General features: G+C 40.7%; 3 protein-coding genes across 5 annotated transcripts in view; 1 reads left to right on the top strand and 2 right to left on the bottom strand.

Moving 5' to 3' along the window:
• Nucleotides 1–10,431, bottom strand: part of LOC115135754 (SWI/SNF-related matrix-associated actin-dependent regulator of chromatin subfamily A member 5-like) — a 23,983-nt gene extending 13,552 nt beyond the window's left edge. The window contains exons 1-12 of the mRNA XM_029670812.2: nt 10,286–10,431; nt 9,327–9,416; nt 8,805–8,971; nt 8,524–8,624; nt 8,232–8,332; nt 3,766–3,945; nt 3,486–3,641; nt 3,220–3,351; nt 2,586–2,654; nt 1,621–1,730; nt 1,264–1,490; nt 1–119 (exon numbers count right to left, since the gene is read on the bottom strand). The exon at nt 1–119 is cut by the window's left edge and continues 3 nt beyond it. Coding sequence (XP_029526672.1) covers nt 1–119; nt 1,264–1,490; nt 1,621–1,730; nt 2,586–2,654; nt 3,220–3,351; nt 3,486–3,641; nt 3,766–3,945; nt 8,232–8,332; nt 8,524–8,624; nt 8,805–8,971; nt 9,327–9,416; nt 10,286–10,342 — 1,509 coding nt within the window. The 5' untranslated portion in view covers nt 10,343–10,431. The remainder of the gene's footprint in view (nt 120–1,263; nt 1,491–1,620; nt 1,731–2,585; nt 2,655–3,219; nt 3,352–3,485; nt 3,642–3,765; nt 3,946–8,231; nt 8,333–8,523; nt 8,625–8,804; nt 8,972–9,326; nt 9,417–10,285) is intronic.
• Nucleotides 10,432–20,039: 9,608 nt separating this feature from the next.
• On the top strand, nt 20,040–39,469 carry gab3 (GRB2 associated binding protein 3). 2 transcript variants are annotated; one of them, XM_029670810.1, is made up of 10 exons: nt 20,040–20,256; nt 24,098–24,407; nt 34,293–34,494; nt 34,602–35,080; nt 35,286–35,335; nt 35,573–35,822; nt 36,187–36,277; nt 36,410–36,491; nt 36,872–36,991; nt 38,271–39,469. In XM_029670810.1, the coding sequence occupies exons 1-10, from the start codon at nt 20,185–20,187 to the stop codon at nt 38,385–38,387; spliced, it is 1,773 nt and encodes a 590-aa protein (XP_029526670.1). In that variant the 5' UTR covers nt 20,040–20,184; the 3' UTR covers nt 38,388–39,469. The 2 variants fall into 2 exon arrangements, with proteins under 2 accessions (XP_029526670.1, XP_029526671.1); XM_029670811.2 differs by having other exon boundaries at nt 20,168–20,256; nt 24,083–24,407.
• Nucleotides 39,470–39,759: 290 nt separating this feature from the next.
• On the bottom strand, nt 39,760–62,332 carry LOC115135752 (rho guanine nucleotide exchange factor 9-like). 2 transcript variants are annotated; one of them, XM_029670808.2, is made up of 10 exons: nt 62,159–62,332; nt 56,808–56,987; nt 48,559–48,777; nt 45,626–45,805; nt 45,137–45,369; nt 44,676–44,805; nt 43,715–43,846; nt 42,172–42,415; nt 42,018–42,086; nt 39,760–41,918 (listed from the first exon to the last, which is right to left on the bottom strand). In XM_029670808.2, exons 1-10 carry the CDS (start codon nt 62,177–62,179, stop codon nt 41,749–41,751), a joined length of 1,578 nt encoding a protein of 525 aa, XP_029526668.1. In that variant the 5' UTR covers nt 62,180–62,332; the 3' UTR covers nt 39,760–41,748. The 2 variants fall into 2 exon arrangements, with proteins under 2 accessions (XP_029526668.1, XP_064879720.1); XM_065023648.1 differs by lacking the exon at nt 62,159–62,332 and adding an exon at nt 61,738–61,822.
• Between the last annotated feature and the right edge of the window lie 9,757 nt (nt 62,333–72,089).

The following is a 72,089-nucleotide window of genomic DNA, read 5'->3' as shown; positions in this document are numbered from 1 at the left end:
TCTGGCTTCGTGTGGAGTGTTCCCATCTAGACGGCAGTACTCATAACCTCTCCACATGCAGTAGTCCTCAAGAATGTCAAGGACCCTGGTCATCTGGCTGAAGATGAGGACTCTAGACCCTGGCAACCAATGAGACAAAACAGTCATTCCATTAGGGAACAGAACAGCATACAATATCAGGTCACATAGCTCTAGTTCAAATGCAGCAAGGTTTGATTAATTCTAAACGAGCATGACTCATTTGATTGTCAAATGAACGTCTCATCATGAAAGCTTCATGAAAAAAAATGAAATTCTACATGTGAATCCTGATATCCTTCAACAAAATGCAAACCTTTGAGCCTGCATCCTATGAGGTTGTCCTTACCCTTTTAACCTCTACGAGATGGGTGTCTGATTTGTCATTCTGAGGGTCCCAGAGATAAAATGTAACATCGTTTTGTTTGTTAAAATAATTTTTTATGTTCAAATGTAGTAACTGGGGTCTACAGTTTGACCCCACTGCTGTCTATGGCTCCACACTCACCTCACCACCTAGATGTGAAAGTTTGTGTATATGCTAATGATCCATCATGTATGACATTCCTGGGAGAGTGTAAACTTTAATTTGTTTTTTTACCATAGCATTTTTGAATGTTCTCTATAGTTATGTACTTGAAAATCTATCAATTGACCAATTCAGCATATTTGGGCAAACTCCTGGCAGACAAAATATTGTGCAGTAATGTAATTCACTGGCTCAGTCTGACTTTGCACACACACTGCTGTCATCTGGTGGCCAACATCTAAATTACACCTAGACTCTTATCTGAAAGTATGGCCTTTCTCTTGCATTTCAAATATGTTTTTGTTTGTATTATCTTTACCAGATCTAATGTGTTATATTCACCTAGATTAATATCACAATTCCACAAACTTCAAAGTTTTTCCTTTCAAATAGTATCAAGAATATGCATATCCTTGCTTCAGGTCCAGAGCTACAGGCAGTTAGATTTGGGTGTCATTTTAGGCGAAAATTGAAAAAAAGAGTACGTTCCTTAAGAGGTTTTAAAGGATCATTATGTACTTCAATCTATCAGAGTTTGTATATACAACCTATTGCATAGTCTGTTACAACTGAAAATGTACAGTAACAACCACAGATCAAAGCTCTGAGATAAAGACATCAAATTTACATGAATAATGTATTTTTTGTTTAACCCCCCTTATTATGTTGGGATAAACTACAGTAAAAGCATTTAATGATCAGAGAGAATGTAGCACCTTGCTCCTGGACTTTGGGCAGCAGTTTGTCCAGGGCCACCATTTTGCCGCTGTTGGTTACAAGGTGAGTGTCGGTGGTGTAGGGGGGTCCAGGCTCGGCCCCATCAAACAGGTATGGGTGGTTGCAGCACTTCCGCAGCTGCATCAGGATGTTCAAGAGACGCATCTTGTCAGTTTTTCCAGAAGAATTGAGGATGTCAATGTCCTTCATCAGAATCCGTGTGTACCTAACAAAATTGGAACAAAACATTGTTTCATTTGAATTTCATTTTCTTGAATTTCATAGGTAGAAACATTGAACCAACAAAAGCTATGGCCAACACTGGGAAGTACTAAGTATTTGAAGCAAACACATACCATTCTCGCTGCATCTTACTCAGTCCGAGGTAAATCTTCACCTCTTTTTTGGGAGGCAGGTTTTTCTCCACTTCAGCTTTAATGCGACGCAGAAGGAAAGGCCTCAGCACCTAAACAAGGCAAATGCTTTAATTAATCTATTTTTACCCATGTATTACAAGTATTTCTTTACATACACTGAGTGTACAAAACATTAAGAACACCTGCTCTTTCCATGACATACACAGTCCGTGTAGATGAAGGGGAGGCGAATGGTTAAAGAAGGATTTTTAAGTCTTGAGACATGGATTGTTTATGTGTGCCATTCAGAGGGTGAATGGGCAAGACAAAATATTTAAGTGCCTTTGAACAGGGCATGGTATTAGGTACCAACTGTACCATTTGTGTCAAGAACTGCAACTTTGCTGGGTTTTTCACACTCAGTTTGCCATGTGTATCAAGAATGGTCCACCACCCAAAGGACATCCAGCCAACTTGACACAACTATGGGAAGCATTGGAGTCTACATGAGCCAGCATCCCTGTGGAATGTTTTCTTGTAGAGTCCATGCCCTGACAAATTGAGGCTGTTCTGAGGGCAAAAGGGGGTGCCACGCAATAGTAGAAAGGTGTTCTTAATGTTTTGTACACTCAGTGTATATCATTTTTAAAATGTGTTTTATTTAACCTTTATTTAACTAGGCAAGTCAGTTAAGAACAAATTCTTATTTACAATAATGGCCTACCCCGGCCAAACCCGGACGACGTTGGGACAATTGTGCGTCGCCCTATGGGACTCCCAATCACGGCCGGATGTGATACAGCCTGGAATCAAACCAGGGACTGTAGTGACGCCTCTTGCACTAAGATGCAGTGCCTTAGACCGCTGTGCCACTCGGGATGTATTATGTATACTAAAAATAAATATAGATAAGAAGGAATGTGCAGTGAACTCTGAACGTAATGGAAGTGTGAAACACAGCTTACCGCATGCAGACGCTCCACCAGCTTCTGGTCCCCCAGACAGTTGTTGGTGTCAAACCAAGAATCAAAGTCCTGAGAATTTAAAAAAAAAGGTTCATTTTGTTTTTAACACATAGATTTTCCATGAAAGTGCAAAAGTTATTCTAGAGGGGAAAAAAAAGGAAAAGATGATTCTGCTTTGGCTTCGGTTGTAGAGAGGATTGTGTTAGAGAAAAGGACAGGATACATATGATCAGCTACTGCCTCTGGGGGTCACTGGGGGGAGGGATCCCAGACAAATTGGGAGGAACTGACAATAGAACAGAGCAGTGCCTGAGGGGGGAAGCCTATGCTCGGGGCTACCTTTCCCTCTGACACATCATGGAAAGACAAGAAGCATGTCAGGTGGGGCTGAGGAGCTCAGTGATTGACTGAAGCGAATTGAAACTTGGTGATATAAATGGAACAACAAAAAACATTAAGATACTGCTGGAGGGTCTTTTGATACAAAACAACAAAAGAATGCGGTTCCTTTTGCCTGGAGCGAAATATGAATTTCTTTCTTCCTCGATTTGGTATTCCAGTCACATGAATCTAAACGAGAGGAATATCACTACAAGAGGAATACATGGAGAGAACAAACAGAGGCAGGACTCACATTGGCAGAGTTGAAGACATCAGGCAGCAGGAAGTTGAGGAGTGACCACAGCTCATGGAGGTTGTTCTGCAGAGGTGTTCCAGTCAGGAGGAGACGGTTGGTGGTTTTGAACTCACGGACAATCTCTGAGAGCTGACAACACAGGATTCATGTAAAGGTTACATAAAAATCATTAAAAATTATTGTGTATAGGCCAAACTTCATTAATTGAAAAGTAGAAAAAGAAACCTGTTTTATCCCTAAATGATTTTAATTTGAGTTCATACCTTAGACTTCTCATTTTTTATCCTATGAGCTTCGTCAATGACAAGGTATCTCCAGTTGAACTTCTTGAAGACAGATTTCTCTCTGATGACCATCTCATAGGATGTGACGCAAACATCCCATTCCCCTGGCATCATGACATCACGGATGAAAGCCGCCTGGTGAATAAGGAGAACATTTGTCAAAGGAGTCATTAGTGGTCTTAGTTACCTACCCACCTGAAAATGATTTATGAAAAGGGATGTTTAATCAGTGTCAATCAAGAGAAAAAACAGGACATACTCTTGCATCCTTGTCCCCGATGAGACAGACTGCCTTAAGGGTTGGTACCCAGCGTTTGAACTCATTCATCCAGTTGTGTAGCGTTGATTTGGGAACCAGAACCATGTGGGGGCCTGGAATGTTCCTGTAATGCTTCAGGTATCCCAGCAACGCAATGGTTTGGAGGGTCTTCCCCAAGCCCTGTGGTCAATAAACAAATAAACAACCTGTCTTACATACAGCGCATAAGATTGACTCACAACTAGTAGCACTTACCAGACACTTAAGGGCCATCCACACCAAGGACAATAACAATAAAAAAATGTTTTAAAGTTTTTATAATTCAAGTGAACAGCAGCGTCCACACTACAACAATAACTATAAAAACAGTGGAAAACAATAGCTATCGTTGGGATAACTTTGTGTGATTTTATCCCAGTCTCCCCAACAGTACAACGTCAAAAAACAATCCAAAATACGTTCTATTAAAGGTTAGGTTAGCAAGGAATAGCCACTCAGAGGGGAGAGGCAGAGTGTGCGGTGAGCTTTTCTGAATAAATGGGCATGTAAGCATATTGGTATCCACATAAATTATAGGACGACTTCGAAGACTAATGATCCACGACAGACAGCGCATCTCAATGTCAGAAGAAGCCCATATTTTCCTATGTACACCATATAGAAAAGTATGTGGACACCCCTTCAAATTAGTGGATTCGGCTATTTCAGCCACACCAGTTGCTGACAGGTGTATAAAATCGACCACACAGCCATGCAATCTCCATAGACAAACATTGGCAGTAGAATGGCCTTACTGAAGAGCTCAGTGACTCTCAACGTCACACCGTCATAGGATGCTACCTTTCCAACAAGTCAGTTCCAACAAGCTGTCCCGGTCAACTGTAAGTGCTGTTATTGTGAAGTGGAAACGTTTAGCAGCAACAACTGCTCAGTGGTGAAGTGGTAGGGCACACAAGCACAGAGAACGGGACAACCGAGTGCTGAAGCACGTAGTGCGTAAAAACCGTCTGTCGTCGGTTGCAACACTCACTACCAAGTTCCAAACTGCCTCTGGAAGCAACATCAGTCAGCACAAGAGCTGTTCATTGGGAGCTTCATGAAATGGGTTTCCATCGCCGAGCAGCCTAAGATCACCATGTGCAATGCCAAGTGTCGGCTGGAGAGGTGTAAAGCTCGCCGCTATTGGACTCGGGAGCAATGGAAGCTCATTCTCTGGAGTGATGAAGTACGCTTCACCATCTGGCAGTCCGTCGAACGAATTTGGGTTTGCCAGTTTAGGACCCAACCCGTAAAAGTTAAAAAGGCTTCTGAAGTTTGCCATTTCCAATTTGAAATTTCAGACTTTATTTTCCCTCATAAATAATGCATCAACCCCTACAAAAATGTAAATTCATTATAAATCAACATTTACTGTTTCTGCAGGATTATTTTACTGCTGTAGCAAATTGGCTCAAATTAAGATCCTACACCTGTAATGAATGGCCTAACCGCAAGGCGCTACAGTGGGTAGTGCGTATCACGCAGTACATCACTGGGGGAAAGCTTCCTGCCATCCAGGACCTCTATACCAGACCCTAAAATTTGTCAGACTCCAGCCACCCTAGTCATTGACTGTTCTCTCTGCTACCATACGGCAAGCGGTACCAGAGTGCCAAGTCTAGGTCCAAAAGGCTCCTTAACAGCTTCTACCCCTGCTGAACAGTTAATCAAATGGCTACCTGGACTACTGTATTTGCATTGACCCCCTTTTTTAAGCTGCTGCTACCGAATCAATGTGCAGGGGTACAGGTTAGTCGAGATAATTGAGGTAATAGGTAATTGAGGTAATAATAAGGAGCCTTTTGGACCTAGACTTGGCACTCTGGTACCGCTTGTCCATCCGGGATTTTGGGAAAACCAAAAAAAACATCCAGGATTTTTTGCAACCCTACCGGAGACACAACCCAGTCGTTCAGTCTTTTTGTTCTGTATCTATGGACACGACCCAGTCGTTCATTCTAAAATGTTCCATTGCCATACTGGCTGGCATCTTTTTATCCCTTGCTTTATCCCAAGAGTATCTGCATTTGCATTTGTTTAACCTGTTTTCTAGAGTCATTTAGTTGGATACATCCAATGAGCTAATGAGGCGCGATTTCGCCAGGCATAGAAAATGTGCTCTCTAGTAAAGGACACTGTTATTCTAGGAGCTAGCCAACAGAGCGAACACAATCACTTCAAACTGAAGCTGGAAAGACTGCAAACTAGCTGCACTTCGTTTCGTTTGACCTTTTTTCAATTGACATTTCTTTGTATATACCGGTATCCTTAAAAATGATCAAATGAAATGTTATTTGTCACATGCACTGAATACAACAGGTGTCGGTAGACCTTCACGTGAAATGCTTCCTGACAAGCCCTTAACCAAGAAATAGAGTTAAGAAAAGATTTACTTAATAAACTAAAATAAAAAATACAATCAAATAGTAAAACAATAAAATAACAATATCGAAGGGGTACCGGTACCGAGTCAATGTGTGGGGATACAGGTTAGTCGAGGTAATTTGTACATGTACTGTAGATAGGGGTAAAGTGACTATGCATAGATAATTAACAGCGAGTAGCAGCAGTATAATAACAACATAAATAGTTGGGTGGCCATTTGAATAACTATTCAGCAGTCTTATGGCTTGGGTGTAGAATCTGTTAAGGAGCCTTTTGGACCTAGACAGGGAGAACAATCTATGACTAGGGTGGTTGGAGTCTTTGACAATTTGTTGGGCCTTCCTCTGACACTGCCTAGTATATAGGTCCTGGATGGCAGGAAGCTTGGCCCCAGTGATGTTCTGGGCTGTACGCACTACCCTCTGTAGCGCCTTACGGTCGGATGCCGAGGAGTTGCCATACCAAGCGGTGATACAACCGGTCAGGATGGTCTCGATGGTGCAGCTGTAGAACTTTTTGAGGATCTGGGGACCCATGCCAAATCTTTTCAGTCTCCTCAGAGGGAAAAGGTGTTGTCGTGCCCTCTTCAAGACTGACTTGGTGTGTTTCGACCATGATAGTTTGTTGGTGATATGGACACCAAGGAACTTGAAACTCTCAATCCGCTCCACTACAGCCTTGTCGATGTGAATGGAGGCATGTTCGGCCCTCCTTTTCCTGTAGTCCACGATCATCTCCTTTGTCTTGCTCACGATGAGGGAGAGGTGGTTGTCCTGGCACCACGCTGCCAGGTCTCTGACCTCCTCCCTATAGGCTGTCTCATCATTGGCGGTGATCAAGCCTACCAATGTTGTGTCGTCAGCAAACCTAATGATGGTGTTGGGAGTCATTATGAAAGCTGACTCATGATTTCGACTGGCTGAGAAATGCTGCCTGTCTGTCTCGTCTCAACACGCTCATTACTATGGGACAGCTGGAGATCTAATTTGAATTTTTAAACAATGTTGCAAATGTTGGAAAGACAGACAGCAAGGTTTATACAAATCTCAGCTGTTGAAAACAAAATATTAGTCTAAATTGAAATGTGAGATAATGTCTAGATGCTTTTTATAGTGGAGATCAAGTTTATAAATTACCTGGCTGGGCAGATGAGACAGTGGATTGCGCAGTCAGATGAAACAGAGTAAATAGACATTTTAAAGTCATAGATTTAGCAGGTGGTAACTTGTGGAATAGACACTGGCTGGAATGCGGTTTAAACAAATCAGCATTGAGGATTAGACCCACCTGTTGTATAAAGCCTCGTTATTGTAATTTTATTGTATTACTTTTTTTCTTACTTTAGTTTATAAAAAATGTTTGTTGGTTAAGGGCTTGTATGTAAGCATTTCACAGTATTTTATAAATGTTTTATTTAACTAGGAAAGTCAGTTAAGAACAAATTCTTATTTACAATGACGGCATACCCCAGCCAAACCCTAACCCGGACGACGCTGGGCCAATTTTGTGCCGCCCTATAGGTCTCCCAATCACAGATGGTAATGATACAGCCTGGAATTGAACCAGGGCCTGTAGTGACGCCTCTAGCATTAGGATGCGTTAATCAGTTGATTGACAGGTGTAGCCTAGAGTGTAGAACAGGGGTTGGCAAACTACGGCCCACACAGGCGGGAGGTTTGAGTAAAAATGATGAGCTGGGAAATGATTGTTTTGTGTAAAAAACGTCACTCGAACGTCTAAAACTAGATAGAAAGTATGCAGATTTTATAATGGACCTATATATTTTCAAATAACTGTTCTTTTTCTGGCCCTCCATTGAATTTCAAAATCCTGATGTGGCCCTAAAGCCAAAAAGTTTGCCCACCCCTGCTGCAGAACAATAAACCTTCCTCTAGTGTGGAGGCTTGCCAACGTTTTATAGTTATGTATAGTTTATCTTTATTATCCTTGGTGTGGATGTCAATATATGGCTCTGGCACCTAATGGAGGCAAGTAAACATGAACTATTGTTAATTATATGTTTAAGTTACAGTCATTTTTACCATTTCATCAGCCAAGATTCCATTAATGCCATTTTCATAAAGGGAGATCATCCAGTTGAGACCTCTGATTTGGTAGTCTCTCAGCTCTCCATTTTTTACATCTGGAAAAGACAAAAAGTTTGGTCATTAATGGAAAAAAAAAATCATCATCAGCAGTTCTCAAATGGGAGCTAATTAGTATTAAAGGTATACACCTGCTAGAATACAACATTTACAGCACCTGCTACAGTTCATTTACATGGAGGGCTGACTATTAAAATGAGCATTTAAAAGCTATATGAAAACATCGTACAGGATGGGGACTCTTCAAAGCGAACCAAGACGTTAGCTGCCTTCCTGCTCTCAGATAACAACTCCTCATCTTCTTCCTGTTCTGTGCGTCGGTGGCGGTTACTGTAAAAACACAGGTGGCGGACAAATAGTTTGCTTTGCTACAACGGTAAACAGATTGTATTGTTTATTATTCATGGATTATTCACCAATATAGCTTGTTTATTTACAATAACAAAGACCTGACATTTAGAAAATTGTAAATAAAGGCAAGACTCTTAAAACAAGTCAGCAGCCACATACTCTCCAACAGAGAGGAGATTTAGTTTCTCATCCTGTTTAACGCGAGGTCGTCCAGGTTTCACTTTCAGGGGTGAAGTAGGAGACTTCTGAGACGCAGGCTGGATGAAGTGGGCAAAGAGTTCTGTTTGCTTGAGCAGAAACTCAAACCGGTTCGCTCTATCTGTTTTCTATGGTAAAAAGACAGGGGGGGGATACAGAAATACACCAACAAGTTGTTTTTGACTAGTAAGGATATGAGATCAATGTTATGCTTAACTGTAATTGTGCCATTCACATTCTCCCTATACACTGCAGTCTCACTACTACACACTGCAATTCCCCACATTTACCACAGTGGGGAGCCCATTGCAAAAGTTGGAAAAAAATGTTATGTTTTTCTCAAATATCTGGCACAGAATTTAACCAATGCTGTGACTAATCTGTGTCACGTGATACTCCCTAATGTAATCATTCAACTTGCAATTGCATTTTAAAATCTTAAATTAATCCATAGAAAGTTTGTGACAAAGCAATTTGTCTCACCCTTTTCTCTTCGTATTCTGGATCCACCTCTCCCTCCGCCTTAGGCAAAGCCTTTGGAGGTTGCTTCAGCTGAAATGGGGGGTCTTTTGCCTGAGCACAAACACAGTAGACTACTTTATGACATGTTCACTGAATTGTACATATTTATTTGGCATATGATTCACTAACATTTAATCAACGTAATGTGCAATTTAAAACAAATTTGTATGGCAATTTCAGTTATCTTAAACGGGAATGAGCTGTGTATTGTATACCATTTCCTGTGACTTCATGCAACATTATTCTATAATACGTTTAATCAATACAGATTTATGGTTGACGGTCGAGAAAGTTTTCTACATGTGATGCTTGTTGCACAATCAATTATAATACATTTTGAGCACGTTCACATATTATTTATTATAAAGTGTGCAATAAGTTATGCCTTCAATTGAACCGATGTTAAAGTTCAAGCAGTTTGGTACACCTCACCACGCCTGTTCTTCATAAACATGACATTGTTAGCTACTGTAGCCAATTGACAGTCCCCAGAGCGCAACAAGCAGCTAGTGTTGAAAGTAGACAGCTGATTTGCTCTGGGCTGGTCTTGCTGCATGCGACTGTGCGGTGTGCTGCCTGGGCTAAGTGAAACAGACGGCAAGCTACAGATACAGTCAGTGGGGTTGCTCTGGGACTCCAAGGCTCGTCAGACTGAAATTGGCAGGATTTAAAAGTCTACGGGAATATTGGCTACATTACTCTCAACTGCACGACGACAAAACATTGTAGCTAATGTTTTCTGGTCAGCGTTTGACCTGGTGGTATCTAGTTAGCTAGCATCTGTAGAGAGCTATGCAGATGTGCAAGCCTCCTTCCCGCCATGTTCCCCCCCAAATCAACAATACTGCAAACTTCTAGCTAGCTACTAACACTCTATCTCATATTTCTGGAAAAAAAGATGTCTGCTTTCAAATGCTCACCTCTTCATCTTCGGGTAAAGGCTCTCTGGAAGTTGACGGAATCTCTTCATCTGACATTCTGTGGACTTTGTTCTTATCATGAGTTTTTAGACCAGACTGTGTAAGTTATTATACAGCAAATAGGCTTGGTACGTCATTAGATAGAGCATTGTGAATCTAGCGACATTAAGGTCACATTATCAAACGGCTAAATTTCATAATAAAAGTTCCCCCAAAAAATGTTTACTAGACTTACAGTACGTTTTTTAAATATAAAATCAGAACGGTAATAGTTTAAAGTTACTTAAACATTTAAATTCATTATTTCATACATTGTACCTATGGGCTGCAGCTCAAAAAATAAAATAACATTACAAAAGGTACATAACTACAAAGCATTGATCATTTTGACTGCAATATTTGCGTCATTCAATAGTTTATTTGAGGAAAACCTACTGTCAACTGTTACCAAAACCGTATTTTCATTACAGCACTTTACAGCTATTTGTTACTGTACTATTGGAACAATACAAGTTGTATCCAATAAAGGGGGTGATTTGGAATCCTCGTACACGAATAGGATCCAGTGTTATACCATCAAAGTTTGTGTCATCAGGCTATTTTTTTCAGCAGAAATCTACGTCCACTGCTGACATTTATTTTAATTTTATTTAAGTCCTCTATGACAACACTATACACAATAATGTGGTGTGGCAATTTAATTCACACAACACACTCTGGCAGGGGAACATGGGCCACATTGATAGAGGTGAAAGAGCTGGTGTGCCTGAATGATGGCCGAGGGACCAGGATTAATGTAGCCACAGGGAATGATTCTGCCTTGGACCACACTCTGGTATTTAGTATGATGACAAGAATCTTGGGGTGGAAGGTATAGGAGGAGTCGACGTAGGGAGTGATGTTTACCCCTTAGTAGGCCTGAGGGAGGAGGAGGTGTCAGTGGATGGTGTAGGAAGGTGGGTGTTTGGAAGGGGCAGAGTGTGATCAGTTTCAGGAGCTGAGTGAGCAGGGAATGGCTTTGGTGGTTATGATAGGTGATGTGAGTAGCGGGAATATCTCGGTGAGAGCAGAATTAGTAGGGGCTACTGAGAAAAATGTACATGAATACAGCATATCAAATTCTATTGGTTACTTGAAACTCAGTCTCATCTACAACAACCTCATCAGCTTCAGATAAGTGGATACATGTCTGTCTGTCTGTCTGTCTGTCTGTCTGTCTGTCTGTCTGTCTGTCTGTCGGTCGGTTATTTCTTGGTTCTCCTCTTGTAACTTATTTTATATGGACAACTTGCCCCCCTTCAGCTCATGTGTTTCTGCAAACCCTTTATGATTTCACCCACTCTTCACAATGTGGGTTTGCTGTTTTAACAATGTAATAACAATGTACATTGTAATATGTGTTTATAACAGTCAATAATAGTGTAATAATTGTAACGTTTATAACCATGCACACCAAATATACCAATGCATGTGTTTGACTAGTTTAATCCTCAGACCCCTGGAGCAGCATGGGGGACAGTGCCATCCAGTGGAATGGAAATTAAACTAATATTAGAATATTTAACTTTCAATCATTAATTCGTTTTCAACTCATTTACATATAACATTGATGTTTAATAAATATGTCCCCTTATTAAAATAGAATGATTGCGTTTTTTTGTTTATTTACCCACATTGGCAGAATATTTACAAATAACCTCTAGAATTTAACCATGAGCCTTAATATCTATTAAAAGAACACGAAAAGATGAGGGTAGGATCAGAAAAACAGAACACATCTTGAAACAGACAAACTATAATACAATTTGTGATCGTGTTCAGGTAAATCTATGATTTTGTTTTGAAGCTTTTTGCGCGATTTGGGACCCGTTAGTGGCGCTTAGTGTGGCTTAATGTCGCTGATTTCACATAGCTATTAAATAGAATGTACACGAGAGAATACGCCCCTTTCGTAATTTCTCGCTGGTTTACAGTAGTGAAATACCGCGATAACACAATTTATACCACTAGAACGTTCTCAATAATATTGATATAATGTATACATGATGATAATAACCTTGGAAATTGATATAATTGAGATAGTAACACATTTAGTTTTTTTCTATAATGTGTGCAAATCTTAAAATAGTGGGCATCAACAAAAACATCATCCCATCATATGTTCACATGCACAGCACTAGGTGATTTCTATAACACATCTAATAACAATTCAACATCATTTGGAGCTATACATTATTTGGAGCTATACATCATTTGGAGCTATACATCATTTGGAGCTATACATCATTTGGAGCTATACATCATTTGTTTATAAGGTAGGCTATCCTTTGGAAACAAAAGTATTTTAAAAATTGAGTTTTTTTTGTTTTTGTTTGAAATAAGTCAAATAAGAGAGTTAATCCTCAATACAGTTTCTAAACCTTATTCTTAGAAATGAAGGCTATATTCCGTTGAAATTAGGCCTACTAGATACAGTATCTACCACAAGATGGCAATCAGGGATAAATCTTTACTGTCTCGTTCACCAGCCATGTATCTTGTTCAGCACGACACGCTAGACCATTTAATTAATATACAGTGCATTCTGAAAGTTTTCAGACCCCTTGACTTTTTCCATATTTTGTTATGTTACAGCCTTATTCTAAAAATGGATTCAATTGTTTTTCCCCCTCATCAATCTACACACAATACCCAATAATGACAAAGAAAAAACAGGTTTTTATAATTTTTTGCAAATTTATAATAAAAAAAAACGACTGAAATATCACACTTACGTAAGTAGTCAGACCCTTTACTTTCATATCAAATCAAATCAAATTGTATTGGTCACATACGCATGGTCAGCAGATGTTAATGCTAGTGTAGTGAAATGCTTGTGCTTCAAGTTCCAACAGTGCAGTAGTATCTAACAAATAATCTAACAATTCCCAACAACTACCTAATACACACAAATCTAAAGAGGTAAGTGAGAATATGTACAAATAAGTATATGGATGAGCGATGGCCGAGCTGCATAGGCAAGGTGCAGTAGATGATATAAAATACAGTATATACATGTGATATGAGTAATGTAAGATAGGTAAACATTATTAAAGTGGCGTTATTTAAAGTGGCATTGTTAAAAGTGACTAGTGATCCTAGTGATACTCAGCACTTTGTTGAAGCACCTTTGGCAGTAATTACAACCTCAAGTCTTCTTGAGTATGACGCTACAAGCATGGCACACCTGTATTTGGGGAGTTTCTCACATTCTTCTCTGCAGATCCTCTGTCAGGTAGGATGGGGAACATCGCTGGACAGATATTTTCAGGTCACTCCAGATATGTTTGATCAGGATCAAGTCCCTAGCTGGGCCATTCAAGGGCATTCAAAAACTTGTCCTGAAGCCACTCCTGCGTTGTCTTGGCTCTGTGCTTAGGGTCGTTGTCCTGTTGGAAGGTGAATCTTCACCCCAGTCTGAGGACCTGCGCATTCTGGAGTAGGTTTTCATCAAGAATCTCTCTGTACTTTGCTCCGTTCATCTTTCCCTCGATCCTGACTAGTCTCCCAGTCCCTGACTCTGAAAAACACCCTCACAGCATAATGCTGCCACCACCATGCTTAACCTTAGGGATGCTGCCAGGTTTCCTCTAGAGGTGACTCTTGGCATTCAGGCCAAAGAGTTGAATCTTGGTTTCATCAGACCAGAGAATCTTGTTTCTCATGGTCTGAGAGTCTTTAGGTGCCTTTTGGAAAACTCCAAGCGGCCTGTCATGTGCCTTTTACTGAGGAGTGGCTTCCGTCTGGCCCCTCTACCATAAAGGCCTGAGTGTCTCCTGACCCCTCCTGTCTCAGCCTCCAGTATTTATGCTGCAGTAGTTTATGTGTCGGGGGGCTAGGGTCAGTTTGTTATATCTGGAGTACTTCTCCTGTCCTATTCGGTGTCCTGTGTGAATCTAAGTGTGCGTTCTCTAATTCTCTCCTTCTCTCTTTCTTTCTCTCTCTCGGAGGACCTGAGCCCTAGGACCATGCCCCAGGACTACCTGACATGATGACTCCTTGCTGTCCCCAGTCCACCTGGCCATGCTGCTGCTCCAGTTTCAACTGGCCTGGGCCCTAGGACCATGTCCCAGGACTACCTGACATGATGACTCCTTGCTGTCCCCAGTCCACCTGGCCATGCTGCTGCTCCAGTTTCAACTGTTCTGCCTTACTATTATTCAACCATGCTGGTCATTTATGAACATTTAAACATCTTGGCCACGTTCTGTTATAATCTCCACCCGGCACAGCCAGAAGAGGACTGGCCACCCCACATATGCTCTCTCTAATTCTCTCTTTCTTTCTCTCTCTCGGAGGACCTGAGCCCTAGGACCATGCCCCAGGACTACCTGACATGATGACTCCTTGCTGTCCCCAGTCCACCTGACTGTGCTGTTGCTCCAGTTTCAACTGTTCTGCCTTATTATTATTCGACCATGCTGGTCATTTATGAACATTTGAACATCTTGGTCATGTTCTGTTATAATCTCTACCCGGCACAGCCAGAAGAGGACTGGCCACCCCACATAGCCTGGTTCCTCTCTAGGTTTCTTCCTAGGTTTTGGCCTTTCTAGGGAGTTTTTCCTAGCCACCGTGCTTTTACACCTGCATTGTTTGCTGTTTGGGGTTTTAGGCTGGGTTTCTGTACAGCACTTTGAGATATCAGCTGATGTACGAAGGGCTATATAAATAAATTTGATTTGATTTGATTGGTGGATGCTGCACAGATGGTTGTCATTCTTGAAAGTTCTCCCATCTCCACAGAGGAGCTCTGGAGCTCTGTCAGAGTGACCATCAGGTTCTTGGTCACCTCCCTGACTAAGGCCCTTCTCCCCTGATTGCTCAGTTTGTCCGGGCGGCCAGCTCTAGGACGAGTCTTGGTGGTTCCAAACTTCTTCCATTTAAGAATGATGGAGACCACTGTGTTCTTGGGGGCCTTCAATGCTGCAGACATTTATTGATACCCTTCTCCAGATCTGTGCCTGGACACAATCCTGTCTCTGAACTTTATGGACAATTCCTTCGACCTCATGGCTTGGTTCTTGCTCTGACATGCATTGTCAACTGTGGAACCTATATAGACAGGTGTGTGCCTTTCCAAATCATGTCCATTCAATTGAATTTACCACAGGTGGACTACAATCAAGTTGTAGAAACATCTCAAGGATTATCAATGGAAACAGGATGCACCTAAGCTCAATTTCGAGTTTCATTGCAAAGGGTCTGAATACTTATGTAAATAAGGTATTTCTGTATTTTTTTAATATATATATTTGCTAAAAACAAAATTGACCTGTTTTTGATTTGTCATTTTGGGGTATTGTGTATAGATTACACACAATACCTCATAATGACAATGTGAAAACATGTTTTTAGAAATATTTGCAAATTTATTGAAAAATAAATAAAGACATTTATATAAGTATTCACACCCCAAGTCAATATTTTGTAGGATCACCTTTGGCAGTGATTACAGCTGTGAGTCTTTGTGGGTAAGTTTTCTAAGAGCCTTCCATACCTGCATTTCCACTCAGAAACGTTCACCGACTTCTTGTTAAGCAACTCCAGGGTAGACTTAGACTTGTATTTTAAGTTATTGTCCTGCTGAAATGTGAATTGATCTCCCAGTGACTGGTGGAATGGTTTTCCTCTAGGATTTTGCCTGTGGTTAGCTACATTCAGTTTATTTATTTTTATCCTGAAAAACTCCCCAGTCCTTAACGATTACAAGCATACCTATAACATGATGCAGCCACCATTATGCTTGAAAATATGAGGGTGATACATAGTAATGTGTTGTATTGGATTTGCCCCAAACATAACACTTTATATTCTGGAAAAAAGTTACAAGTTTAGTGCCTTATTGCAAACAGGAACATTTTTATTCTGTACAGGCTTCCTTCTTTTCACTCTGTCAATTAAAATGGTAGTCATTTATTAGGTGCTATTATCCAGAGCAACTAGGGTAAGTGTCTTGCTCAAGGGCACGTCAACCAATTTTTCACCTCTCAGTTAGGATTTGAACAGCAACCTTTACTGTTATTGACCCAACACTCTAACCTCTAGGCTACCTGCCACCCTAAATTAGGTCAGTATTGTGGAATAACTACAATGATGTCGATCCATCATCAGTTTTCTCCTGTCACAGCCATTAAACTCTGTAACTGTTTTAATAAATCTTCTTCTTAAGGCTAGGGGGCAGTATTTTGACATCCAGATGAAAAGCGTGCCCAAAGTAAACTGCCTGTTACTCAGGCCCAGAAGCTAAGATATGCATATAATTGGTAGATTTGGATAGAAAAGACTCTAATGTTCCTAAAACTGTTAAAATGATGTCTGTGAGTATAACATAACTGATTTGGCAGGTGAAACCCGAGAACAAAACATTCAGGGGGAAAAATTGAGGTCATAGGATTTTCCAATAGTTTTCTATGGGAAACCCTATTTATTAGGAACCTGGTTGCAGTTCCTATGGCTTCCACTAGATGTCAACAGTCTTTAGAAATTGGTTAGTGCTGTTCTTTGTACGTGTCAATCTGAAGGTCCCTAGTCTTTTGTTGCGCTTGAACAGGAGCTCGCTCCGTGTTATTTTTCTTCGGTATTGGAAACAGATTATCCCATCTTTAAATTTGATCAATTATTTACATGTTAGGATACCTGAGGTTGGATTAGGAACATTGTTTGAAATGTTTGGACAAAGTTTACAGGTAACTTATTAGATACTTTGTTGCCATGTTGGGCGAGTTGGAACCGGTGTATTTCTGAATCAAACACGCAAAATAAATTGACATTTTGGGGATATAAAGAAGGAATTTATCGAACAAAACGACCATTCATTGTGTCACTGAGACATTTGGGATTGCAACAAGAAGAAGATCTTCAAAGGTAAGGCATTTATTATATCGTTATTTCTGACTTTTGTGTTGCACCTGCCTGGTTGAAAAATGATTTTCATATGTGTTTGTCCTCAGATAATCGCATGGTATAATTTCGCCATAATTTCGCCATAAAGCCTTTTTGAAATCTGACACAGCGGCTGGATAACAAGAAGTTAAGCTTTATTTTGATGTATTACACTTATATTTTTGTGAATGTTGAGTATTGATTTTTCTGTAGTTTGAATTTGGCGCTCTGCAATTTCACCAGATCTTTGTCAAATAAGCACCAATCAGGGTCAAACAAAGCTAGCTAGATAGTCAATGAGCTGGGCTTTACGGGAGTATCCGGAAACCATATATATGTCATAAAATGTAGCTACTAACCTTGTACGACAGTATGCCTTTTCATTTTGGACAGAAATTATTAGAATATTCAGAGTTATGAAGTTATGAAAACTGGTTGTTTTGTAAATGTTGAACTTATAATATGGCTACTAATACTTGGAAAGCTAAATCAAAGTCCAAGTATACAGATTTTACGATATTCTTGCAGAAAAATGTCATATGAATGCGAATGTCTCCTTCACGATTTGCCCAAATGTACCTGGGGACTTCACACTAAAAGTCTTGTAGTTCACTCATTCCTCAAGTTATCTGTCTGAAACTTTGCACATACACCACTGCCACTATCGGAATTACAATCAGAGTGATGGCTAGAACTGGTACCGTTCTCTTGCATTTCAAAGATGGTGATAGATGGTATTTTTTTCAAAGATGGTATTTCATTCTACCAGATCTATTGTGTTATATTCTCCTACATTCAGGTGGTACCAAGAAAGTGCATATCCTTGCTTCACGGCCTGAGGTACAGGCAGTTAGATTTGGGTATGCCATTTAGGCGAAAATTTTAAAAAGGGGGCTATCCCTAAGTCACCATTGGCCTCATGGTGAAATCCCTGAGCGGTTTTCTTCCTTTCTGGCAATTGAGTTAGGAAGGACGCTTGTATCTTTGTAGTGACGGGATGTTTTGATTCACCATCCAACATGTAATTAATGACTTCACCATGCTTAAATGAATTGTTAATGTTTGCTTTTTTTTAACCTATCTACCAATAGGTTCCCTTCTTTGCGAGGCATTGGAAAACCTCCCTGGTCTTTGTGGTTGAATCTGTGCGGGGTACAGAGATTAGGTAGTTATTCAAAAATCATGTTAAACACTTTTATTGCACACAGTAATAAATCCATGCAACTTATTATGTGATTTGTTAAGCACATTTTTACTCCTGAACTTATTTATGCTTGCCATAACAAAGGGGTTGAATACTTATTAACTTAAGACATTTCATCTTTTCATTTCGAATTCATTTGTACAATTTATAAAACATATAATTCCACCCTGACATTATGGGGTATTGTGTGTAAGACAGTGACAAACAATCTCAATTGAATCCATTTTAAATTCAGGCTGTAACACAACAAAATGTGGAAGTCAAGTGGTGTGAACACTTTCTGAAGGCACTGTATATATGTTTTACAATCATGTTGAGCCCTAAATCATTTGGCCTTTGACCAACAACGCAGTTTTAGTAGTTGTTGTTGTTGTTGTTTTGTTTTATATTTTCTCAGGCAGAGGCATTCTAACCCAAAGCATGATGTCTCCTTCACTAAAACATCCTACATCATTAACCCTAGTTATTTAATTTCCCCTACAAGCAGCCTATTGTAATCAGTTCTATGTTTCAAATTCAAAAGGTTTTTGTAGAATTTATATGAAAAAAAATAAACAAACAAACAAAATAACAAATCAATTGTATTTTGTTATTTATTTCAAATCAAATCAAAGTTTATTTGTCACGTGCGCCGAATACAACAGGTAGACCTTACAGTGAAATGCTTACTTACAGGCTCTAACCAATAGTGCAAAAAAATGTATTAGGTGAACAATAGGTAGGTAAAGAAATAAAACAACAGTAAAAAGACAGGCTATATACAGTAGCGAGGCTATAAAAAGTAGTGAGGCTACATACAGACACCGGTTAGCCAGGCTGATTGAGGTAGTATGTACATGTAGATATGGTTGTTGTTCTAGGACTGAGGTTGATATTTTGGTACACACCGGTATTCTGACACTAAGATATTGAACATTGCGAGGGCTGATGTGACAGATGGCTCATGAAACTCCCTCCACAGCACTTTTCAGCCAGACACAGTTCGACTACAGCTCATCCACGAGTGCTGCTCTGTTTAGAAAAAAATATTTTCATGTGCTGGTCTTTTCTCTGTAAACACAGACAGACAGACAGACACACACACACACACACACACACACACACACACACACACACACACACACACACACACACACACACACACACACACACACACACACACACACACACACACACACACACACACACACATACACACACACGCACATGTTCCTCTCTCTCTCTCTCTCTCTCTCTCTCTCTCTCTCTCTCTCAATTCAATTCAATTCAATTCAAGGGCTTTATTGGCATGGGAAACATGTGTTAACATTGCCAAAGCAAGTGAGGTAGACAACATACAAAGTGAATATATAAAGTGAAAAACAACAAAAATTAACAGTAAACATTACTCTCTCTCTCACACACACACTTACTCACTCTCTCTGTCAGACCCACACAATCTGCAGACCCACACACATCTACAGACAAGCATACACACATCTCCCCCCTCTCTCTCTTCCCCTCCTTTTTCTTTCTTTCTTTCTCCCTCCCTCCCTCCTCCCTCCCTCCCTCCCTCCCTCCCTCCCTCCCTCCCTCCCCCTCTCTCTCTCTCCATCTCCCCTTGTCTGTCAGTGTGATCAATGGCTTGACTTCCTCCTTTTGGTACGGCTGTAGGCTGTATACAAGAACACAGGAATCGCCTGGTGCTGCTCACAGTTTCACAGCAGCAGCAGCCATCAGTGCTAAAGACAATTATATCCAGAAAACACGCCGGATTCCCTCTGCAGTCAAGATGAGTGCAGGGGATGTGGTCTGCACTGGCTGGCTCATCAAATCTCCCCCTGAGAAGAAACTAAAGAGATACGTGAGTAGGGGAACAGGCTGGGCGGGTTGCTGGCTTCTGTGCTATTGTGATGCATTATAGCCAAGCAGTATAGTAGTACCAGTTCCTGCTGCAGACAGAATAATGTGTGTGTGTGTGTGTGTGTGTGTGTGTGTGTGTGTGTGTGTGTGTGTGTGTGTGTGTGTGTGTGTGTGTGTGTGTGTGTGTGTGTGTGTGTGTGTGTGTGTGTGTGTGTGTGTGTGTGTGTGTGTGTGTGTGTGTGTGTGATTCTCAGTTATCAACACAGCTGCACAGCTATGCCGTTAGTTCACAAGATACTGTTGGTTTCTTTTCTGAAATGAAGCTTGCAGAGGCATGTAGAATAATGACCATTGTATGCCTTTTTGTAAATAGTGTTTTCATGCAACCTCACCAGTGTCTTCCTCCTCATTATAGTAGTGGCCATTACATACTGTAGGACATGCTGTTATAACTGCTGTTCATGCTGATGTGAATCATTAATGCACTGTGAAAATAGCATTTTAATCTCCTTCAGTAAATGCACGTATTTTAAACATATCAAACTGCTTATAAACCATAATGTTTACCATTTTTTACTTTGTTTAGAATTTTATATTTTTTTGCAGATGGGTTTACCTCTTATTAATAATTCAAGTGTATTATACTCTAATGTTAACATGTCTGGATTAGCATGTTTGACCAAAAGTGAACTGGGACAAGTGCCTGGCAATCTGCAATGTTTCTGTAGGGGTCATGTGAGAATGTTGTTGTGTAGGGAGGAAAGGGGGAGGCCACCCATTCTGGGATGTGTGTTGAGACTGTTGGCCTCTCATTCTGTGAAATTTGGGTGTGTATTGCAAAACATGGGAAGTACTGTCGCTGCCAAGCAGTACAGAATGACCCGACAGGCAGAAATGACCAGGCTTTATGATGGCTTTTTGTACTCTGTTTGCACTACAGAGTAGAGAGGAGGATGGCTTTTCTGAAAACTAGCACAGATTAAGGGGGTAATTCACTGGAAAGATAGTCACTTCAGAAATACTATTTGGTGGAAAATAGTTCAAGGGCTTTGTGGAGGACACAGACAACCCGGAAGAACAATGTTTCCCTTTGCAAGGACCAGACTAACCATACACAAGAGAAAAGTGTGTGGACATACATTGGACTCATCACTCCCTACACATAGCAAGTGAAGGCCCAGAGCAGCTAGCTCTTAGAAACACTAATGATGAGACTCAGAGAGTGAAAGTCACAGACAGTTTCAATTCTCCAACACACAGAGGTCACAGCTAGCATTGTCAGTGGCCCATAAGTTAACATACATAAGTACATAAGTTAACCACATTTAAATAAATAAAAAGACAATGCCTGCGTAAGGGTAAACAAAACAAATTAAAGGATCTTGTAACGGGATTCGTCCTCCTCTAACGAGGAGTATGAGAGATCGGACCAATATGCAGCGTCGTAAGTGTTCGTCATGTTTTAATGAACAAAATCACTGAACACGAAAAATACAAAATAACAAATTGAAAGACAGAAAGGAAAACCGAAACATTTCCGTGTGGAACACACAGACACAGAAAACAATCACCCAAGAAACATTGGTGGGAAAAGGCTACCCAAGTATGATTCTCAATCAGAGAACTAACGACACCTGCCTCTGATTGAGAACCATACCATGCCAAATGCAAAATACAACATAGAAAAACAAACATAGACTGCCCACCCCAACTCACGCCCTGACCATACTAAAACAAAGACAAAACAAAGGAACTAAGGTCAGAACGTGACAGATCTGTAGAGGTAAAATAGTTCAAAGTTTTAATTTTATAAAAAATATCATTGTGAAACATGTTCCAAACAAAAATGGTATGGTTTAAAAACATCACTCTCAATAGAATAGGCCTAGTTTATCTTCCAGCAGAGTTGAGTTCGCACTCAATAAGGCCATTATCACCACAACAAGGAAGTGCTTTTATGCATGATTCTGTAGAGGTTTCTAGAGTGTGAGGATATTTCCCGTTAGGGGATGTTTGTATTGTTTTTATTAGTGATCCCCATTAGCTGCAGCCAAGGCAGCAGCTACTCTTCCTGGGGTCCAAACACATTAAGACACTCACATCACAAATAAAACCAAAGATAAAACGGTACATCATATAACATTATTACACCACTACATATCTAGAATACAAAATGTATAACACCACCATACAACAATATTACAATGTACGTGTGCGTAGAGTGCGTGTGCTAGTGTGTGCATGCGTATGCGTTGTGTTAATTATTCTCACATCATGCATTTTAAATATGCTTTGACATACTGAACATGTAGCACTGATGATGAACATGAGCTGCCCTACTCTCTGTATCTCTGTCCTCTTTCCTAGCACTGTGTGATGCAAATGAGGATTTACAACTTGTTCACTGTTTATGATTGATTTGAATATGAGTGTGGGCACAACAAGACAGAGTTTTGGTTTCAAACAAACGTTCTGAGCAGGTTCATAGCTCTCTTGAAAGATCATCACAAAGATAAACAATACATTCCTGAATTTGGTAGCTGGTGGGTTATAGCACACATTTCCTTTGTCAACTGAGATAAGAATAATAGTGTAACACAGACAACTACAAAAAGTGTTGTTGCCAATATGCTAATACCACTGCCTCTTCAAAACAAATCACATTTCTTCTTTATGATAGGATGTTTCATTAAATGTACTCTCAAAGCTCAAAAACAGCTATGATTTCATTTCAGACCATCCAGTGTTCCATGACAACAGATGTTTGACAGGTAGAATAATGCATGAATCACCTGAATACTGAATGTATTAGTCAAAACGGTATAAAAATATACAACTGCTGCTACAAAGGTGGTATTGGAAATGGCTTTAAATAGTACATGGGTGAAGATTGAAGAACAGACGTAGTAGGCCTATGGAAGTCAGTCATGAATATTTGACAGTTAGTATATAGATGGACATATGACTCATAGCCCATGTGAGTGACCACGAGGTCAAGACCAACATTTTGAAGTACTTCAGTTAGGCCTTATTCCAGTATCAAAATGAAGAGAACCAGCTAAGCATCACATTCTCATAGCATTACTGAAAACAAAAACCCCTCCTATACTAATCGGTATCCATTCCGGCATGAAAAACTTCAGCAGAAAAAGAGGTTGCCTTTTTAATCTCCCCCAATACGGTAGTGACCCACACTGCAGTACAATTAGCTTTTTGTTCGTGTCAGACCTTCTCTTCTACATAGAATTAACTTCCTCTTCTCAGCACTTCTGGGAAACGTTGTTGTCAGTTCCTCACAACAACCGTACCAAAAGCAAGAAAAAGGGTGTTGTCTATAGCTGTGGTAAATTAAGGTTGTGTTGCTAAATGAACGTGGTCAGAAGAGCAGTGGTACATTTTCCATGACTAAAAATGTATGTTCCCCGATGCAATACGTGTGACATAAACTGATTGACACAGGTCACAATGCTGGAAACTACATGAGGATAAAGACAGTGCTTTGTACAAAGAATCTTTAGTCACAGTCAGGGGACATAAAAATAGTTCACATTTTTCTGTATTGAGCTACCATGTTAAAATGTTTCACTGATGGTTGTGTTGATAAACTATGAAATAAACATTGATAGAGAACAGCAACATTCTATGGCTGAGGCCATGGTTGAACATAAAGTCACATAAAAATACACCAACCATGATTAACAACCAAATATTTCTAAGGTTACTAACCAACTAAGGCAACTAGTCTACATATGTGTGCAGAATAATTGTATTATATTGATTTGTCTATACGTACAAGGTGCAACAGTACAGTATGTTAATCTGCGTAGTTCTCTGTCCCCTAGGCATGGAGGAGACGTTGGTTTGTTCTTCAAAGAGGACGTATGAGTGGGAACCCAGATGTGTTGGAGTACTACCGAAACAAGACCTCAAAGAAGCCCATCCGCACCATCGACCTGAGAGAGTGTGAGGTTCAGATGCAGACGGAGCAACGCCTGGTCAAGAGGGAGTTCCAGAACCAGCACCTCTTTGTTGTCAAGACGTCGTCTCGCATGTTCTACCTGGTGGCCAAGACTGAGGAGGAGATGAACATTTGGGTCAGTCAGATCAGGGAGATCTGTCACTTTGAACCTCTGAGTATGGATGATGGGACAGGTAAGGAACTCGTACAGTAACACAGATAATTGCAGTTACAGTTTAGGCGCCTTGGGTGTGAGAAATGCGCTTTACAAATTAAATGAAATATTAGTATTAGTTACAAAATCACATTTATGTGTTCAATTTCAACAAAGAATATAGAGAAACATAGTTTGGTATTCAACTTTTGTTGGAGGCTTTCATCCTATGACAGAGTAGTCATGTAGTGTAAGGGTTTTCCTCCTCCTCTTCGTCTGAAGAGGAGAGGCGGGAAGGATCGGAGGACCAATGCACAGCGTGGTAAGTGTCCATGGTTTTTTAATAAGAGAAACTCAAACATGAACACACTACAAAACAATAAACGTGGCAAAACCCCCAAAACAGTCCTATCTGGTGCAGAGAACACAGAGACAGGAAACAACCACCCACAAATACCAACACAAAACAGGCTACCTAAATATGGTTCCCAATCAGAGACAATGACCAACACCTGCCTCTGATTGAGAACCATATCAGGCCAAACATAGAAATAGACAAACTAGATACACAACATAGAATGCCCACCCAGCTCACGTCCTGACCAACACTAAAACATGTAGGCATGTTTAAGGAAGGATATATAAATTCAAGACTGAGATAACATACCATTTAGGTGGTAATCTGATGATGACTGGTAAATCAATGAATGGACAATATTAATTTGTCATGTGCAGCTTTGCATTGCATTTAAAGGAGATGTTTCAATCATTACTGCTGCAGGACAAGTGGATTACTGCCTCTAAAGTTTTGGGCCGATAAAGTTATTGGGCTCAAGAAATGTACTTTTGCCACTTATGCAATGACATTGAAATACATACGATTTATTGATGGTAAACAATTTTATGAATAGTATGAGCAGAATATATTTTATTTAACCTTTATTTAACCAGGAAAGGCTCTGCAGGTTATAACCGGTTTTGCAAAGGGACCCTGATGTACAGTGCATTCGGAAAGTATTCAGATTCAATTGTTTTTTACCCTCATAAATCTGAACGCAATATCCCATAATGACAAAGAAAAACGTTTTTTTATACATTTTTGCAAATGTATTAAAAATAAAAACGGAAATATTACATTTACATAAGTATTCAGACCCTTTACTCAGTACTTTGTTGAAGCACCTTTGGAATTGATTAAAGCCTCAGGTCTTTTGCGGTATGACGCTACAAGCTTGGCACATCTGTATTTGGGGAGTTTCTCCCATTCTTCTTTGCAGATCCTTTCAAGCTTTGTCAGGTTGGATGTGGAGCATCGGCTGCACAGCTATTTTCAGGTCTCTCCAGAGATGCTCGTTCAGGGTTAAAGTCTGGGCTCTGGCTGGGCCACTCAAGGAAATTCAGAGACTTGTCCCAAAGCCACTCCTAGGTTGTCTAGGCTGTGTGTTTAGAGTCGTTGTCCTGTTGGTAGGTGAGGTCCTGGGTGCTCTGGAGCAGGTTTTCATCAAGGATCTCTCTGTACTTTGCTTCGTTCATCTGTCCGTCGATCCTGAGTAGTCTCCGAGTCCCCGCTGCTGAAAAACATCCTCACAGCATGATGCTGCCACGACCATGCTTCACCATAGGGATGGTGCCAGGTTTCCTCCAGATGTGACGCTTGGCATTCAAAGAGTTGAATCTTGGTTTCATCAGACCAGAGAATTTTGTTTCTCATGGTCTGAGAGTCCTTAAGGTGCCTTTTTGCAAAATCCAAGCAGGCTGTCATGTGCCTTTTACTGAGGAGTGGTTTCCATCTGGCCACTCTACCATAAAGGTCTGAATGGTGGAGTGCTGCAGAGATGGTTGTCATTCTGGAAAGTTCTCCCATCTCCACAGAGAAACTCCGTAGCTCTGTCAGAGTCACCTCCTTGACCAAGGCACTTCTCCCTCGATTGCTCAGTTTGGCAGATTTGGTGGTTCCAACCTTCTTCCATTGGAGGCCACTGTGTTCTTGGGGACCTTCAATGTTACCCTTTTCCAGATCTCTGCCTTGACACAATTCTGTCACGGAGCTCTATGGACAATTCCCTCGACCTCATGGCTTGGTTTTTGCTCTGCATGCACGGTTATCTGTGAGACCTTTTATAGACAGGTGTGTCCCATTCCAAATCATGTCCAATCAATAGAATTTACATCAGGTGGACTTCAATCAAGTTGTAGAAACATCTCACGGATCAGTGGCGATTTTAGCATGTATATCTTGGTGGGGCAAACTCCCCACATTGCCAGCAAAGCCACTACACAGCACAACACCACACTTAACAATACATTAATTGCACTATAATGGTGACAAATGGTGTCAACAAACTGTTAGGGCCTACAAAAAGATGTCCCAATCTTTTCAGCACCATGTAGTCACTTATAAGGTGTAGCCTTATCACTGCTACACCTGGCTATTATCGGAGCCTTTCTGGCAGCGAAACAGTTAATTCAGATTAATTTACAGTCTTTAAAAAAAACATAGCTGATATGACTGATTTGCTTAAACAAATGTGGTTTCTACCGACAACTGAGAAGAACAAACTATGGCATAAGGGGACGAGGAGCGGAAAAGAGTGAATCCGTCATTTGGATTAAGACATTAATGAGCGAGCTAGGACGAACGTAGTCAATATAAAAAAATGTTCAGCACTTTTGAAATGTACAGCGACAGAATTCAGAACGTAGGATAAATAAAGTGGGCATATAAGCAGACAATGAAAGCTCTTACAATATTCAATGATTACATTTCTCTAAAACAGGCTATAGGCTACATGTGTACCACCAAATCAGAATAATAGGCTAAATTATGAGGGGGGAAAGGGACTAAACCCTCCTCTAACCCGGACGTTGCTGGACCAATTGTGTGCCGCCTCATGGGTCTCCCGGTCACAGTCGGCTGTGACACAGCCTGGGATCGAACCCGGGGCTGCAGTGGCGCTTTAGCACTCATTATTTAATTTGTGATTTCCAATTTGTGTCTCAAAACAGGTGGGGTTCTGCCCTACCTGCCCTGAATGACACGTCACCACTGTCAAGGATGATCAATGGAAACAGGATGCACCTGAGCTCAATTTCGAGTCTAATAGCAAAGGGTCTGAATACTTATGTAAATAAGGTATTTCAGCTTTTATTTGTAATAAATTTGCTAAACTTTTTTTTTATGTTTCGCGTTGTCATTATGGACTATTGTGTGTAGATTGATGAGGATTTTTGTTTTTTATGTAATCCATTTTAAAATAAGGCTGTAATGTAACAAAATGTGGAAAAGGGGAAGGGGTGTGAAAAATTTCCTAATGCACTATACATGCACACTAAATGATAGAAATACAAAGATGTATGCACACACACACCACACACAAACTCGCAAGTAGGAATGCACTCACACATGCATACATGCACGCACTCACCTACCTCAATGTTGTAGCAATAATCAAATGATTTTGCAGAGAGATTCTGAGTGTTACAGTTTTTTTCAATCACTTTGATGCATTTTTCCCTAGTGTGTGGTACATTTTTAACCAGTGTGGGGTACAACTCTTCGTACAACAATGTAAACAGATAATCAAAATGACTCATGTTTCAAAACTGATTTTCAGTTGACTAAGTACAGATGTAGGATCTGAATTTGATCACCCTGTTGCAGGATCTTTCCTACAATGCGGGACGTTTAAAACTTGTAGTGTATTTCAGTTTTAAAAAGGCTTCTGAAGTTTGTAACTTCCACTTAGAAATTTCTGACTTGATTTTCCCTTACGAAAAATGTATCAACCCCTACAAAGATGTTCATTAATTAAAATCTACATAACAATTCACATTTTCTGTTGCTAAATAATTATATTCCTGATGTAGCAAATTGTCTCAAATTAAGATCCTACATCTGTACAACAAACAAATTCACAAAGTCACTTGTTCACTGCACCAAATAACTCTTTCAATATTCAAGTATTTTCTTTTCACAATGCAATATTCATATTACTTTTTATATGATTGTCTTGTCATTTGTTAACAGTACATTTAACTGTCACTTAATCAAACGTCTCAAAACAGATAACTACTGTACTGAACCAAAACGATACTGTGCCTATTTTACATACACTGAACAAAAATATAAACGCAACTTGTAAAGTGTTGGTCCCATGTTTCATGAGCTGAAATAAAAGACCCCAAAAATTATCCATATGCACAAAAATATTATTTTTCTCCAATTTTGTGGACAAATGTGTTTACATCCCTGTTAGTGACCATTTCTCATTTGTCAAGATAATCCATCCACCTGACAGGTGTGGCATGTCAAGAAGCTAAAATGTGCAGTTTTGTCACACAACACAATGCCATAGATGTCTGAAGTTTTGAGTGGAGTGTCCAATTGGCATGCTGATTGCAGGAATGTCCACCAGAGCTGTTGCCAAAGAATTGAATGTTAATTTCTCTACCATAAACCGCCTCTAACATCGATTTAGAGAATTTGGCAGTACGTCCAACCAGCTCACAAACACAGACCACGTGTAACCAGGCCAGCCCAGGACCTCCATATCCAGCTTCTTCTCCTGTGAGAATGTTTGAGACTAGCCAACTAGCTGATGAAACTGTGGGTTTGCACAACCGAAGAATTTCTGCACAAACTGTCAGAAGCCGTCTCAGGGAAGCTCATCTGCGTGTTCGTCGTCCTCACCAGGGTTTTGACCTGACTTCAGTTTGGCGTCGTAACTGACTTCAGTGAGCAAATTCTCATCTTCGATGGCCACTGACACACTGGAGAAGTGTGCTCTTCACGGATGAATCCCAGTTTCAACTGTAACTGGCAGATGGCAGACAGCGTGTATGGCCTCGTGTGGCCGAGCTATTTGCTGATGTCAATGTTGTGAACAGAGTGCTGTGATGGAGGTGGGTTTATGGTATGAGCAGGCATAAGCTACGGACAATGAACACAATTGCATTTTATAGATGGAGATACTGTGATGAGATCCTGAGGCCCATTGTCGTGCCATTCATCCACCACCATCACCTCATGTTTTAGCATGATAATGTACTGCCCCATGTCGCAAGGATCTATACACAATTCCTGGAAGCTGAAAATGTCCCAGTGGTCTGCATACTCACCAGACATTTCACCCATTGAGCATGTTTGGGATGCTCTGGATCAACGTGTACAACAGCATGTAACAGTTCCCGCCAATATCCAGCAACTTCGTACAGCCGTTGAAGAGGAGTGGGACAACATTCCACATGCCACAATCAACAGCCTGATTAACCTTATGCGAAGGAGATGTGTCTCGCTGCATGAGGCAAATGGCGGTCATACCAAATACTGACTGGTTTTCTGATCCACGCCCTTTCCTTTTTTTAAGGTGTCTGTGACCAACAGATGTATTTCTGTATTCCCAGCCATGTGAAATTCGTAGATTAGGGCCTCATTTATTTATTTCAATTGACTGATTTCCTTATATGAACTGCAACTTAATAAAATCTTTGAAATTGTTTCATGTTGCATTTATATTTTTGTTCAGTGTATGTAGCTGAGCACTGTACAAATCTACATTTTTTCATAAATGTATAAATTTACATCAATTTACATTGGAAGGTCAAAACCAAATCATATATGGATGTGGTTGTAAATACTTCAACTAGTGTGCTTCAATAGTACAAAGTGGAAAGTCACTCTATGTGCTACCATTCGGAAATAATCAAATAAAATTGAATCAAAGTGTATTGGTCACATACATAGTTTAGCAGATGTTATAGCGGGTGCGGTGAAATGCTTGTGTTACTAACTTCTAACAGTGCAGTAAAATGTTTTTTAAAAAGTACACAAGTACATCAAGAAATCAAGAAATCAAGAAATGTCAGAACTAATTCAATCAACCTATACAAAATCGGTGACCCCTCCCAGCTACAAGAACATTTCCCAGGACATAGACATATCTGATATGGGCAGAAAGCTTAAATTATTGTTGATTAAAAACTGCACTGTCCAATTTACAGTAGCTATTACAGTGAAAGAATACCAAGCTATTGTTTGAGGCGAGTGCACAGTTATGAAGTTGAAAATGTATTAATAAACCAATTAGGCACATTTGGGCAGTCTTGATACAACATTTTGAACAGAAAGGCAATGGTTCATTGAATCAGTCTAAAATTTTGCACATAAACTGTTGTCATCTAGTGGCCAAAATCGAAATTGCGCCTAACCGGCAATAGTACATTGTGACCTCTCTCTTGTATTTCAAAGATGTATTTTAAAAAAACATGTTTTTTTCTTTGTATTATCTTTTACCAGATCTAATGTGTTATATTCTCCTACATTAATTTCACATTTCCACAAACTCCAAAGTGTTTCCTTTCAAATTATATCAATAATATGCATATCCTTGCTTCAGGTCCTGAGCTACAGGCATTTAGATTTAGATGTTATTTTAGGCAAACATTTTTTTAAAGGGTTAGATCCTTAAGTTAACAACTCAAATAACACTAAATAAGTAATCCAAACACAATCTATCCGTATATACACCACAAATATGTATTAAGGATGATATGTACAGCAATAGATTTATTACAGTGAGCTATGTCAAGAATCCAGCATATAAATAGACAGTGTGTATAAACAGTATAACAAAAATACAATGTACAGTAGCAGATACAGTATATTATAATGAGTTATGTAGAGAATAAAGTATTTAAATACACAGAGTGAAAAACACTATAAAAGAAACCGGAAGTGTCCAGTTAATGCACTGCTGAAATACCTGGGTGGTATATAACAATATATTCCACTCATTATCTGAAATACACCGTAAACTGATGGATTTTGTTAAGCAGAGAGATATGTGATAATGTATCAGTTGAAAAGTCACATAGAAAAGGTGTATCAGGTATGAATGTAAGACCAGGATGAAGACACGTCAAATTAACAATGGTTTAATAATCCAACAAGGGCAGGCAATAGACAGGTCAAGGCAGGCAGGGGTCAGTGAACCAGAGGTAGGGCAACGGTACCGGACGGCAGGCAGGCTCAGGGTAGGCAGACGTCAATAATCCAGAGGTGGGGCAAAGGTACAGGTCGGCTGTCGGGCTCAGAGTCAGGACATGCAAGGGTCAAAACCAGGAGGGCAAGAAAAAGAGAGACTGGGAAAAGCAGGAGCTGAGAACAAAAATGCTGGACTTGACAAACAAGACAAACTGGCAACAGACAAACAGAGAACACAGGTATAAATACACAGGGGATAATGGGGAAGATGGTCGACACCTGGAGGGGGGTGGAGACAATCACAAAGACAGGTGTGACAAGGTGATATACACCAATAAAGTTTTACTAATTATATTTAATAAAAACTAGTTTGAGATTAACTTCAACATTTTGAAAAGACACCACTTACATCTGAAAAATGTACCAAAGTGACATTTTTTAATATTTTTTATTACAAACATAGTTAAGCGGTGGACAGAGCTGCAGTAAAATCGGATTTATTTTACCCAATTCCATTACTAGCTATCTTTCTCTGTGAAACTCATAGTGCCATAGACATTACAACTCTCTACAGGCATGGAAGTTCAGCCATGGTGATGCTTGAACAGTTGAAGGTGGAAGCTTGAACACTTAGAAACCATACTCTCTTGCCTTCATGTCTTTTCCACAGCTCTCTCCCTGGTTTGGAGTTAATACGAGTTGGCAGTTGGAACATTTAGTAGAACAGTGTTGTCTGTGTAGAGCAGATAGGGCAGACTACATGATATCCAGACAAAGATAAGAGATTATAGCCCAGAGGAACAGAAGCAAACCCCAGGTTTACACATAACTGGGAAAGATAACACAATGTGAGACATTAAGTCAATGAAATTCTGAACTTGTTGACTATTCATTACACATAAAAAGAAGAAAATACTAAATGTATGAATGTGAACGTAATTCAATCCACACACTGATAAATCCACTGTGAAAGAAACACACAAGAGATACTGCCACAATTGTTTATTTGTATCTGCTGTTTCGTGTGCTGAAAAAATAAGAAGTTTAGGCTCTGCCTGATGTTACAGTATGAGTCTTATAAATACATAACTAATTAGAGCATTCAGTATTCATTTTTCACAGTGTCTGTAGAAATTGACATTGTCTGTAGAAATATAAATACACTAATCGTTTATAGATAAAACCCATGTTATCTCCCCCATACTGACACCCGTACTAGGTCTTTATAACTATAATGAACTCAGTTACTGAAAGCCAAGCAGAGATGATTACCAATGATTAAGTGAAATACTACTTAAGCAACATGTGAATGATGATAACATGGATGTTTCCCCTTATATCCTGACCATATAGATCTCACGCTCCTGTCTGCATGTCTCACTGCTCAACTAAAACTATTTTATAAGAAAACAAATAGTTATAGCTGTGTTCCACTAGTCAGCACCTTGCCTCAAACATTTTCAGTAGAAAACTCAAAAACACAACTATACAGCGCATTTGGAAATGATCCCTTGACAATTTCCACATTTTGTTACTTTACAGCCTTATACTAAAATTGATTAAATTGTTTCCCCCCTCATCAATCTACACACAATACCCCATAATGACAAAGCAAAAACAGGTTTTTAGACATTTTGAAATATCACATTTACATAAGTATTCAGACCCTTTACTCAGTACTTTGTTGAAGCACCTTTGGCAGCGATTACAGCCTTGAGTCTTCTTGGGTATGATGCTACAAGCTTGGCACACCTGTATTTGGGGAGTTTCTCCTATTATTCTCTGCAGATCCTCTCAATCTCTGTCAGGTTGGATGGGGAGCGTCGCTGCATAGCTATTTTCAGGTCTCTCTAGAGATGTTCGATCAGGTTCAAGTCCGGGCTCCGGCTAGGCCACTCGAGGACATTCAGAGCCTTGTCCCGAAGCCACTCCTGCATTGTCTTGGCTCTGTGCTTAGGGTCGTTGTCCTGTTGGAAGGTGAACATTCACCCCAGTCTGAGCTCCGTTCATCTTTCCCTCGATCCTGACTAGTCTCCCAGTCCCTGCATTTGAAAAACATCTCCACAGCATGATGCTGCCACCACCATGCTTCACCATAGGGATGGTATCAGGTTTCCTCCAGACATGATGCTTAGCATTCAGGTGAAAGAGTTCAATCTTGGTTTCCTCAGACCAGAGAATCTTGTTTCTCATGGTCTGAGAGTCTTTTGGCAAACTTTTGGCAAACTCCGAGCAGGCTGTCATGTGAGGAGTGGCTTCCGGCTGGCCACTCTACCATAAAGGCCTGATTGGTGGAGTGCTGCAGAGATGGTTGTCTCTAGATTGACGAGGACATTTTTATTTAAGCCATTTTAGAATAAGGCTGTATAAACTAACAAAATTTGAAAAAAGTTAAGGGTCTGAGTACTTTCTGAATGCGCTTTAACACAGACACAAAATATGTATTATATATGGTTTGGAGAAGTTAAGAATGGTCTTTCTTTTTTCCATATTTTTCCTGGTCTTTTTTCTTCTCATTCTTATTTTTTATGGTGCTGGTGAGATAATGTTTATATGCATGTCACATGTTTATACAACATACAACATGTTTATACATACACAGATGTTGTGATTATAATGTACCATAGTGGATGGTTTTTTAGCAGTCTGAATAGCTATATGGTAGGGGCTTTGTTTACGGTAAAGGGGCATGGACAAGAGCAAAAGCATTTGAAGCACTGCTCAAATTCATTCCACTGCCACCTGCTGGAGATCTTTGACAACTACGTCTCAGAGATCACATTTGTCAAGAGACGCATCAGGATTCCTGTTTGACTCTGGCCTAATGAATGTAACATCATTCTGAGCCAGCTCAGAACTAATGTAGAAACTATGGATTTCTTCTCTCTTTTCCCTCTATTCCTTATATTCTCTCTCTCTTGCTCTCTCCCCACGTTTTTTCAGAATCAGAGGAAGGTTTTTCGCACAACCCAACCTCCCAGCAGCCTTCACCTGCTCTCTCCCGAAATATGTCATTCATTTCCAACCATGACTTCATGGCCTATGGCAACAGCAGAGTTGAGATGCCCAGCTTGATGAATCCCAACCATCCAATGGACTACCTCTTCCTCTCACAGTGTGAGACAGGGAGGTTCAGCATCTTTAGGTATGTAGTCTATACTTCTCAAACCTCAAACTGGACACCATATCCACACATTGTTTTAATGATGATAAACGATAAGCACTGTGTTTTCCTTTTTCTTTCTTTTATAGATGTGACAGCTTTTCAAACTCTGAGCGATCTCTGGAACAGAATTCATCAGACGCTACTACAGAAGATGTCTTCTCTTCAACTGATCCTTCTCGGTCTCCCTTTCCCCACACTGGACCATCTCTGTCCCCCTTTCCCCACACTGGACCATCTTCGTCCCCCTTCCCCCACATAAGGATGCATGACCCCCCTTTCAGCGCCCCATGTGGCCCCACGTCATCCTCTTCCTCTCCTCGAACTCTCAACCGTACACCCGACATCTTCCAGTTTGATAAGCCATATTCTTCTGCCATATTGGAGGTAACTACTGATGGACTAACTCCCCCTCCTCTGCCCCCCAAGTCTATCCACCTCTCAGAGCACCTTAGTGATGAGGGCTCCCATGGGCCTCTGGATGGGGTTGGGCAGCAGCTCACAGGCCAACCTGCACTCATCCCCCGGAGGATCTCTCTCTCAGGCCTGCCAGACCACTTCAGAAGAGGTACAGTATATAACCAGCAGAGTCCTTCAGTCTAGGCCCTTCATACCTGGCTCCATAAACTGGTATACATTATACGGTATATGTAATATATACAGTCAGCACATGTATTGATTCTGACCAATCATGTTTCCAACCACACAGTGTCATTTTTTCTGTTATATAACATTACAACTGCCTTCATCAGCGATATTTCTGTCTTATCTAGAAGAGGGGAGTGCACTGAGGAGCAGGAACAAAAGGCTCAGTCTTAATTTGGTAAGAATACATGTACTTGCAATTGATGGGAACTGATGGGCATTTTCAATACTACAAAATGTTTTGGACATAATGTTGTTGGACAGTTCATAGCAGGTAATACTTGTTAACTGTCATTTTTTGCATTCTTGAATGTCAAACAACAATACAGGATTTACAAGTGACCTTTCTACATCATTATAAGCCATGGTCTACCACACATTTCCAAGTTGGTCTGGTCTTGTTGTCTTTTTGCAGCCACATTTCATTGCCACTCAAAGTCCAAACTGCCATGAGGACTCGTACGTGCCCATGGCCTCTCCAACTGTCTGTGTTGGTGAAGATGTGTCGGACGGCTACATCCCTATGAGCCCCACTTTAATCAGCTTCCTCAAGGCTAATGGCAAAACAGAGGCCCCTCTCGCTCCCACCCCCTTTCCCACTGCAGGTCTACCTGGGGATTTAGAACCACCTCCAATCAACAGGGATCTCAAACCACGCAGGAGAGGTAATGAGCAAAAAGGAAGGAAAAAGTCCCGTCTAAAGGGCTACATAATCTATTCAATCATCGTACTCAGTAGAGGAAGCATAAAAAATGCTTTCATAAGCATGTATTTTTCTGAAAGCAAAGTGAATAAGGTTTTACATTCTATTGAACCTTGTGACTCCCACAAGACCCACTATTGGATACATGTCTTCGTCTGTGAAAGTCTTCTTTCGGGACAGTATTTGCAGCATGGCTCTTTTTGAAATATTGCTATTTCAACACAAATGCCCTTTGTTTGGAGAAAAGTAGACCTGATCATTATTGTCCGATAGAGGATTTGAGGGTTGCTTGCCTCACCTCACCATGTTGTTTCTCTGGTTCGCAGCCCGGCCTCCACCACTGGACCTGAGGGGCCTGTCCACTATCAGAGAATGTCCGACCCATATGCCTCTGATCAGAACCATGACAGAGCCAGGGTGAGTCAGAGATATAACTATATCCACCCTGAACTCTCAGCTCTCTTTCTGTCCAAATTCTAAAATGAAAAAAGGAGGAAAAAATGGATTAATTTGTTTGTGTGTTGATATGTTTGTTTGTGTTGTTCATAGAAATTCACTGCAAGTCCTACTGGAGAGAAGACAAGGACAACTGGGAATTAAAGGAGACCAAGAAGCCAGCAGCATTCCAACAGTAAAGTTACCTTCTGCATGTATATTGACACCACAAATAGTTATACATATACACTTTCGTTTCCACAATATACAGAGAGAGAGAAAAGTACCCTAGTCACTGTATAGGTAGACTGCTTTCCTCCCCTTCCATTAATAATTCAGTAGTTGTGTCTAAACTCAGAGTTCCAAACTGCCTAAAGCAAAGGAATAAAGGTTTGAGCATCACAATTATTAATTCATGTTTGCAGTACCAAGAAAGGCTTAAAATATGACAATTGATCTTCACCTGAAACTAGCGATACAAATGGAAAGTGTTCAGCATTGGTGGACCATATGACAACATATTCAGAGATGAAAATGAAGTGAGCCTCATTGTAAGTGAGATTACTTTAATTTCAGGAGTCAAGGCCGCTGTTCTTCTCTACAAACGATGGAGCCACCCAGCCGTGGCTTAGGAGATCAAACCTTGACTACCTTTCACTGGATTTCAATTCCGCATCCCCGTCTCCTGTGCAAAAGGTAAGCTTGATTGAATAAATAGAGGTCAAATGGTGGGAATGGGTTTGTCTCCAAAGCAAGACGTGGGCTCAATTCAACCATTTAACGGCATTAGAAGTGCCTGTCTTTCACTTTGAGCTGCCACTGGCAGCTTTAAGGACTTCAAATTACAGTCATCATCCACTACAATTCCCTCTGGTCATTCTAGTGTGTGTGGGCAATTACTTTTTAATTGGAAAATTCCCTTTACAGTAATACAGCTTTGTCTCTGCATGCTTAATTGGTATGCATGATAGTAGATAGATTGGTGTCATACATTTTCATTATTGCTACTATTACCAATCTAGGGGAATAATCTGATATTTGTTGCTTTGCTCACTCTTATCTTTCAATCTCCAATTGAATGTGCCATGCGCCTGTATCTAGGCAACAGGTCCTTGGGTGACTCCTTATCTGTATTCTGTATGTGACATTTTCTTGAAGTGCCACTTTTGCATTGACTCGTATGTTAGAAATCAAGCCAAATTATTGGTCTGTCACCATCTCAGCAGGGGTGCAAAATAGGTTTTCATTTAAATAGTATTTGAAAACACACATACCGGTCAGACTTTAAAACAGTGGACAACATACATAAATTGTATCTATCATTTCATTTTTTGTTTGTTTTATTGTCCCATCTTCCATCTGGATTCAATAGTCCAGAGGTAAACAATACATTACATTGTGGTTTTGGCTCAAATTCAAGCAAATGTGTGATAAGAATGAAATAGCACTTGCAGGGTGTAGCTGTGTCCATTTCCACGGTAATGAATCAGTCAGCTGCATACTGTGAGACAATAATGTCGGTGACTCATTGTTTTGGTGACAAGTCATTCACTCTCAATCTGCAAAAAACCTAGCGAAAGGAATAGTAATGCTTTCCTTCAGTCTGAAGCATAGGGGACATATTACATGCAACTATAAGACTGCATTATATCCACTGAATAACTGACAAAACAGCATCAATTTAAAATAGATTTTCACTTTATGGAAAGGGGAGAAAGGTAATCTATGTACATTTACATTTTAGTCATTTAACAGATGCTCTTTTTCAGAGCAACTTACAGTGAGTGCATACCTTTTAGTACTTTTTCATACTGGTCGCCGTGAGTATCAAACCCATAAAGTGCTATGCTCCACAAACTGAGCCGCACGGGACCCAAAATGTAAGACTGGTAGTTCCATTCTGGATACAGGTTTTGATTGAATAATGCAATTACCATAGTTGACTGTACACCAACTCTGCTGGGATGTCTTCCAGAAGCCCCTCCTTGCTGATGAACACAGGGTGGACTATGTGCAGGTGGATGAGAAGAAGACTCAGGCGCTGCAGAACACTAAGATGGAGTGGAAGGATGTCCGGCAGTCTAAAGTGTAAATCGGGTGGGAAAAAAACACGACTTTCCATTTCACAAAACAAGTGGAGCAAATGCAACATCACATACAAAATCTGTCATAAGAGATGGTAATTTACCTCAAAGAGAGCAGTTCTTCTTTCATGTACAAAATAAAAGCACTTTGAAATGCATCAGATATAAACATCTAAGAGAGAAGAAAGTAGACAGTGTTGTCAAAGACAGTTTAAATAACTGGTTTGTGGTTTGGGGGCATCAAAATTCACTGTACAAATATGACATCAAAGTTACACTGCGAATGTCACTTTACCATGCACTGTGTCACAGTGCTGTTTTTGTATTAAATGTTACGCAATAAAAAGGACACTGCTCATTTCTTATTCTTTTGCTGAAACAGATTGTGTGGATTCTCAATACACAGGAATTGAAGTATTCTGTTTTTAGATGAACAATGGTCTGAGTATAAGAGTATGTTAAACCAAATGAGCAGGTGTCTAAGTACAGGTGTGTATGTAGAAGTGCAAATGTAGAGCTGGAATCCTAAAGACAAAGACATGCATTAACGCTTCTGCCCTGCACATTGCATTTGTTGTTGTTTTTTAAAGTTCTGATGCCTTGGATTGGCAGCCAGCAGGAAAAGCACAATGCGAGCTGTAGTCATGTACATAGGGATTGAATGGAGTGGTATCATTCAAATGAGTCATATGAACAGGATGAACATATTGATATGATATTGTGTAACAGTACTGTGTTATTACTGTGTAAGAGGGTACCAATGACTCAACCCCCAATACTGAACACCATCTCGATAGGTCAATCTACAGAAGAGCAAATCACTGTGTGCCTATCCTAAAGTTGGTGAGGGTGGAGAACTCCCTTACAATAAACAGTCTCTTCACAAATGTCGGAAAAGCCATACAGTCTTAACTAGATGTTTCTAAAGATGGAGTTGAACCCATTATTTTAGCACAAGCGGTACCATCTTCAGGTTGTGAGCTGTATTGTTCTGATGTATGCTTTAACGTGTCCATGTCATGTATGCAAAGATGCACATCCAACAATGTTTTCATGCTTTAATAAATCCCTTTTACCTGACATAACAGTACATTTGTTGTCTTTATTAAGTCGTCCACCGCTACAGTAGCAGGCTATACTACATCACGGATTAGTGTAAACAACTGAAAAGCTGTTACACACAGCCAGCAGGCTACCAAGTCTACCACTTCCCTAAGTAGCTAGCTGGGGGCCATAGTGCAATTATACTGTAGCTTATCCTGCATTTGCACAGTTCCAAACATAATTTTACTCATAAAGTTGAATGTCTTCGTATAGTCTTTCAACATACATACCTGCAATAGTCAATAAATTGATTTCTTCACACAATGGTTATTCTTTAATAGTAGATCTTGTACATTATTTATCTTACAAGTTGGTGTGCTTGTCTTTTGGTACATCATGAGGAAAGGATAAGGAGAGATGGTGATTCTTTGAGGAAATAGTAAATATCAACACCTGGCATTTTAGATCAATTAAATCAGATGTTGGTGTTTATCCATTGCATTTGGAGTTTATGTTAATGCACATCTGTTTACAACAAACATGGTTCATTACAACTTAAGCTATGAAAGAAACAGTCATGTTGACACATTTTGATTTATTCCAAGACATAGTCACAGAATGAATGATAAAGCATCCATAATTATTAATAAAAACAAAAAATGAAATAAAAACCACTTAGGAATTCGATATTTAAGCGTTTTTTTCATTATAATGCACTTTATTAAAAATGTATGAATGCTCCATACATAGATCATCAAGATAAACGCCTTAATATTAAAAGCGTTTTGTCTTTCAATATTACTGCACACTTTCATATTGCACTTTTACACTGTATTTAGTGCAATGTATTAAATCCTAGTAAATTTTTTAGGCATATAAATATCCTTTTAAAAACGGTTTTTACCCTTTAAATATAAATATAGATAACAAGCTTGACCACCAGCCTTCCCTTTGCATTTGTTCAATTCTGGCAAACTTTTTGATTGAAGTTGCCATCATAATGCCTAGAAAACCCAGTGGAAACCCCCAAAACATCCCCCATCTCCTGCTTCATCTAAGCCCGGTGGCAGAAGTGAAGACTTGAACCTGAAATAACAGGTGTAAAATCAGTCATGTCATAACATTGTGCTGGCACTATGAAAGCCACCCCAGGAAAACGATTCCCAATATGTTTTTACTGTAGTTTGGCTACCTTTTAAACAAAGTGGTTTTCTTTTCTTGTCCTAAGCAATAAAGCTCTCACTATCAACAATGAACATCACATTAAAATAAATCCAATGGATATGGCTTTAACCATGGTTATTTCCTGGAACTATCTTCAAATTGAATGGTAAGCCTATGTTTGACTCTTATGAGATCGCAATCTTTGTTGAATGACTTGGTTGAAGGGCATTCTAGCAGGCTCTTCTACCTGAAGAAATCACAGGTGCATCTTATGTAAGTGCAACATAGTATTATACAATAACTGTAAGGTGGTAAAGAAAGTAGTATACTATATGCTGCTGAATATACTGTAATATCAGGTCTCAAACTTCTCAAACTTCCATCCTGGTTATGTCAAATCAGTGTGAATGACCATTAGGAGACCAACTCAAGATGGTATTCCTATCAGACTGAAGATCCTAGAGGAAACAACAAGATGTAAAGTATATGAATGAGTCACATTGAAGTTGATGATGCTGATTCTCTTTTCCTTTGACCCGTAAGAATATAATTGCACATAGAATACCTGTATTGGACTTCATCATGCATTACAAATTAACAAAAATACCATTTTAATAAATAATAACAAAAACAATACAAGATTGATGCATTTGGCCAGCATTTTACATTTGAACAAAAACAAGAAAATAAAAGAAGAGAAACCTATAAAATGCCCATTAAGGTCACAGTGAACTGTAGGACACAACCAGATTTGGCATAAAGATCAATGTATGACTAGCGCTTCCTCATTTTTAAATGTGGACACAAAATGAATGTTCAGTGTGTTCTTTCTTGAAACCTGCGATTCCCTTTTCCACTGTACAAGGATTAGTAGAGGTCACAAAAACATTCTCACAGTTCAGGAGACAGGAAGGTTTCTCAGGATCCAAAGGTGTGGTTCACTGTGGTAGTTGTGTTGCTAGTAGTCATTGCACTCATACAGGTAAAGTGATTATAACAGTACAGTCATTAATGAGATGCTCACAAGCTAAATGTGTGACAATCCAAATACTCTTGGGTCCAAATACTATTGTGTTCAGATTTCCCTTTAAAAAAGTCACAATTGAATTAGAATAGTGCTTCTAAAAAAAAATAAGGTGGTCTTTCTAAACTATCTCTTCTCTATTTCCTAAAGGGGGTTAACCTGCTGAAGCTCTGCCAGAAGGGAGACTTGCACCTTTCAGGTTCAGGGAATTCAAATTCTGATTGTTCCATGCTGTCTCCAACTAAGTACTGTCCTGGATTCATGGGGTCCATAGGAGGGGGGTATCCAGGGGGCACAGACCTATGGCCTACAATTTGGGAGGAGAGAGATATTAAGGAGGAGAGAGATGCACTACAGATGGACTAAAAACAGACAGTTAGTAAAACTTGGTTAAGTGTGTATTTACCTTTCTGTTTGGTCATTCTTCGCACTGTCATTGCAGCTTGCCGCTTCTGATACTCTGATATCTCAAACCCTGAAAAATATAAATCATTGCTATTGTTGTTTTCATTTACCATTTTCGTTTGTTGTGCAAATTACCATTTCTTTCACATACGCACCTATTTTTTCATCCTCTTGCACCATCTTGCGTTCCTCGTGGAAACCTCTGAGCCAGCGAAGTTTCTCCTCCAGCTTCTTGGCCAAGAAGATGTGGATCTCGTCTGAGTCCTTATTACTCAGCTTGAATGCGTTCTTCACACTCACGTTGAAGTCATCATCCCGCCCGTCTACGGCATCAACTACATTGTACCTGTCCATATTGATGCGGCCCTTGTAGTACAGAATGTCTCGTCGTATCAAGTCCTGAAGGAAAAGGAATGGAGGGAGGAGTGGAAGGGAAAACTAAGTAGAGAGCCGATTCTAATTGACTTTGAATCATCTACACTAGTGCTTTGAACACTAGCAAGGTACTGCGAAACCCAGGTGACAGACAGGAAATGAAAAGGCTTCAATTTCTGGCAGTCAGGGAGAAATAATTGCACCCTATCAATTTCCCTGTGACAGACAGGGGTCCATGCTGTAAGCAGCTGCTCCAGATTCCAGGCATCTCGTCCCCATTAGTGATGCTGCTGCTGCTGTGTACTCCTGTATTCCTTTCCCCTCTGAGAGCTTGCGTCACACTTGTCGCAGCTGCCAGCGGTAAACTGTGAGGGACACAACAGCCCTGTGTCCTGTACTGTAAGCCTGTCAGCTACCCCTCACTTCTCTTTGGACATGACGGCCTCTCTTATGTAACAACACTGTTGCCATCCACGTCAGAAGCAGGAATCAATCACAGTTCTGAGGCGATGGAGATCAAAGATAAGATCTCAAGCAGAGGTGACTCGGGATGTACAGTATGTCCATCAAGTTCTGTTACTTCAAGGGACATAATATTCTGTACCACAGGGTTCATTCCATTTCAGGAGCTGAATGAAAGAATTGTGTTCCTGACCATTTTCATTTCAAGCTACAAGTTTCTGAGAGCTACCATCATATTTGAATGATTAAGCTTTTATAAAGACTCGTACCTAAACAATGGGATTGGTTGTGGGTTTAAGAGCTAAGCACTTCATTAATTGAGAATTTCTTAACATGACATTTCAGAATCTCTCAAGACATTTGCATTTAAGAACTTTTTTCTTGAGATTATTCTTTTTTCATAGTTGTAGAGATTTGTGAATATGACTCAAATGTCTTGTTGGTATTGGGGAGTAAATAAGAATTGCTGTCATATAAACTGTCCAACAAGCATGTTTGGTCATACTGTCCTAAAGCTCTGTCTCTGTCACCAGACTGCTGAGGCTAAGCATTTTCTCTTACAATCCTGTGAGACTTTCTGTTTTGCACAATAAATCATTACCCCTTAGGCACACCAAGCTGGTGACGTGATTCTCTTTTTCAAGCCGTGACCTTCATTCGCCTTGAACCTGGGAGGTACAAACACACCTACTGACTTTGTTGGCATGTTTTATTCACAAACAAATTGCCCAATGGATCACATTTGAGCAAATTCATACTAACTGTGTCTGCAAAAGAGAGGAGTTAACTAAGCACCTGGGTGCGCCAAGACTGGTTCCGATCAATTAAATTGTACTTGTGACCCAGATGTGGCCACCTTACCTTTTTACACAGAACCATCTGATGGTCGAACAGGAAGAAGACCCTAGTCTGACTCCGCCCATACGGCTGGTAGATCCATGACATCTCCCCAGTGTAGACCAGCTCTGAACTCCTGTCTAGAATATCATCCCCCTGCAGAGAAATACAAGACGTTCAAATCTTTAAACAGGATCAATAATGGTCTGTGATACATAGTCATCAAAACTGAATCCTTTTATGCTTATGAAATTAGAAAAGTGGCTGATAAGATACAGGCTGGTAAGACAGGCTTCATCTCATTAACGTTGACTCTTTAGATCTTGAGAGAAGAATCAAATACAACATTTTTTACTTGACATAATTACAGTACCTCAGTGACTGCGCAACTCTGGAAAAACTCTCTTCAATAAATAAAGTAATCCCTCTCACCCCCCCCCCCCTTAAAAGATTTAGATGCGCTACTCTTTCACTGGATGTCATAAGGTGAATGCACCAATTTGTAAGTCGCTCTGGATAAGAGCGTCTGCTAAATGACTTAAATGTAAATGTAAATGTAGGTCAGAGTGACCGGATAACGCTAGCTCTCTCTCATATCAAATACAGGTTCAAGTCTAGCAAAACAGATTCATCCACTTCCTCTTCTCACTCCTGACTAGTTTCATCCTGATGAAACGGAGTGCTTCAAAATGCACTGCATTTGACAAGTCTGTGTTTTCTTATTTCCAAAAGGAGAGATTGGAGAGATATATTTTCCTTTAAAAGAATAAACAGCTTCTTGCCTCTCCAAGCCTTCAAATAGGCTCTACTTGACAGCTTATCAAAAGATGTGCATTGTAAAATACAAACTCTGACCAACACAAACTAGTGCAGTAAGCAAAGGAGTGAGTTGCCAGAGCAAAACATTCAACTAAAACAGCTCGGCGTATGTTTGTCCCACAGTGCCTCTTTGTTCCTCATTCCTGTCACTCTGTCTCAGCCCTACCTCCCAGTCCAGCACAGACGCCTGCCACTGTGCTATCTTCTCAATGTTTTCCAGGCGACGCTTCCGCTCGTTAATCTGCTGAGTGACATTCCTCATTACGGCCAGCGCTGCAGCGACATAACGGTAGTCACTACAAGAGGAGGGGATGATGACACAATGTTACAGTGGTGGCGACTTAAGAAAAAGAAGGAATACAAGGCCAACCATAGTACTGTAAATAGTCAGGCATTCAAACCGTACCACGTCTCTATCATAGACTTCACTTCACAAAATACTTTTAGCTTAGCATCCACGTCTAGGTTCCTCACACCCTCATGGCACCCTCATGTCGCATACAATTAGCCTGAGAGCATAAAGGACCATTCATTCCAGAAGGATCTTTATCAGTAGAAACATCGTTCATCATAACACAGAGGTGAATGTAAATCTTTGATGTGACATTGAGGCTGAGGGACAGGTACCTGTGCTCCTGGACAGTGTACTTGAGCAGCTCTGCCAGCTGCAGAGGGTACTTGCAGATCTTTTGGACGGGCGTGAGCAGGAAACCGTCAATGGCGATGTCAATCATCTGCTGCACCAGGCGACATGCCTCGAAGAATTGCTGATAGCGGCCATCCTTCATCAGTCGAGAGAGCTCCATGCAGGCATCCACGTGGTTGTTGCAGTACTCCGAATATATCCAAAAGCCATCTTGCTGTAAACAGATAAATGTGTGCAGTATGTCTAAAATGCTGAAACAAGCTACAAATGTTTTAATTTTTTTGGGATTTCCCAACATTTGCCATTGAAACTAATAACCAAAGGGAACTGCCATCATCAAGGTTCTCAGATGTAAGACAAAGGATGAGAAAATGGGCATGTATGTATGATACACAAGGTCTACTCAAATCTATTGTGAGGGATTACATTTAAAAAACACTTGAAATTCTGAAAGATACAAAAATGCTTACATGCTCTAGGAAGCAGGGACCTATTTCACTGAGATGAGGTTCTTCTGTATTGTACTGCTTCTCCAGGTCTCTGACAAAGCCCATTTGAAATCTATAGATATCTTCAATGTTCCCAAATATGACCCTCAACTGGTCGTCGTTGAACATGTCTCTTCTTTTTTTACATTGCCGGAAGTAACCCTGGCGCAGCAAAGAAAATAAGAAAAAATGTTTTAGTTTTGATGCAATATTAGCTATTGCAGGTTGTTTCATGGCATCTGAAAATAATGTTTTAACTGCAGTGCATTTAAACAGTTTTGTCTTAGCATAAAAAAAGGCATCAGTGCCAAAGATTGCATCATAGTCATTATTTATTCAAATTCTTCCCAGATAAGACCTGGGGAAAAATAAAAGCAGTGAAAATGGCTACAGCTCTATAAGCAAGAGTCTCAGTTAGGTAACTTATCCCCTCTGTGAGAGCTTATTTCTCAGATAACATTTCAAATAATTCAGGAAAAATCATATAGTTTCACACTTAAGAGACCATCACGGTTCAATACACAGTCACCTACACATTACAATTTCCCATGTGATGTTAATTAAACTCTTTTTTTTTTCTCTGCATAATTTCCAGATTATGTAATATTTTTGTGGGAACAGAGGGAAAACTGATTTAAAAATTAATAGATCAGATAAGAGCTTTTTGAGTACTTTTTCATGTACTCTACTGGGTGCATTATTTGACAGAGACAGGCGGAGCGTGAAAGATATGGCGTGCTTTTTACAATATATGCAGGGGAAGAGTGCCATGTGATGGGAGGGATACCATTTCTGAGCCCAGCACTTACAGGTCAACACCCCCAGTCATCACTTCTAATCTCTCACTAAAACACTGTAGCCCTGTCACTACTCTTTGGAACACCATCACCCTCTGCGGGGTCGCTTCCGTTTTTTTTTAGGGGAAATGGAAAGAGAGCATGTGACGCGACTTCCGCTATTGGTTGATAAAAAGGCGACACTTCACCTTAACTCCTCCTCCGCATTTACTGGATTGGTTCAACAGTGCAGAAGAGAACCTCCCCTGACAGTTTTTCTTCTCTCATCAGGACCAGAAAGAAACACCGCTCAGGTGTTTATTTTACGCCTGCCCTGCTACGTTAGGCTAGAACACAATTGATTGAAGTTTGCCTCTGAGGGACACGGGAAGCACTGTACTGCATAATCTAATCACTGTAGTGTACAAACGCTGTTATAGCACTGTGGAGATATTGGATATACAGTTTACTGGGTACTTCGATATATTTAAAGAAACTTCTTCAACCTTCATGCTCATGAAATATCTTATATTTCATTTTGAATCATCACTACTAACCTGACTTATCATGCTTTGAATAGTAGTTTGATAACGATCCAAAACAAGGTAATTGTCTCTAACCTCTGCCTCACATATGCCCTTCAGTCTGGAAGATGTCCTCTAGCCAGCCAAGCCTACCTCACATATGTCCTTCAGTCTCTGGAAGATGTCCTCTAGCCAGCCAAGCCTACCTCACATATGCCCTTCAGTCTGGAAGATGTCCTCTAGCCAGCCAAGCCTACCTCACATATGCCCTTCAGTCTGGAAGATGTCCTCTAGCCAGCCAAGCCTACCTCACATATGTCCTTCAGTCTCTGGAAGATGTCCTCTAGCCAGCCAAGCCTACCTCACATATGCCCTTCAGTCTGGAAGATGTCCTCTAGCTAGCCAAGCCTACCTCACATATGCCCTTCAGTCTGGAAGATGTCCTCTAGCCAGCCAAGCCTACCTCACATATGTCCTTCAGTCTCTGGAAGATGTCCTCTAGCCAGCCAAGCCTACCTCACATATGTCCTTCAGTCTGGAAGATGTCCTCTAGCCAGCCAAGCCTACCTCACATATGTCCTTCAGTCTGGAAGATGTCCTCTAGCCAGCCAAGCCTACCTCACATATGTCCTTCAGTCTGGAAGATGTCCTCTAGCCAGCCAAGCCTACCTCACATATGCCTTTCAGTCTGGAAGATGTCCTCTAGCCAGCCAAGCCTACCTCACATATGTCCTTCAGTCTGGAAGATGTCCTCTAGCCAGCCAAGCCTACCTCACATATGTCCTTCAGTCTCTGGAAGATGTCCTCTAGCCAGCCAAGCCTACCTCACATATGCCCTTCAGTCTGGAAGATGTCCTCTAGCCAGCCAAGCCTACATCACATATGTCCTTCAGTCTCTGGAAGATGTCCTCTAGCCAGCCAAGCCTACCTCACATATGCCCTTCAGTCTCTGGAAGATGTCCTCTAGCCAGCCAAGCCTACCTCACATATGTCCTTCAGTCTCTGGAAGATGTCCTCTAGCCAGCCAAGCCTACCTCACATATGTCCTTCAGTCTCTGGAAGATGTCCTCTAGCCAGCCAAGCCTACCTCACATATGTCCTTCAGTCTCTGGAAGATGTCCTCTAGCCAGCCAAGCCTACCTCACATATGTCCTTCAGTCTCTGGAAGATGTCCTCTAGCCAGCCAAGCCTACCTCACATATGCCCTTCAGTCTCTGGAAGATGTCCTCTAGCCAGCCAAGCCTACCTCACATATGTCCTTCAGTCTCTGGAAGATGTCCTCTAGCCAGCCAAGCCTACCTCACATATGTCCTTCAGTCTCTGGAAGATGTCCTCTAGCCAGCCAAGCCTACCTCACATATGTCCTTCAGTCTCTGGAAGATGTCCTCTAGCCAGCCAAGCCTACCTCACATATGTCCTTCAGTCTCTGGAAGATGTCCTCTAGCCAGCCAAGCCTACCTCACATATGCCCTTCAGTCTGGAAGATGTCCTCTAGCCAGCCAAGCCTACCTCACATATGCCCTTCAGTCTCTGGAAGATGTCCTCTAGCCAGCCAAGCCTACCTCACATATGCCCTTCAGTCTCTGGAAGATGTCCTCTAGCCAGCCAAGCCTACCTCACATATGTCCTTCAGGTGTTTGATGTAGTGACGCTCTGTGCTCATAATCTCATTGATTATGTTGGCCCTCATCTGGTCTCTGTCCTGGGCGGGCTGGCACAGGCAGTCGCTGCTGCTGGGGCTGGCATCCGCATGGCCGTTCTGGACCTCACTGGGGCTGGGGCTAGCCCCTTCAACTGTCTCTACCGCCGTGTTCTCCTCCTGGTTCACCCACAGCTGAGGACAGCCAAACACAAAATGTCAGCCTGGACAAATATTCAGTAGCATCAACAATCAGGGTCGGGTTGTAAGTATATGATCTAAAATATAATTAAAATACAAAAAACAACTCCATACTAATTACTTTTTTCTCCCAATTTAAATAAATGTTCAATGGCACTCAGTTTCAGTTTAACACTGTGCATCATGATTAGATTCAACACAACACCTGTTACAAACATACAAGTAAACAAATACACATATACTGGACATCAGGTCTTCATTCCTCTGATGCACCTGTAAAACAGGTCCCTGTCAAAAAAAGGTTGTCATTGATCTTGAATTGTAGCGAACACATTGCAAGGGGGAAAAGCCTTTACATCGAATAGGTTGAGTTAAAGCAACAGTATGCATCGAAACAAGAAAAATAAACAAGCATGAAATTGCAAGTTAGGCTGAGTACACCACTGTGACTGCACAATAGAGCTTTAAGCAAGAGCACTCACACGATGTACGGCAAGGGGGAATTTAGGGGGAATTTAAAACAGAGTTTTGCTACTGATAAATGGGACAGTTGATAGACCGCACTGTATAATCCCTGTGTTTCAACAGTGGCTCCTGAACGTCTGTTTCCCATTGGAGCCATGTTCAATTGATAGTGATAGACCATGTTATAACTTAACCTAATGAACAATATAAATATACACCACATGCAGTGCCTTAAAAAAATATGAATTCCCCTTGACTTATTCCACATTTTCTTGTGTTACAGCCTGAATTCAAAATGGATGAAATTGATTTTTTTCCTCACCCATCTACACACGGTACCCCTTAAAACTTCTTAGGGCTACAATCCCGTTAACGGGATCGATATGACAACAGCCAGTGAAAGTGCAGGGCGCCAAATTCACAACAACAGAAATCTCATAATTAAAATTCCTCAAACATACATGTATTTCATACCATTTAAAGGTAATCTTGTTGTTAATCCCACCACAATGTCCAATTTCAAATAGGCTTTACAGCGAAAGCACCACAAACAATTATGTTAGGTCACCACCAACTCACAGAAAAACCCAGCCATTTTTCCAGCTAAAGAAAGGAGTCACAAAAGCACAAATAGAGATAAAATGAATCACTAACCTTTGATGATCTTCATCAAATGACACTCATAGGACTGTATGTTTTGTTTGATAAAGTTTATATTTATATTTTTAAAAACTCAGTATACATTGGCGCGTTACATTCACTCGTTCCAAAAACATCCGGTGATATTGCAGAGAGCCAGATCATTTTACAGAAATACTCATTATAAATGTCGATGAAAATACAATTGTTAGACATGGAAATATAAATATACCACTCCTTAATGCAACCGCTGTGTCAGATTTTTAAAAAACTTTACGGAAAAAGCAAACCATGCAATAATCTGAGACGGCGCTCAGAAAAAAAACAAGATTATCCGCCATGTTGGAGTCAACAGAAATCAGAAATAACATTATAAATATTCCCTTACCTTTGATGATCTTCATCAGAATGCACTCCCAGGAATCCTAGTTCCAAAATAAATGTTTGATTTGTTCAATAATGTCCATTATTTATGTCCAAGTAGCTACTTTTGTTAGGACGTTTAGTACACAAATCCAAATGCTCGTGTAGGTCCAGCCGAACGTCGGACGAAAACTTCAAAAAGTTATATTACAGGTCGAAGAAACTTGTCAAACTAAGTATAGAATCAATCTTTAGGATGTTGTTATCATAAATCTTCAATAACGTTCCAACCGGAGAATTCCATTGTCTGTAGAAAAGCCATGGAATGCAGGTCGCTATCATGTGAAATGCGCGTGACCAGGACCTGGCTCTCTGCCAGACCACTGACTCAAACAGCTCCCATCCGGCCCCACATCACAGTAGAAGCCTCATTCAAGTTTCTAAAGACGGTTGACATCTAGTGGAAGCCTTAGGAAGTGCAACATAACCAATATCCCACTGTGTATTCAATATTCAATTGGGGCTGGGTTGAAAATCGACCAACCTCAGATGTCCCACTTCCTGTTTGGATTTCTTCTCAGGTTTTTGCCTGCCATATGAGTTCTGTTATACTCACAGACATCATTCAAACAGTTTTAGAAACTTCAGAGTGTTTTCTATCCAATACTAATAATACTATGCATATTTTAGCAACTGAGACACAGGATCAGGCCGTTTACTCTGGGCACCTTTCATCCAAGCTACTCAAAGTGAAAACATGTTTTAGACATTTTTGCACATTTCTTGAAAATGAAATAGAGAAATATCTAATTTACATACGTATTCAAACCCCCGAGTCAATACTTCGTAGAAGCACCTTTGGCAGTGATTACAGCTTTGAATCGTCTTAGGTGTGTCTGCATCAGCTTTGCACATCTGGATTTTGAGATTTTCTCTCATTCTTCCTTGCAGACTTTCTCAAGCTCTGTTAAGTTTGATGGGGAGTGGCGGTGAACAGCAATCTTCAAGTCTTACCACAGATTTCAATGGGATTCAAGTCTGGCCTTTGGCTGGCCCACTCAAGGACTTTCACATTCTTGTTCTGAAGCCAATCCAGCGTTGCTTTGGCTGTATGCTTAGGGCCATTGTCCTGTTGGAACAAAATGCCTGTGCCCCGGTTTCAGGTAGCTTGCACTCTGAAGCAGGTTCTCATCCAGAATTTGCCTGTATTTGGCCTCATACATTCCTCCCTCTATCCTTACCAGTCTCTCAGTCCCTGCTGCTAAAAAGCATCAGGTGTTAGACGAGTGATGGGCTGTGCCTTGTTTTCTCCAGACATAGTGCTTTGCATTCAGGCCAAAAAGTTAAATTCTTTGTCAGACCACAGAATGGTTTGCATTATTTTCCGGTTGCTCAGTTTGGTTGGACGGCCAGCTCTAGACGGAGTCTGGGTAGTTCCATATTCTTTAAATTTCCCAATGATGGAAAGCACTGTGCTCTTGGAAGCGTTCAACACTCTAGAAATGGTTTTATACACTTCCCCAGATATATGCCTCTACAGACAGTTCCTTGGACTTCATGGTACAGTTTCTGCTCTGACATGCACTGTCAACTGTGAAACCTTACAATGATGTGTGTTTCTTTCTAAATTACGTCCAAACTATTAAATGACGTCTTAAGGATGATCAATGGAAACTGGATGCACCTGCGCTCAATTTGAACTCATTGCAAACGGGTGTGAATACTTACAGTGTGTAAATTAGATATTTCTGCATTTCATTTTCAAAATATCTGAAACAATTTATAAAAACATGTTCTCACTTGGGTGAAAATTGAATTCAGGCTGTAACACAAGAAAATGTTGAATAAGTCAATGGGTATGAATACGTTCAGAAGGCACTGTAGTTCTGTAAATTAACAGTTTTCATATGTTTACATTGAACACAAATATCAGGACTCAATAGAGCAGGGATGGCAACTGGTCGTGACGCGCCTTTTGTAGGCCCACGAATCAATAGTAGAATACACAAAGCGCAATTTAGGAATTTGGTTGTGCATCAGCAGTTTGTCTCTTGTTATCTCAGTCACTGACAGTCACTCCATTAGCCAATGTCAGCATTTAAAGCTATCTAAAGATGTACTAATCAAGGTCGATTTGCCAAATTACCAAAAACATTTGCTTAGGGCCCCCATAAGGCTAGGGCTGGCTCTAACTGCATGTGTGTGTATGGATGTAGGTAGGCAGTCCTGCGAGCCACTGCGGCCCCTCAAGAGGAGTTCTGATTTTTTGGTGGCCCCCACCCCCATCAAAGTTACCCATCCCTGCACTAGAGTAACTGAGGAACACTCACAGTGAAACACCCAACTTGTCAAAAACGTGTTTGTTTTTTATTCATAAAGTGCTGTGACTATGTCGAGTAGAAAGCTGGAACTGACGTACAAAGCAAAACCTTTCTATGATGCTGCCGTGGTTATTAAACTGAAAGTGATATGGAATTCCACCTTTTCTTTTTAATTGTCATATTATGGTATTACAGACTAAAGGTGGATCTTTTGGACATGGATTCGGGTGTTCTTGGAAAGAAATTAAGTGTTGGTTAACACACACACAGATAAGAAATAACATTGCATTACAAAAGGGATAAAACCATGAAAAAATGTATATGAAGTCCTTCTACGCAGTATTCATTGTTTGATTACAATCTGATACCTCCTAGTTGAAGGAGTTGCAGGAGTTGTGAGCGCATTTGTGCATCGGTTGCTTGAAGGCATCTCAAAGAATGAACTGTCACTTTGTGTAATCCTCAAAGGGAACTAATTTTAGCATCCTTGCCAGAGAACACAGGGTAGGTAGCTGACTCCTAATGCACATCTACATAATCATGATGTTTTTCAGGAGAATACACATTTCAAAGCCAGCCATGACGCAACTGTGTTGTTAATGGGCACATTGCCATCTAGGATATGAGGGTACTATGTTCCCATAGAATTATCTTACTATGTCTTGTCACACAAAGAAAATCAACACATGAAATGAGATGAGATCAGTGTGTAGATTCAGTCAAATTAAAAAAAGACGAGCCTTGAACATTTACTCCAGAAAGTTTTGCTCAATCGTCCTGACATATATGATATCTGTTTGTTTGCAAATATGAAGTAGTTGTTTAACTTTGATGGTGGTCATTAATGAGACCAGCTACTGTAAGTTAGTTATTGGTTGTGCTGTTTTGTCCTTTATCACTACTTGGGTAACCAAACACACTTTGAGAGACCGCACATAAAGAAGATGGGTATAAAGCATATGCCAATATATGTTACAAACACTAGACCCTGCCTTAATATTAATAAAGTCATGGGACCCTTCTGATGTGGCCATACAAGAGTCACAAATGGCCTCTGTTGTAAGTAATCTTTTCCAGACATCTGGTCTCAGTGTGGGCCGGCTCGAAGAGTTAGCCCCCTCAGTTCAAACTTTAGCCCCCTCAGTTTAAGTTTTAAGTTCCTATATTAAAATATCAACAGAAAGTTCAAATGATTGAGTGACAGGTTACCGGGGGGGAAATCTGTATCTCCACTGCGCTGTCAGCACAATGGACAGGGCGCACTGCAGTGTGTGTAAGGGGGCTTTGGAAAGCACAGGGCGGTTAGGTGTGACTCTTTTGGGTTTACATATAAAGCATGAAAAAACACTTCTCTCATCTTTGTGGTAGGCTAAGTGACCGTGATACGCCTCCGTCTGTAATATATGATTTTGATTTATAAGGTTGGGGTCAAGTTTACCGTTGAAGCTGCTTTACTCTTAGCTAGCTGTAGCTAGCATCCTTTCACAAACGCCGCTAGGATAATGGCTCCACCACAGCCACCCCCACTGTTCCTGATGATCTTGGAACAGAGGAGCCATCCCAGGTTAGCCTAGAATCCTGCCCTAGTCGCAAGTTTCCTGTCCCAAAAACATTAATGTAATAGCATCTGGTTCATAGGAAGAGAGTGGCTGAAATACTCGGTTACTGCAGATGCTGCATTTTGTTTCCCAAACAACGCAGACAAAGCCTTCACCCAAGCTGGGTATTCTAACTGGAAGAATTCTATTGATAGTACCAAAGGATATGATGCACCACCACCAGCTCTAAGCAAATTACACAGTTAGGTAAGTACAAATCTCCAGCAATATCTGGTGGACAGTACAGTAGGCCAGCAGGACAGAGGAGAAGAGACTGAGTGTAAAAGACTGTTCTTCAGCACGAGTCAGAAATGTCGGAACGATTTAGCGAACACAACAGCCAACTGGTGGAGGCCCTGTGTGTCCTTAACCCAGAGAGCAATGACTTTCTAGATCTGAAAAAGGGGAAACCACTGCTGGATCTAAGCAAAACAGATTTAAGAGTGTGCTATTCAGTATTTTTGTTTGCATGCATGAATAACTAGGCTACTACTTTCATCACTAAGTTTGTATTATTTGGGTAAGACAGCTGTATGTATGGCTGCATTCACATATGCTGTTTGAAAAGATGAATTGCTCTATCTATCTTGTAGCCTATACTCATTACCAAAACGGCCTAGCCGTAGGGTACTGTCCACTGTGCTTTAACAGCACAGCAGAGATAGGCTACAAATTTCAAAATCACTCAATGATCTCATCATTTGAACTTGATGTTTATTGTGGTATAGCATGATCATATACGCAGAATTCAATATAATTCCAATGCAAGAACCCCAAAAAATGTTTCCCCCTCGCCGATTTCAAGTGCCCCCTAAGTCACTTTATCCTGGCGATGGGTCTGTCTCAGTGCTTGATGGTACTCTGTGTACACGGTTTATCTCAGCCTGAGTTCATTGTCCATGGGTGTCTGTTTAGGGCTCACTCTCTCTGTTTCCTTGGACCAGTGGACAAAAGCTGTATGGTAAATTCATTGGATTGGTGCAATAATCCAGAAATGCTCTTAAGATTTTAGAAAATGTACTGAAAATAACTTCCAACATGCCAACAAATCCAGTTATATAAAATAACCTTTAAATAGTTTTTATTTGAGTCACTCATCAATCCTTGCTCTTTTTCTCCACCTGTTTGATATGCCCTGTCCTCTGCTAAAAGGGTGGTCATACATGTTTCATCATTCAGATCTGAGATGAATCAGTGCTTCAGTGCTCGCTTTTCAGTTTAGTGAGAGAGAAGATAGTGAGAATAAGAGCGAAAGGAGAATGAAAGATAGAGATTGAGTGGGGAGAGAAAGATTAGAGTGTGTGAAAGGGAGTGGAGAGCAAAGCAGAGCCCACCACTCACTTTCAAGGACAACTTGGAAAAAGTTTCCTACATTTTTCCCAAGTTGGAAATGAACACATTTCTATTTCTTTGTTTAGATTTTGGTGGAAGCACTTTATCAATTAAGAATTAACAATAGCTATTCTCTATACTTGTTTGAGGTACCATAGTTTAACCTTAATTTCATTACAAGCTTGACACTTGAAGCATGGTGTTGTCGGCAAATGGAAGCAGTAGTATCAAAGCTACAAGATGTTAGATATGGGGTGGTCCAATGTGCAGTGAGATGCTAGTTAAAACAGATGCTTTGAAGTTCTTGCTGAAACTATTAAACGCACCTTGGTAGTTGTGTTTTGGAACCTTGGAGCTGCTATAGGGTTGATATAGAAAACCTGTTTTGTTTGAGGTTGTGGTAGGTGGGGTTCAACCTTTGGAGAGAAAAACATGACATACCTCATTCAGACTCATTTGTAGCAGAGTGAGAAGGCTAGTAGTGATAACCACCAGGTATTAACTCCTCACTTTTCTGATGTCTTCTTGTTTTCACAGTATTTCATTTGGAGACTAGTAAAAATGTTTAGTTGCTGTGAGATTACCATGGCATAATCATATTTTTATCAATATCAAATCATCATCATCAAAGCCTAAAATATCTGCCTTCAAAACGGGGCAGTCGATCAATAATTATCAATGATAAGGCAGTGTTAAATGAGTAGTGGGGAAGTTACTCTGAAAATGTAGTTTACCAAGCTACCTATTTCTTCACACAGGAAGAAGTTACGCTATACTAAAGCTACCCTGAAGAAAAATATAGTTTACTTAGCTAAAGTTACTTTGAAAAAATAGTTCACTTCATCCAAACTACTTTGCGAAAAATTATTACATAGATCTGAAATTTTTACAAACTGCAAGAACAGCTCACTCTGGGGTCATACATTAACAGAATTGTTTTTAGCCTATTAAACACAAAAACAATGTTTAAAGTTAGAATTAGGCAGGTCTGATGCCGAAAAAGAAAATAAACTATTGCCCCCCAAAAAAGGTAGTGTGTAGTTCCAGTAGTTAGCTACACCGCTACAAGGCAAAAACAACTTTTATTATCTACTGAAAACACTACATAGATTTTAATTTAGTTCAACTACCACAAAGCTACTGCAAAATGTAGTTAAATTACTAGTTGAACTCCGTGTAGTTTACTTCTCCCTAACACTGATAATCCATCACACCATTGTGAATAGGTGGTGAACCCTTGTGTACTGGTTGAGAGGCAAAACATGGTGCAGCACAGAATGAGAAAATCGTTGATGGCTCCACTCACCCTCACAAAGCTGGCTGGGAACCATCCTTCTTCATCGTCAATCTGTCCCCACCACCAGTCCTTATTTGATGCATCGAGGACCTTGATTACATCCCCCGCCTTAAATGCCAACTCCCTGTCGGCCATGGTGACATGATCCCATACTGCCTCAGCGCTGACGATGGATCCTCCACTGATCAACTGTGTGGGTGCGGATAGGGGAGAGGAGAGAAGGGAAGTGAGATGGGAAAGAGAAGAGAGGAGAGGGAAAATGGGATATTGGGGTGAGGGGAAAGAGGGAAAATGGGGGGGAAAGGGTGAGAGAGGAGTGTAAGGGCTCATTAGTACTCTAGTTGTCATTCAACTTCTAGCAAAAGGGCAGAAGGGCACTGTCAAGTCTTGGCGATCATTTCTGAGTTTTTAACCAACTTATCTACCTACTCATAGAGTGTGCAAAGCTGTCAAGGCAAAGGGTGGCTACTTTGAAGAATCTAAAATACAGTGGGGCAAAAAAGTATTTAGTCAGCCACCAATTGTGCAAGTTCTCCCACTTAAAAAGATGAGAGAGGCCTGTAATTTTCATCATAGGTAGTACACTTCAACTATGACAGACAAAATGAGAAAAAATCCAGAAAATCACATTGTAGGATTTTCAATGAATTTATTTGCAAATTATGGTGGAAAATAAGTATTTGGTCACCTAGAAACAAGCAAGATTTCCGGCTCTCACAGACCTGTAACTTCTTCTTTAAGAGGCTCCTCTGTCCTCCACTCGTTACCTGTATTAATGGCACCTGTTTGAACTTGTTATCAGTATAAAAGACACCTGTCCACAACCTCAAACAGTCACACTCCAAACTCCACTATGGCCAAGACCAAAGAGCTGTCAAAGGACACCAGAAACAAAATTGTAGACCTGCACCAGGCTGGGAAGACTGAATCTGCAATAGGTAAGCAGCTTGGTTTGAAGAAATCAACTGTGGGAGCAATTAGGAAATGGAAGACATACAAGACCACTGATAATCTTCCTCGATCTGGGGCTCCACGCAAGATCTCACCCCGTGGGGTCAAAATGATCACAAGAACGGTGAGCAAAAATCCCAGAACCACACGGGGGGACCTGCAGAGAGCTGGGACCAAAGTAACAAAGCCTACCATCAGTAACACACTACGCCGCCAGGGACTCAAATCCTGCAGTGCCAGACGTGTCCCCCTGCTTAAGCCAGTACATATACAGGCCCGTCTGAAGTTTGCTAGAGAGCATTTGGATGATCCAGAAGAAGATTGGGAGAATGTCATATGGTCAGATGAAACCAAAATATAACTTTTTGGTAAAAACTCAACTCGTTGTGTTTGGAGGACAAAGAATGCTGAGTTGCATCCAAAGAACACCATACCTACTGTGAAGCATGGGGGTGGAAACATCATGCTTTGGAGCTGTTTTTCTGCAAAGGGACCAGGACGACTGATCCGTGTAAAGGAAAGAATGAATGGGGCCATGTATCGTGAGATTTTGAGTGAAAACCTCCTTCCATCAGCAAGGGCATTGAAGATGAAACGTGGCTGGGTCTTTAAGCATGACAATGATCCCAAACACACCGCCCGGGCAGCGAAGGAGTGGCTTCGTAAGAAGCATGTCAAGGTCCTGGAGTGGCCTAGCCAGTCTCCAAATCTCAACCCCATAGAACATCTTTGGAGGGAGTTGAAAGTCTGTGTTGCCCAGCAACAGCCCCAAAACATCACTGCTCTAGAGGAGATCTGCATGGAGGAATGGGCCAAAATACCAGAAACAGTGTGTGAAAACCTTGTGAAGACTTACAGAAAACGTTTGACCTCTGTCATTGCCAACAAAGGGTATATTACAAAGTATTGAGATAAACTTTGTTATTGACCAAATACTTATTTTCCACCATAATTTGAAAATAAATTAATTAAAAATCCTACAATGGGAATTTCTGGATTTTTTCTCTCATTTTTTCTGTCATAGTTGAAGTGTACCTATGATGAAAATTACAGGCCTCTCTCATCTTTTTAAGTGGGAGAACTTGCACAATTGGTGGCTGACTAAATACTTTTTTGCCCCACTGTATAAACTACATTTTGATTTGTTAAACACTTTTTTGGTTACTACATGATTCCATATGTGTTATTTCATAGTTGTGATGTCTTCACTATTATTCTACAATGTAGAAAATAGTAAAAAATAAAGAAAAACCCTTGAATGAGTAGGTGTGTCCAAACTTTTGACTGGTATGTAAATATATATACTTTATTTTTTCAACTTATTTTTTAAAATACAAATTACCAATATTATGAAGAATTAAACATCTTTGATTCAGTGAGATTAACCTAACAAATGAGGCGTTATAATTAATGCCAAAGTGATAAACAATGGTGGATGACTTCTTCTTTCCCATTTGTTCAGATTTGCTCTAATCTTCTCCAATATTAAATCCACCATAAGTGCCCCGACAAACACAACCAACTAACTAAAAGACACCAAAGTTTCATTCCACCATTGATCATACCACCGATGGACACTGCAATATGATTAAGTATAAGATCGAGTAGTGGGTAGAGATGACTCAGGGATGATACCCTAACAGACACATGCCTATTTGTGTCCACTCTGAGGGAGTACTTCCTTCTGCAGATGATCAATCTTAATCTAGGGTTTAGACATTAAAGTGGGGAGATCTAAAACTACTCAAATGAAGTCTCATGAAGAGGAATGATTGTGTTAATATTTCCCCATCCGTATTTCCACAGTATAAGCCAGGTCAAACAAAACAAATTCAGTTTGATGACCCTATTAATTGTATCATCCACAATGGTTAAAATATTTTATTACACCTGTGCCACTTTTCGTCTTTCCACTCCCTCTCACAAAATGGCCCTGGGTTTGTCGGCAAAATCTGTAATTGGCCTTATTCTGTCAAAAACAGATTTACTGTACATAATACACTTTTCCCCAGTGTAAAATATACATGTTACATAAGATGATCAGTAGTACACGGTTCAGTCAAACTACTAAGAAAAGCAGTTAAATATGCCCAGAAAATAGAAAAATCAACCAAATCTCTTCTTGTCTCTAAACTCAACAATCTACAGTATAGTGTAAAAAGCTGAATATAAACATAAAGGATAGCCTATTGCTCTAGAGAGCTTTGTGTAGTTGGCTACAGCTTTGTGTAGTTGGCAATAGCTTTGTGTAGTTGGCTAGAGCTTTGTGTAGTTGGCTAGAGCTTTGTGTAGTTGGCTAGAGCTTTGTGTAGATGGCTGGAATGAAATGCAGGCTAAAGGGAGCCGGAGCACCACATTGAAACAGGGTGCAGGCTGGTAGATACTACATTTGTGCATTGACCCGGATTACACAGCCAAGCTGTTATGGTCAATAAATCCCTAAAACATAGCTGTAGTTGCTCTGCTTGGAGTGACTGTTTTTCTCATAATCCCAAAACAAGCAACAAACTTTGCCATAATGTGTGTTTTACTCAACAACGTTTCTCTAATATATAATGCAGAGAAAAACCTACCCTCCATTCACATGTTAATGTCATGACCTATTCCAGGTTACAGAGGGCCAACTGACTTTATGTAGGCTATTAACATAATTAACATTTCTTTAAACAAAAACAAATGCAATAGACCACAGGTGCCCTTGTCTGAGCTCTGAAATCCTAATAACATCCTGAGTGAAACAAAAAAGGTGATAGCCCAAACAATGAGAGATACAACAGAATGAAAACAGACAAGCCCTCACAGTAATATACAAATGAACAAGTCAACATGTTCCCTGATAAATGTGGCAAGAGTGCTCACTCTCCACTATAACTCACAAGCTCAAGAATATAAAGAGCTATTTTTGCTCCACATGCATCTCCATGTGAATGCACCCCTGCCTGCATTAAATATGCACGCCCATGTTTTGATATGAAAACCTACCTTTGGCTTCCTCATAATACAACTAATGAATAATCATGTCTTTTTTTAAAGGAATGCCTGCATACTGACGGTATTAGTGTTATTACACTACCAAAGCATTGCCTTTTTGCAATACAGCTATTTTAACTCCAGTGAGACTCATTGCATCACCATTTTTTTTACTGGGACCCTGCAATATGAACAGCACTGTAAGCATTCCATACAGCAGAGAAACAGTAGGTCTATCTTCAATTAGGTTGCAAACACACACACACAACAAAAACATGCAATCATATTCATAGCATCTGTAGACTTGTCACTATGAAAAGGAAAACTGCATTATATTTGGCCTACATTACAAAACATGATGCAAAAACGCATACTATTTAGGCCTACCCACTGGCATTCACTAAAAGCAATGGAAATACAACCATAGGCCTATGTTGCACCACGGGGCCTAGTGAGATAAAGTAAAAGCATGGAAGAATAGACATAATAACTACTTCAATATCAACGTAAAACCATTCAAACAGGGTCCTTTTTTTTAAAGACAGACAACATTCGATAGCAAATAATAACATTATTAGGCTATATGCTAGTTTACAGTATGCTAGATGATACTGTTTGTTTGCATTGCGCCCACTAGCTCCAAGACATGACATGTTGGTCAGTATAAAATGTTATCTACACAGCCATTTAGAGCTTACATGCTGAATAATGACATTCTTCTAATATATTATATTATATTATTAAATCGCGTTCTTTCAATCCTACCAGAACAAGAAGATGTGATAAGACCTCATTTATTTCAACCGAGCACCATTGACAAGTAGGCTAATCAACAGAACCCACATGTGTGGGTTTTACATGCCAATAAAAAAATATTTACGGAGGAACAGAGGCCAAGGAACCTTTCCTTAAAATCTGTATAACCAATCTGGCGCTCCGTGACTGCCATATTCTAGTGATGGTCGACATGTTAAAGAAAAGGTAAACCACAAACAAGATAAGAAAAAATAGAATATACCAGCGCCATTCATATCGTGATGAGGCCATGTTGAAGCCCTGTGTCCCTCCATAAGAACGCGCATTCGCTCCCACTTCCTTGCCTCCACTGCACGCCGTGCGTGGGCTAAACTTGCGTGCGGGCTGCGATTATCCATACGCACACTGAGGCACAGTATCAGCAACCACTAACCACACAAACATAAGCATCATATACGATGATTACGATCATGCAAAATGTCATTTTCATATCCAAGGTCATAATGTAGTACATGAGCGCAACAAAATGTAATCGGTTAAGGTGCAGATTATTGTACACCAACATTTTGTGTGACTGTTCATAATTTTATCCAAATGCAAGGAAAAATATATAAATCTCTAACTATCTCCTCTTTCACATAATATTGTATTCATGTTTATAACTCTTACAGAATCATCCTCACCATCATCATCCTCATCATCATCAGAGTTTCCACCGTTAGTTCCCTTTCCACTCTGACACCCGTAGTCTGCTAGTTTCCCGATTTGACGATTTGAGTGCCGTTTTGCATTAGCAGGTAGGGTCGTGGCATGCACTAAAATTGTGACGGTAACGTAGCCACTGTAGAATGCTACTGCTGCATCTCTCCCTGCGTAGTGGGGAGCAAAAGCCTGGGCGGTGCTTCATGCATAGAAGAACATACCACAGACGCAAATTGGGGGCTCATCATTTATTGTTCCTATCTATGCTTTAAAATGGGTGTCCTAACCTCGTGACACTTGCTCATCAAAACATAGTTACAATCACAGCCCTGAAATACTCAACAAAAGGAACATGAACAGACACTGCTTTCGGGTTGCAATGGTTGTTCTATTGGACTGTGTCAATTTGCAATTCAAATGTCATAATTTCATTATAGGCCTAGGCTACTGTAACAATTGATAATAGTAGGTATTTGTCAAAAGAAATGTTGACATCCACCCACTTGAACCAATCCACAGAAATCATTGAAAGGTCTTAACAGTATGATAATGGCTCCTGTGCACCTGTCACTCCCAATCCCCATGGACTCTGAGCTCCAGTGTTCACTAGACCCATAGCTGTCACTTTTGTAACTCTCAGAAGCATGATGGAGAGAGGTGATTATTAGCACTATCAACCTTGGAAGTCTCAGACTTCCACCAACACATAAACTTCAGTTGAAAAAAACTCTCACAAGAATAATAATTCAATTGAACAATAATCCAATAAATTAAATAAGATAAATTAAAGAAACACAGCACAGGATGAGGAGAAACTATGCTTTAGGCTAATAGGACAAGTGGTTGAGGATAACCAGCAGCTTTGCTGTTCCAACACACCCGCACCGTTCTTTCTACCACTGAGTGACCTGGTGGTACATAGATTAAGTCGTCATGGGGGAGATTCCAGGAGACGAGCGGTAAACAGAGCACTGGCCTGGTTGGTTGTGTGGTCTTATCAATGCCAGCAGGTAGACAGGAGTGGTTACCGACTGCCTCAGAGACAAGCACAAGGGATTTGAATCAGAAGCCAACAATAACTGGGAGCTTGTCTGGAGAGATGAAGAAAGGGGTAACATGGGATGGCTTTAAGAAAAGCACAGACATACAGTATTGTCCACAGACAAGACCATTCATTAAATAATTCAATATTAAATAAAAGTGGGGGAAACATAATATTGTTTTGACCTCAATACTAGGATTCTGTCTGTCTTTGCAACTCATCTAAGTATGGGAAACGTTTAATATTAGAATCAGAGGAGTCTCCACTGCCCTCGGATGACTACAGTGGGGCAAAAAAAGTATTTAGTCAGCCACCAATTGTGCAAGTTCTCCCACTTAAAAAGATGAGAGAGGCCTGTAATTTTCATCATAGGTACACTTCAACTATGACAGACAAAATGAGATTTTTTTAAATTTTTAATCCCATTGTAGGATTTTTAATTAATGTATTTGCAAGTTATGGTGGAAAATAAGTATTTGGTCAATAACAAAAATGTATCTCAATACTTTGTTATATACCCTTTGTTGGCAATGACAGAGGTCAAACGTTTTCTGTAATTCTTCACAAGGTTTTCACACACTGTGTTGCTGGTATTTTGGCCCATTCCTCCATGCAGATCTCCTCTAGAGCAGTGATGTTTTGGGGCTGTTGCTGGGCAACACGAACTTTCAACTCCCTCCAAAGATTTTCTATGGGGTTGAGAACTGGAGACTGGCTAGGCCACGCCAGGACCTTGAAATGCTTCTTACGAAGCCACTCCTCGTCCTGGTCCTTATCAAAAAAACAGCCCCAAAGCATGATGTTTCCACCCCCATGCTTCACAGTAGGTATGGTGTTCTTTGGATGCAACTCAGCATTCTTTGTCCTACAAACACGACGAGTTGAGTTTTTACCAAAAAGTAATATTTTGGTTTCATCTGACCATATGACATTCTCCCAATCTTCTTCTGGATCATCCAAATGATCTCTAGCAAACTTCAGACGGGCCTGGACATGTACTGGCTTAAGCAGGGGGACACGTCTGGCACTGCAGGATTTAACAATAATAATTGCTCCCACAGTTGATTTCTTCAAACCAAGCTGCTTACCTATTGCAGATTCAGTCTTCCCAGCCTGATGCAGGTCTACAATTTTGTTTCTGGTGTCCTTTGACAGCTCTTTGGTCTTGGCCATAGTGGAGTTTGGAGTGTGACTGTTTGAGGTTGTGGACAGGTGTCTTTTATACTGATAACAAGTTCAAACAGGTGCCATTAATACAGGTAACGAGTGGAGGACAGAGGAGCCTCTTAAAGAAGAAGTTACAGGTCTGTGAGAGCAAGAAATCTTGCTTGTTTGTAGGTGACCAAATACTTATTTTCCACCATAATTTACAAATAAATTCATTCAAAATCCTACAATGTGATTTTCTGGATTTTTTGTTGTTGTCATTTTGTCTGTCATAGTATAAGTGTATCTATGATGAAAATTACAGGCCTCTCTCATCTTTTTAAGTGGGGGAACTTGCACAATTGGTGGCTGACTAAATACTTTTTTTGCCCCCCTGTATGTGCCTGTACCTTTCAAATGGTAGAAGTTCATTATCTGGAACCAGATACATTCACTCCACTGATGCCCAGTGACAATGACTGCACATATGTAACATTTTTGTTCATAATTTTTAAAAATGAAACAAACATAATTAGTGAGAACTTGCTATTTTTACTATCCCACAATGGTAGAATATGCTTTTAGAATAAGCTTTCACGAAATACTGTGTAACAGAAAGAAGAGGTCTGGGTAGGGGGATGGAGTGGAGAGGTACTGTAGAAGTCCAGTGAAATATTAGACCAGGGAGACTGCTGCATTACAGTGGGGCTAAACCACTGCAGTGGAAAATCTACATACCTCTACTACACATAGCCACAGGAAGTAGAGGTGCTGAGGGTGCTGCAGCACCCCCTGAATAATAAAAATGTATTAATATACAGTACCAGTCAAAAGTTTGGACACACCTACTCATCCAAGGGTTTTTCTTTATTTTTACAATTTTTTCTACATTGTAGAATAATAGTGAAGACATCAAAACTATGAAATAACACTTATGGAATCATATACTAACCAAAAAGTGTTTATCAAATTAAAATATATTTTATATTTGAGATTCTTCAAAGTAGCCACCCTTTACCTTGATGACAGCTTTGCACACTCTTGGCATTCTCTCAACTAGCTTCACGAGGTAATCACCTGGAATGCACTTCAATTAACATGTGTGCTTTGTTAAAAGTTAATTTGTGGAATTTATTTCCTTCTTAATGCATTTGAGCCAATCAGTTGTGTTGTGACAAGGTAGGGGTGGTATACAGAAGATAGCCCTATTTGGTAAAATATCAAGTCCATATTATGGCAAGAACAGCTCAAATAAGCAAAGTGAAACAATATATATTTGTTTGGACCTTTACTCGTCCTGTATTAGAGTACAGATATAGCCGTCCGTAGTGCTGGCAATATATTATTTTCCTGCTGCTATGCTACCACAGCCTTTGTAGTGGATCCATTGCGCTGAAATGACCCAGCCTTGGCCCATCTACACTTCAAATAGTCTCACAGTCCAAGTCACATTTTTATTTTGTTCACTTGTTAATGTTCAAATGTGTTCTTTTAAATTAAAATCATAGAGCTTTCAGTTTCTCTATATACACTGAGTACAGTGGCTTTGAAAGTATTCACCCCTCTTGCCATTTTTCCTATTTTGTTGCCTTACAACCTGGAATTAAAATAGATTTTTGGGGGGTGGGTATCATTTGATTTACACAACATGCCTACCACTTTGAAGATGCATTTACTGTGAAACAAACAAGAAATAAGACAAGGACACTGAAAACTTGAGCGTGCATAACTATTCACCCCCCTCCACACCCCACCCCCAAAGTCAATACTTTGTAGAGCCAACTTTTGCAGCAATTACAACTGCAAGTCTCTTGGGGTATGTTTCTATAAGCTTGGCACATCTAGCCACTGGGATTTTTGCCAATTTTTCAAAGCAAAACTGCTCCAGCTCCTTCAAGTTGGATGGGTTCCACTGGTGTACAGCAATCTTTAAGTCATACCACAGATTCTCAATTGGATTGAGGTCTGGGCTTTGACTAGGCCATTCCAAGACATTTAAATATTTATCCTTAAACCACTCGAGTGTTGCTTTAGCAGTATGCTTAGGGTCATTGTCCTGCTGGAAGGTGAAACTCTGTCCCAGTCTCAAATCTCTGGAAGACAAACAGGTTTCCCTCAAGAATTTCCCTGTATTCAGCTCCTTCAATCATTCCTTGAATTCTGACCAGTTTCCCAGTCCCTGTTGATGAAAAACATCCCCACAGCATGATGCTGCCACCACCATACTTCACTGTGGGGATGTTGGTCTCGGGGTGATGAGAGGTGTTGGGTTTGCGCCAGACATGGCATTATCCTTGATGGCCAAAAAGCTACATTTTTGTGTCATCTGACCAGAGTACCTTCTTCCATATGTTTGGGGAGTCTCCCACATGCCTTTTGGCGAACACCGAATGTGTTTGCTTATTTTTTCTTTAATAATGACTTTCTTCTGGCCACTCTTGGTCCTATGGACACATACTCCAATCTCCGCTGTGGAGCTTTGCAGATCTTTCAGGGTTATATTTGGTCTCTTTGTTGCCTCTCTGATTAATGCCCTCCTTGCCTGGTCCGTGAGTTTTGGTGGGCGGCACTCTCTTGACAGGTTTGTTGTGGTGCCATATTCTTTCCATTTTTTAATAATGGATTTAATGGTACTCTGTGGGATGTTCAAAGTTTCAGATATTTTTTATAACCCAACTCTGATCTGTTCTTCTCCACAACTTTGTCCCTGACCTGTTTGGAGACCTCCTTGGTCTTCATGGTGCCGCTTGCTTGGTTGTGCCCCTTGCTTAGTGGTGTTGCAGACTCTGGGGCCATTCAGAACAGGTGTATATATACTGAAATCATGTGACAGATTATGTGACACTTAGATTGCACACAGGTGGACTTTATTTAACTAATTATGTGACTTTTGAAGGTAATTGGTTGCACCAGATCTTATTTAGGGGCTTCATAGCAAAGGGGGTGTATACATATGCACACACCACTTTTCTGTTGACTTACTCACTTTTTAAAATTTCACTTCACTGATTTGGACAATTTTGTTTAAGGCCATTACATGATATCCATATAAAAATCCATTTAAATTACAGGTTGTAATGCATCAAAATAGGAAAATATGCCAAGGGGGATGAATACTTTTGCAAGGTACTGTATATCAAACATTAAACCCTTTTGCCCTCAGAACAGCCTCAATTCATCGGGGCATGGACTCTACAAGGTGTCGAAAGTTTTCCACAGGGATGCTGGCCCATTAGGACTCTAATGCTTCCTACAGTTGTGTCAAGTTGGCTGGATGTCCTTTGGGTGGTGGACCATTCTTGATATACACGGGACACTAACAGGCTCCTGAACCGCTTCCATCCCCATGCCATAAGACTGCTAAATAGCGATGAAATAGCTAACAAAATGGCTACACAGACTATCTGAGTTGAACTTTTATTCTTATTTTTGCACTTTTGTTACTACGCACACTGATACTCCAACACAAATACAAACACTCACTCCATAATTTTCTTACACACACATAATATGCACATAAATTATACTGACTCTACACACATCCACTCACATAAAATCATCATATACTCTGCTGCTACACTGTTTGTCATATATCCTGATGCCTAGTCACCTTACCCCTTAGTCACCTTACAGTATCTACCTCTATCACTCCAGTATCCATGTACATTGTAAATATGGTATTGGAACTAACCCTGTATATAGTATGCTTACTTACTTTATTAGGTTCTTTCTATTTCTTATTTTGATATTTAGTGTGTTTTAGGTTTTCCTTGTTATTATTAGTATTGCATTGTTATTGATTATGGCATTGTTGGGGTTAGAGCTTGCAAGAAAGGCATTTCTCTGTACTTGTGCATGTGACATTAAATGTTTAAAACTGTTGAGTGTTAAAAACCCAGCAGCGTTGCAGTTCTTGACACAAACCGGTGCGCCTGCCACTTAATACCATACCCCGTCCAAAGGTACTTAAATCTTTTGTCCTGACTATTCACACTCTGAATGGCACACATACACAATACACATTGTCTTAATAATCATTCTAGAACCTGTCTCCTCCCCTCTATCTTTTTATTTACCTTTATTTAACTAGGCAAGTTAGTTAAGAACAAATTCTTATTTTCAATGACAGCCTAGGAACAGTGGGTTAACTGCCTGTTCAGGGGCATAACGACAGGTTTGTACCTTGTCAGCTCGGGGGTTTGAACTTGCAACCTTCCGGTTACTAGTCCAACGCTCTAACCACTAGGCTACTCTGCCGCCCCACTACACTGATTGAAGTGGATTTAACAAGAGACATCAATAAGGGATCATAGCTTTCACCTGGATTCACCTGGTCATTCTATGTCAAAGAAAGAGAAGGTGTTCTTAATGTATACTCAGTGTATAAGTAATGGCGCTGGAGGAGATGGCTGCCGTTTTATGATCCCCTAACCAATTGTGCTATTGTGTGTTTTTTCGCGTTATTTGTAACTTGTTTTGTACATAATGTTTCTGCCTTCGTATCTTATGACCGAAAAGAGGTTCTAGATATCAGCACAGTGATTACTCATCCCGAACAGGAGGAATACATTTTCTTTAACAAGTCGGACGGGAAGGATTTACTTCAGACACCTGACAAGGCCCTCTTAACCGTCATTCGCAGGAGAAAGAGACGGAGATATCGGGACGAAGATCTGGGTGCCTTGTAAGGATCTGACGCCGAGCAGGTAATCTCCGTTTACCATCAGTCCTATTAGCCAGCGTAAAATCAATGGAAAATAAAAATAGGCGAACTATGATCACGTATATCCTACCAGAGGGATATTAAAAACTGTAATATCTTATTTTCACCAAGTCGTGGCTGAACGACGTCATGAATAACATACAGCTGGTGGGTTTTACGCTTTTTCGGCAGGATAGAACAGCGGCCTCTGGTGACAAGGGGTGGCGGTCTATGTATATTTGTAAACAACAGCTGGTGCACAGAATCTAAGGAAGTCTTGAGGTTTCGCCCGCCTGAGGTAGAGTACCTCATGATAATCTGCAGACCACACTATTTACCTATAGAGTTTTCATCTATTTTCTTCGTATCTGTCTATTTACCACCACAAACCGATGCTGGCACTAAGACCGCACTCAATGAGCTGTATACGGCCATAAGCAAACAGGAAAACGCTCATCCAGAGGCAAAGCTCCTAGTGGCCAGGGAAGTAAATGCAGGGAAACTTAAATCAATTTTACCTCATTTCTACCAGCATGTTAAATGTGCAACCAGGGGAAAACTCTAGGACACTTTTACTCCACACACAGAGATGCGTACAAAGCTCTCCATTTGGCAAATCTGACCATAATTATATCCTCCTGTTTCCTGCTAACAAGCAAAAACTAAAGCAGGAAGCACACCAGTGACTCGGTCAATAAGAAAGTGGTCAAATGAAGCAAATGCTAAGCTACAGGACTGTTTTTCTAGCACAGACTGGAATATGTTCTGGGATTCCTCCAATCGCATTAAGGAGTACACCACATCAGTCACTGGCTTCATCAATAAGTGCATTGATGACATCATCCCAACAGTTATCATACGTACATACCCCAACCAGAAGCCATGGATTACAGGCAATATCCGCACTGAGCTAAAAGGTAGAGCTGCCGCTTTCAAGGAGCGGGACTCTAACCCGGAAGCTTATAAGAAATCCCACTATGCCCTCCGGCGAACCATCAAGCAGGCAAAACGTCAATACAGGACTAAGATTGAATCGTACTATACCGGCTCCGACACTCGTAGGATGTGGCAGGGCTTGCAAACTATTACAGACTACAAAGGTAAGCACAGCTGCGAGCTGCCCAGTGACATGAGCCTACCAGACGAGCTAAATTACTTCTATGCTCGCTTCGAGGCAAGTAACACTAAAACATGCATGAGAGCCTCAGCTGTTCCGGACGGCTGTGTGATCACACTCTCCGTAGCCGATGTGAGATCTTTAAAAAGGTCAACATTCACAAGGCCGCATTCTCATCGACGGGGCTGTAGTGGAGCAGGTTGAGAGCTTCAAGTTCCTTAATGTCCACATCACCAACAAACCATCATGGTCCAAACACACTAAGACAGTCATGAAGAGGGCACGACAAAGGCTATTCCCCCTCAGGAGACTTGGCATGGGTCCTCAGATCCTCAAAAGGTTCTACAGCTGCACCATCGAGAGCATCCTGACTGGTTTCATCACCGCCTGGTATGGCAACTGCTAGGTCTCTCACCACAAGGCACTACAGATGGTAGTGAGTACGGCCCAGTATATCACTGGGGCCAAACTTCCTCCCATCCAGGACCTCTATACCAGGCGGTGTCAGAGGAAGGCCCTAAAAATGGTTAAAAAAACTCCAGCCACCATAGTCAAAGACTGTTCTCTCTGCTACCGCATGGCAAGCAGTACCTAAGCGCCAAGTCTAGGTCCAAAAGGCTCCTTAACAGCTTTTACCCTCAAGCCATAAGACTCGTGAACATCTTATCAAAGGGCTACCCAGACCGCTCTTTTCCACTGCTGCTACTCTCTGTTTATTATCTATGCATAGTCGCTTTAACTCCACCTACATGTACATATTACCTCAACTAACTGGCACATTGACTCTGCACCAGTACCCCCTGTATATAGCCTTGCTATTGTTATTTTACTGCTGCTGTTTAATTATTTGTTACTTTTATTTTTTAATTAACACTTATTTTTCTTAAAATTACATTGTTGGTTAAGGGCTTGTCAGTAAGCAAGTAACCTCCAAGTCTCCGACCACTACCTTGTATCCTTTTCCCTCTTGCTCTCATCCAACACTTCCCACACTGCCCCTACTCGGATGGTATCGCGCCGTCCCAATCTTCGCTCTCTCTCCCCCGCTACTCTCTCCTCTTCCATCCTATCATCTCTTCCCTCTGCTCAAACCTTCTCCAACCTATCTCCTGATTCTGCCTCCTCAACCCTCCTCTCCTCCCTTTCTGCATCCCTTGATTCTCTATGTCCCCTATCCTCCAGGCCGGCTCGGTCCTCCCCTCCTGCTCCGTGGCTCGACGACTCATTGCGAGCTCACAGAACAGGGCTCCGGGCAGCCGAGCGGAAATGGAGGAAAACTCGCCTCCCTGCGGACCTGGCATCCTTTCACTCCCTCCTCTCTACATTTTCCTCTTCTGTCTCTGCTGCTAAAGCCACTTTCTACCACTCTAAATTCCAAGCATCTGCCTCTAACCCTAGGAAGCTCTTTGCCACCTTCTCCTCCCTCCTGAATCCTCCTCCCCCTCCCCCTCCTCCCTCTCTGCAGATGACTTCGTCAACCATTTTGAAAAGAAGGTCGACGACATCCGATCCTCGTTTGCTAAGTCAAACGACACCGCTGGTTCTGCTCACACTGCCCTACCCTGTGCTCTGACCTCTTTCTCCCCTCTCTCTCCAGATGAAATCTCGCGTCTTGTGACGGCCGGCCGCCCAACAACCTGCCCGCTTGACCCTATTCCCTCCTCTCTTCTCCAGACCATTTCCGGAGACCTTCTCCCTTACCTCACCTCGCTCATCAACTCATCCCTGACCGCTGGCTACGTCCCTTCTGTCTTCAAGAGAGCGAGAGTTGCACCCCTTCTGAAAAAACCTACACTCGATCCCTCCGATGTCAACAACTACAGACCAGTATCCCTTCTTTCTTTTCTCTCCAAAACTCTTGAACGTGCCGTCCTTGGCCAGCACTCCCCGCTATCTCTCTCAGAA

Source organism: Oncorhynchus nerka, linkage group LG10 (genome assembly GCF_034236695.1).
Source record: "Oncorhynchus nerka isolate Pitt River linkage group LG10, Oner_Uvic_2.0, whole genome shotgun sequence".
NCBI lineage: Eukaryota > Metazoa > Chordata > Actinopteri > Salmoniformes > Salmonidae > Oncorhynchus > Oncorhynchus nerka.
This window is presented reverse-complemented; position numbering and strand designations above follow the sequence as displayed.

What these genes read in the sequence shown, in the direction of transcription:
- gab3 (XM_029670810.1), top strand. Translation starts at nt 20,185, where the DNA reads ATGAGTGCAGGGGATGTGGTCTGCACTGGCTGGCTCATCAAATCTCCC. An exon ending in GGGAGGTTCAGCATCTTTAG is followed by an intron (nt 34,495 to 34,601) that starts GTATGTAGTCTA and finishes TTTCTTTTATAG; the next exon opens with ATGTGACAGCTTTTCAAACT. An exon ending in GCCAGACCACTTCAGAAGAG is followed by an intron (nt 35,081 to 35,285) that starts GTACAGTATATA and finishes TGTCTTATCTAG; the next exon opens with AAGAGGGGAGTGCACTGAGG.
- LOC115135752 (XM_029670808.2), bottom strand. Translation starts at nt 62,179, where the DNA reads ATGATGATGAGGATGATGATG. An exon ending in ACCTGAAGGACATATGTGAG is followed by an intron (nt 45,806 to 48,558) that starts GTAGGCTTGGCT and finishes TTGCTGCGCCAG; the next exon opens with GGTTACTTCCGGCAATGTAA. An exon ending in AAGAATGACCAAACAGAAAG is followed by an intron (nt 41,919 to 42,017) that starts GTAAATACACAC and finishes CCCAAATTGTAG; the next exon opens with GCCATAGGTCTGTGCCCCCT.